The sequence below is a fragment of the Lathyrus oleraceus genome, chromosome 4 (assembly GCF_024323335.1).
Source record: "Lathyrus oleraceus cultivar Zhongwan6 chromosome 4, CAAS_Psat_ZW6_1.0, whole genome shotgun sequence".
NCBI lineage: Eukaryota > Viridiplantae > Streptophyta > Magnoliopsida > Fabales > Fabaceae > Lathyrus > Lathyrus oleraceus.
This window is the reverse complement of record NC_066582.1, coordinates 348,495,009-348,567,097: the sequence shown is the minus strand read 5'-3', so window position 1 is coordinate 348,567,097 and position 72,089 is coordinate 348,495,009. Positions and strand designations below refer to the sequence as shown.

The 72,089-nt window shown below is 39.7% G+C and overlaps 1 non-coding gene across 1 annotated transcript; it reads left to right on the top strand.

Annotated features, from left to right (window-relative positions):
- The first annotated feature begins 58,093 nt into the window (after positions 1 to 58,093).
- On the top strand, positions 58,094 to 58,200 carry LOC127077449 (small nucleolar RNA R71). Its single transcript, XR_007787260.1, has one exon. It is a non-coding gene; the product is annotated as a small nucleolar RNA R71 (small nucleolar RNA).
- The last annotated feature ends 13,889 nt before the right edge of the window (positions 58,201 to 72,089 follow it).

Genomic DNA, 72,089 nt, shown 5'->3' with positions numbered 1-72,089 from the left:
TGTCATTTGGATTTTAAATGATAGAGTTATGCATTTTTGAAGTTTGGAAAAATCACTTGATCAATGGTATAGGTCAAAAGTGACCTATAATGTAGCCTCATATCACATGCTCAAAAAAGTTGAATTAGCTCCCACTAAAAACATAAAAGTTTATTTATACACATTGAATTTGATTATTCAACTTGGAAATCTTCCATCTCATAAAAATTGAGCAAGTTATAGCCTTGGGAAGTTGACTTTCAAATTAGGATTTAGACAAAATGACCTATAATGTTTCAACATAGAAAATGATTTTCCAAGCAAAAATAGCTCTAGGTCTCAACATGAAAGTTGTTTAGAATGTCATTTATAGTAAGTTTTCTCTTGGAATCATTTTCATATGGTGAAAATTGTAGGAGATAGGGTCTAGGGAGACCCAGTTTTGATCAGATGAATTCATCTGGCCAACCACCATCAACCAACTTGCTAACCTTCAATTCTCTTGACTTTCTTGGCTCATGGTAGATCATATATGCATAATATGATGAATTTTGAAGTATCCCTTGATAAACTTGATCAATTGGTGAGATAGCTTGTTGGAGAAGTTACTCGAGACACCCAGTCAAACTAGGGTTTCCAAGGCAAATCACCCTCAAACTCTTGAAGAAAACTTGATAAATATAACATGTAGAGAACATTGGGACTCATATATGATTCTCATAACCATAATTGAATCAATTCTTGGTTGTTCTCTTTGTTCATGAGGGTCTCAAACCCTAGATGTGATCTTGATGAATCAATGAGATCATGCCCTAGCTACAAAAGAGTTAGGCAAATACAAAAACATATTTTTGGTATTTTAGTTAGTGAAATGATAAAATACAAGTATGATATAATCACAAAGTGCTTGGTGACCTCTCCCAATACAAACCCAATGAAAGAGGGGTAAGGAGGATGCCAAGGTATGATCCCAATGCTTATGCTTATGATGAAATTACATGAGGGATCTTAGGGTCAAAATTGGGATCTTACAGCTGCCCATATTTAAGGACATTCTAACTGAGGAGGTGAAGGTTAAAATCTTCGGCTCGACTCAGTAGAATAGGCTTAAATAACAACATAGAGAAACAAATTTTGGTCCCTAAGAGACCTCATGATGCATATGATATGAATGCAAAATTTAATGCTTTGTGGGGAAATACTGCCATAAAGGAAAAGAAATTAGAGAGACCGAAAGTCCGCAGGAGCATAATGTATTCCATAAGGAAAACTCACTGGGGAGACAGAGACTCTGAGGGGATAAAAGGGACTTATGCGTAGGCCAGGCTACGACTTAAGATTACTGGGGGACTCGAGGGAATCCATATGAAAATGGAAAGACTCAGCCGGGGAAACAAATATCATCTGCAAGAGATACGAATAAGTCAGGATAAAACTGAGGTACTCGAATCATGCAGGGGAAAAACAATTTCACTAAGGAAATGCGCACTCAACTCAACTGGGGAAGATAAACTTCAACACAGGAGGAGCAGAAATTTATTATCTACTACCTGTTACTAGGTAAGGAGATAATAAAATCTAACAAAGAGAACATCCGTCATCGGTTAAGATGAACATATCAAGGATGACTCGCTGAGGAAAATCCAGGAGGGAGTATTCATTACCGGTTACTGGGTAAAAATAGCCTTGTTGGGACAAACTGCAGAAAATAGGATTTACAACTACTAGTTACTGGGCAGAAGACCAAGCGTGAGAGTATCCGTCATCGGTTAGGATGAACATATCAAGGATAAACTCGACAGGGAAGAAAAATCCGTCATTGGTTAGGATGAACATATCATGGATAGACTTTCCTGGGGATGTTAAGGAGGATACCCGTCATCGATTAAGATGAACATATCAAGGATATACCAACTGAACAAAAAGGGAGGAATTACATCTATCAAAAACTGGATAGAAAACCGTCAGAGAGAAAATCCGTCACCGGTTAGTATGAACATATAAAGGATAAACTCGACGAGGGGACAAAGTAGGATTTACAACTACCGGTTATTGGGTAGAAGACCAAACAAAGAGAAAATCTGTCATCGGTTAAGATGAACATATCAAGGATAGACTCTGAAAAGGGGAATAAAAATAGGGATTACATCTATCAGTTACTGGATAGAATACCGAAGAAGAGAATATCCGTCATCGGTTAAGATGAACATATCAAGGATAGACTCCACACAAAGGGAAAAGTAGGATTTACAACTACCGGTTACTGGGTAGAAAACCAACAAGAGAAGGAAACATGTCATCGACTAAGATGAACATATCAAGGATTAACTCTCTGGGAACAAAAATAGGGATTACAACTACCTTTTTACTGGGTAGAATACCAAAGAAGAGAATATCCGTCACTGGTTAAAGTGAACATATCAAGGATTAACTCTCTGAGGAACAAAATAGGGATTACAACTACCTTTTTACTGGGTAGAATACCAGAGAAGAGAATATCTGTCACTAGTTAAAGTGAACATATCAAGGATAGACTCTCGCGGGGAAGAAAAGATATCAGTCACCAGTCAAGATGAACATATCAAGGATATACTTTCCTGGGAATAGATCCACTGGGGATTCTACTGAGGAAAAAAAAGGGTACTTTTTTTTAGTATTGGGCAAGAAGTAACAAACTGCAAACTAAGAAGAATATTACCAGTTACTGGGTAATAGACTCTTAGGGGGTCAAAATATCTATCTAGGTAAGAGCTAGAAAGAAAACGGTCAATCAAGACTCAACCCAATGAGGACATAACTCAAGGGGAGTAATTTCATCCAGAAAATTTGTTGGAGAGGAAACTGAAATAACAACCATCCACGAGGAAACAAACTCAGTGGGAAAATAGAGAAAGGTTAAAGTCTTTCTGCTTAAGGGGTTGACACTCTACAATTGAACGAGGACAGACACTAGACTTGGTATGGGGATAAAGTACCGCCACAACAGAGAATGAGAATCTCAAACAAATCAAATATGAAATGCAGGATATGCGAATTATGAAATTATATGAATGTATATGTATATGTATATGTATCTGTATATGTATATGTATATGTATATGTATATGTATATGTATATGTATATGTATATGTATATGTATATGTATATGTATATATGATGATTATGCTAACAAAACGATCGCAAAGGATACAAAGGTGTCGCAAAGAAATTGAACCACCGGTACAATCCTTGGTCAATCCACAAAATATGGAGACAACTGTTGGAGAACAGAGAGATCAACATCCAAAGGCTTAACCCTAGCTGAGGACGGAGGAGATCTGCCGAGGATAGAACGTCCAATCTGTGGGGAATTTTAGGTCAACATCATAAAAGTGGGAGACAACCCTACAGAGAAACAAAATTTGCTTAGGAACCAGGAGGAAACTCTGACTGGGGAGCAAGGATCAATGGAAATTGGTGAGGACACCAAAGCGATCTACTAGGGAAGATCAAACATCTTCTGATGACAATCCACCTGCTGAGGAAATACAAACTCCGCTGGGGAAGGCCGAAACTCTGTTGGGGGAAAGGACACGCCGTAGGGTATCTGAATCAACCAACTCAGCTTGGGATAAAGAAAGAAGCTCCACTGGGGATAAAACATTCCGCCGAGGAACTGAATCAACATTGATGTCTAGGGATACCCGAAGAGTCAACTACTTGGGGAACCTTTGATGCTTCGCACTTAAGGACTCGCTATCTATTGAAATGTTGTTGATATTCTTTTTACTTGTTTTGAAAAAGTTCTTGCTTTTATATATTAAAGAAAATTTGATTTTGATTAAAATTTCAATTTTAAAATGATCATACTAAAAATTTAAAACTATTAGCTGAAGTAAATAAGAGTAAAAACAATTGGATAAAAGCTCAACTTTATTTAATGGAATGGTAGTGTGTAAATGACAAGACTCCATAGATTTTACAAATTTGAAAATGGTAATTTACATGGAAAAGGGTTACATTGAATACAAATGATCCTTAATCCCTCTACCAAATCTTGATATCCACTGTGCTCTTGACCGCTGTTGGCGATAAACTGATGTCAACTCTTGTGCTCAAACAAGTCTTCAAAACACTGAAGATCAGTAGAATGCAGTTACTTGCCATAATCCCTAATTTTTGCATAAGTTTCCCCAAGGTGGGGTACTCAACTTATCGGGTAATTCTTTCTGTTTTATGTCTCTAATTTTTGCCTGGATCGCCCTTTCGGGTTTTCAATCCACCGAGACGCTCATTTTTGCATAAGCCTCCCTTTCGGGTTTTCAACTTAGCGAGTTGTTCTTTTTTTTTTAGGCGAAGTATTTCTTGACTGCATCTGCGTTCACAGGGCGAGTGAACTCTTCACCATCCATAGTTGTAAGAATCAAAGCACCACCTGAAAAGGCTCTCTTAACAACATATGGGCCTTCATAATTGGGAGTCCATTTTCCCCTGGAATCTGGCTTGAACGATAAAATCTTCTTGAGCACAAGGTCACCTCCTCTGAACACACGAGGTTTGACCTTCTTATCAAAAGCTTTCTTCATTCTCTGCTGATATGACTGATCATGACACATAGTAGTTAATCTCTTCTCTTCAATCAAATTTAGCTGATCAAACCTGGTCTGACACCATTCAGCTTCAGTCAACTTGGCTTCCATGAGCACACGCAACAAAGGAATCTCAACCTCTATGGGGAGCACTGCTTCCATACCATACACGAGAGAGAAAGGGGTTGCCCCTGTTGAAGTGCAGACAGATGTACGATACCCATGCTAAGCAAATGGGAGCATCTCATGCCAATCCTTATAAGTGACAACCATCTTCTGGATAATCTTCTTAATGTTCTTATTCGCATCTTCAACAGCCCCATTCATCTTGGGTCTATAGGGAGAAGAATTATGATGTGCAATCTTGAAGTCTTTGCAAAGGGCTTCCACCATATTGTTATTCAAGTTCGAACCATTATTAGTAATGATCTTACTTGGCACACCATAACGACATATAATCTGATTCTTGATAAACCTTACAACAACTTGCTTGGTTACATTTGCATACGATGCCGCTTCAACCCATTTTGTGAAGTAATCAATTGCCACTAAAATGAAACAATGTCCATTCAAAGCTTTGGGCTCAAGCATCCCAATCATATCAATTCCCCACATGGAGAAAGGCCATGGGGAAGAGATAACATTCAATAGTGTCAGAGGAACATGAATCTTATCAGCATAAATTTGACACTTGTGGCATTTTTTCACAAATTTGCAACAGTCAGATTCCATTGTCAGCCAATAGTAACCTGCTCGCAAGATCTTCTTCGCCATTGCATGTCCATTGGAATGAGTACCAAAGGAACCTTCATGCACTTCGGTCATCAACAAGCCTGCTTCATGTCTATCCACGCATCTGAGCAAAACCAGGTCGAAGTTTCTCTTGTACAGTACATCACCATTCAAGTAGAAATTATCGACTAATTTTCTCAAAGTCTTCTTATCTTTCAAAGATGCCCTAGGCGGGTAAATCGGACTTTGGAGGAAACATTTGATGTCGTAATACCACGGCTTCTCGTCTTTGATCTCTTCAATAGAAAACACATGAGATGGCCTATCAAGATGCATCATAGATGAATTGGGAACTTCATTCCAATATTTCACTATAATCATTGATGCCAACGTTGCAAGAGCATCTGCCATCCGGTTCTCATCTCGAGGGATATGATGAAATTCAACCTTTGTAAAGAAAGTTGAAACCCTCCTTGCATAATCTCTATATGGTACTAAACCGGGTTGATTTGTCTCCCATTCACCTTTGATTTGATTCACAACCAAAGCCAAATCACCGAAGACATCCAAATACTTGATTATGAGATTCATGGCCTCTTTAAGTCCCATAATGCAAGCTTCATATTCTGCCATGGTGTTTGTACATTTGAAAGTCAATCTAGTTGTAAATGGTAGATGCGTGCCTTGAGGAGTAATAATCACTGCTCCAATGCCATTTCCATATTGATTAACAGCTGCGTCAAATACCATGCCCCAACGGGAACCAGGTTCTGTCCCTTCTTCTAGCAATGGTTCATCACAATCTTTCATTTTTAAGTACAAAATCTCTTCATCTGGAAAATCATATTGCACTGACTGATAATCTTCAATTGGTTGGTGAGCCAAATGGTTAGCCAAGATACTACCTTTGACCGCTTTCTGAGATCGGTATTCAATATCATACTCTGATAACAACATCTGCCAACGGGTAATTCTCCTAGTTAAAGCAGGCTTCTCAAATATATACTTGATTGGGTCCATTTTGGATATCAACCAAGTGGTATGATTCAACATATACTGACGCAGACGCTTAGCAGCCCAAGCCAATGCGCAATAAGTTTTCTCAAGCATAGAATACTGAGTCTCACAGTCGGTGAACTTCTTACTAAGGTAGTAGATTGCGAACTCTTTCTTCCCATTCTCATCTTGCTGACCAAGAACACAACCCATACTATCTTCTAGCACAGTCAAATACATGATCAACGGTTTTCAATCAACAGGGGGAGACAAAATCGGATGTTCAAGCAAATATTCTTTGATACTATCAAATGCTTTCTGGAAGTCTTCGGTCCAATCACAAGACTGATCTTTTTGAAGAAGCTTGAAAATAGGCGCACATGTGGCAGTCATGTGGGAAATGAATCTGGAAATATAATTCAAGCGGCCAAGAAAACCTCTGACTTGCTTCTCAGTTTTGGGTGCAGGCATCTCTTGTATTGCTTTGACCTTGGCAGGATCAACCTCAATACCCTTCTCGCTGACAATAAAGCCCAACAACTTACCAGAACGAACACCAAAAGTACACTTATTGGGATTCAAGCGGAGTTTATACTTCCTCAAACGCTGGAATAGCTTCAACAAATGCTCAACATGTTCCTCTACATCAATAGATTTAGCAATCATGTCATCGACATAAACTTCAATCTCTTTATGCATCATATCATGAAAAAGAGTAGTCATTGCTCTCTGTTAAGTTGCACCAGCATTCTTTAGACCGAAAGGCATAACTCTATAACAGAATGTTCCCTAGGGTGTAATGAATGTGGTCTTCTCCATATCTTAGGGTGCCATCTTGATCTGATTATATCCGGAAAATCCATCCATAAATGAAAAGACTTTGAATTTAGCAGTATTGTCTACCAACATATCAATGTGTGGCAGAGGGAAATCATCTTTCGGGCTGGCTTTATTCAAATCTCTATAGTCAACACACATGCGGACTTTTCCATCTTTCTTCGGCATAGGCACAATATTGGCCACCCATTACGAATATTCAGCAGTCACAAGGAAACCGACATCAATCTGCTTCTGCACTTCCTCTTTGATCTTCATAGCCATATCAGGATGCGTTCTTCTCAACTTCTGCTTGACTGGCGGGCATTCTGGCTTCAACGACAATCTATACTCCATAATCTCATAATCCAACCCATGCATGTCTTGATAGGACCAAGCAAACACATCTGAATACTCTCGAAGAAGATCAATCAACCCCTTCTTAGCATCTAGACACAGTCGAGACCCAATCTTGACTTCCTTCACATCATCTTCGGAACCCAAGTTGACAAGCTCAATCTGCTCTTCAAACGGCTGAATAATCTTTTCATCTTTCTCAAGAAGACGAGAAAATTCCTCACTCACTTCTACATCACTTTCCTCCTCGACCTCAAACACAGGGAATTCGAAATTTGGAGAAAGAGAAGGATTATTGTATTCAATGGGGTTAGGAACCAACCTGCATAATGATTTGATATTTTGATTTTAGAGAAGTGAATTTGTGACCAAATATTATGCAGATGGACAATTATATTGTTTATTTATGTTTTTTGTGATTACCATTTTCAGAATAAAGCAAAAAGTAAAAATAAACATCAAAGATATGGATGAATAGAATTAATTTTATTGATGATCAATTTAAAATGCCCAAACAATGTTCACTTCTCCCTTAGGAATAGGAGAAGGATTTTAAAATATAAAAGTAGTTACTTAGATCGATGCAAAATAATAGGAATATCAACAGCAGTCCAATTGTTGCATGTCTTTCCATGCGTTACAAAGTTGGTGCAGTCTTCCTCTTCGTCATCCTCTAGCATAGCAGCTAAGTGTTATTCATTCCCATGAATGAACCCTCCGTTACGGAAGTTGATTTACATATCTTCAGATCTAACAACTGATGAGCCTTTCTGGAACCCCAAACTAGTTCTGCCTTTGTTGTCGAAGACCTCTACCATGTGCCCCCATTAATCAACAGCACTCTCTTCAACAATCTTCTGAGCATCCTTCAGCGAGGACATAGGTTCCCCAACCCTCTTCTCAGCAGCAATAGATAAGGCTTGGAACGGAGTTCCAACCTCATCCTTAGCTTCAACATACGAGAAAGAAGACAGATGGCTAACCAATAACGCTTTCTCTCCTCCAACAATCACTAGCTTTCCATTCTTGACAAATTTCAATTTCTGGTGCAGAATAGAGGTAACAACTCTTGCCTCATGAATCCATGGCCTTCCCAATAAACAGCTGTAGGTCGGGTGGATATCCATTACTTGAAAAGTAATATGAAAATCACTCGGACCTATCTTGACTGGAAGGTCCACTTCACCAATTACTGTCTTGCGCGAGCCATCAAAGGCCTTGACAATCACCCCACTATACCTCATGGGAGCTCCTTGGTAAGATAGCTTCGACAAATTTGACTTCGGAAGCACATTAAGTGACGAACCGGTGTCAACAAGCACATTTGACAAAGCATCTTCCTTGTAATTCATCGAAATATGCAAAGCTAGATTATGATTTCTTCCCTCCTCAGGGAGTTCTTCGTCACAAAAGCTCAAATTATTGCATGAAGTGATGTTAGCCACAATGTGATCAAATTGATCCATAGTAACATCATGTTCTACGTATGCCTGTTCAAGAACTTTCTATTGTGCTTCTCTATGCGCTTCAGAATTCAAAAGCAGAGACAACACGAAAATCTTTGAGGGGGTTTGGAGCAGCTGCTCCACCATATTAAATTCACTTCTTTTAATCAATCGGAGTACCTCATCATCATCGTTGGCTTTCAAGTTGCTGGACACCAGACTTATCTTTTGAACATCCAACTGGATCTACATTGGGCACCTCCTCCTTCTTACCAACACTTGTTTCTTCTTTATTTTCTGGGAACACCAGTCCAAATACTCGACCACTGCGGGTCACCTTCGTTACATCTGCAATGCTCACCACTGAACTGGTCATCGGCAACGGAACCTCTTGACCATTCTCTATCATCGTAACATTGTATTGGTACGGTACAACCTTATCAGATGAATATGGGACTGGGCCCGCTAACCGTATTACCAACGGCGATACTGATCTTTGACTGACGTTCTTGTTGCTGCTGCTATCATACTGAATTACTAACCGCTCTTGCTGTTTAAAAACGGGCACTATGACATTGACATCGTCATCTATATGACGGGATTGAACAATATGAATCATGCCTTCATCCATCAGACGTTGGATGTCCCTTTTCACTACATCACACCCTCTTAGGTTCACACTACAAACAACACAACCATCATGGTCATGTTCACAGTCACTCACCAAACAAATATCTTTGTGCATCTGCACCAAAGATCTTCGGATAAACCGGACATAAAAAACTTTGAATTCACCAGGACAGCCGTCCACCATATTCACTGAAGAGTTCCCATGAGAGGGCAAAGGGTTAGCTTTCACATTGGGCGTGCGGTCCTCAAAGGACACCATGCCACTCTTCATAAGCTTTTGCACCTCATACTTCAACGGATAACGGTTTTCAATATCATGCCCCGGTGCACCCTGATGAAAAGCACAACGAAGCTCAGGTTTATACCACCAAGGAAGTGGTTCTGGGATCTGCGGTGAATTCCTCGGTTGAATCAAGTTTTTGAGGACCAGAGACGGATACAGTTTTGCATATGACATAGGAATTGGGTCAAAAGAGACTTTCTTCCTCTCAAAGTTTTATTGTTGATGATGATTGTTGTTGTTGTAGGTGTTTGTTCTTTGTTGTGGTTGTTGTTGTTGACGTTGATGTTGTTGTTGTTGAATTGGTGTTGTTTGCTGATTAGAAAATACCGAAATTACTGACGATACTTGATGATGATGATGTTGACAGGGTAGTGGATTTCTTCTGATCTGAGGCCTCCTCTTGCTCCCACTAGAAATTGCATTCGTTTTCACTGTCCTTTCTCTTGCTGAAACTACTCCCATACTTCTTGCTTATTGACGGCTCATCTTTTGACAATCGTCCTTCACGGACCCTTTCTTCAAGTCTCATCCCCATATTTACCATTTCGGTAAAATCACTGGGGGCACTGGCGATCATTCGTTCATAATAAAATGAACTCAGGGTTTTTAGGAAGATCTTTGTCATCTCTTTCTCTTCCAAAGGAGGAGTGATTTGAGCAGCCAACTCTCTCCATCTCTGCGCATATTCCTTGAATGTCTCTTTATCTTTCTGAGACATAGACCTCAACTGCTCCCTATTCGGCGCCATATCCATGTTGTACTTATATTGCTTCACAAAAGCCTCTCTCAAGTCGTTGAAAGTGCGGATGCTTGCATTATCCAACCCCATATACCAACGGAGTGCAGCACCAATCAGCCTATCCTGGAAGTAATGAATAAGCAATTGGTCATTATCTGTCTGAGTTGACATTATGCGGGCATACATCACAAGATGACTAAGCGGACAAGAGTTCCCCTTATATTTCTCAAAGTCAGACACTTTGAATTTCACCGGGATTTTAACATTGGGTACCATACACAATTCAGCAGCACTCTTCCCAAACAGATCTTTACCTCTCAACGTTTTCAATTCCTTGCGCAACTCAAGAAATTGGTCTTTTATTTCATCCATCTTCTCATAAACATCCGGACCCTCATACGACTAGGAATGATAGATGGTGTCCTCTACGTGAGGCAAAGTGTACACAACGGGAGGTGGCACGGACATGACCGGGCTAGATGCTGGCATAGAAGCAAAGGTAGGCACAAATCCTTCTGGCACAAAGTTGGGCGGCATTCCCCCCCAGGAATCCGACAGGCAGGTTCGGTGCGAAGTGGGCGGTAGCAGCAGGCACGGTAAAGGTAACCACTTCTGATATAACAGTCCTTGCGGGAGGAGTTGTAGGTGTTGGAGAAGCTTGACTCTGAGCAGCAAGAACTGACTCCATCATGGCAGTCAATCGGGTGATCTCGTCCTTCAGCTCTCTGTTCTCTTGCTCAAGGTGTTCCATGATTCTGAGATGATTGACCCTGGTGTTGTACCGGTGAGTCAGCTTGGCTAAAGCACAGAAGAACACCAATCAGACACCTGGCAAAAACCTGCTTATACAAATGATGCATGAGATGCAATGCTTGATTTTTATTTTTCCAAGGAACTTACTATATCATTCGCAAATATATATAATATTTAAATGGAAATTGCAATAATTTGATATGACCAAAAATCGATTTTTATTTATATAAATTGGAAGGATTATACTGAGTACAATTTCAGAAACCAAAATAAAAAATACAAGGGAAAAGGAGACTAGTCATCCTAAGGATCCCTAACAACAATGTCAGAGGATCTGGCCGAAGGCGCATACTTCCTTCGAATGCGATGAATCTCGGTCTCAAAAGAAGCCTTCATCTGAGTCTTCTCGAGGACAAGCTGGTCAACAATCTTCTTCCAAGCAACGTAAGGCTGAGGCATGCTAGAAGATGAAACCTCAGGCTCTCTTTGTCTCTTCGTCACTCGGTCTTCAAGTAGCTCAATCAGTGCATCTTTGTCCTTAGACTCCAACTGCAACTCTTCATGCTTCTTGCTTAAAGCATGGAAACGCTCTTCCCACATATCCTTTTCTTGCTTCATCTTGATGAGCGCGTCTTCCAACTCCTCTACATATTGGTTAGGGAGAGTTAATGGCTCAACCACAACCATAGACATAGGTCTTTCACAAGGATAAGGCATCTTCAACTCCATAACTCTCTTATTCACTCAAAGAGTGTAAGCTTCCAAAGCTACACAATTGCACGGACCGAGCTCGGATCTTCCTTTCCTATGCACATTATGCCAAGCATGCACAATCTTCTGCTTCAAATGTTGGGGATATTTACCCTCTTGATAGAAAAGACCTTCTAACAACATGTTATTAGGTTTGTCTCTCAAGGGGAACCCAAGTTGACGACGTGCCAAAGCAGGGTTGTAGTTAATTCCTCCTTGTGTACCAAAGAGAGGTACATTAGAGAATTCACCACAACTATCAATAATCTCCAAACTTCCTAAAGACGGATCATACCAAACTATATCATCATTAGTGAGAGACATAAGTCTCTGAGACCACCGTAGACATTGTTTGTTCTCCACAAAAGCAGGTGTCTGAGGCAAGTGCGAAATAAACCACTTGTACAGAAGAGGAGTGCAACAGACAATCGTTCCACCACCCTTATAATTCCTTAGATGCAAAGAGAAACACATATCACCCAACAAAGTAGGCAAAGGATTCCCAATCAAGAAAAGTCTAATGGCGTTAACATCAACAAAACCGTCAATGTTAGGGAACAAAGTTAATCCATAGATGAGCAACACAAAGATAACTTCAAAAGCATACACACTACCAGCTTGAGCAAAAGTGGTAGCTTCCTTGATGAGGAAAATAGATGGCAACCCAAATAACCCTCCTTTCTTCACCCAATGAGCCTCTATCTCATACTTCTTCAAGTGAAGAGCTTCAGCAATAATACTAGATCAGGGAATCTCCTCCAATCCACTAAAAGGCACTCTACTAGAAACAGGTATCCCCAAAAGATGAGAATACTCCTCCAAGGTAGGCACAAGCTGAAAATCTGGGAAAGTGAAACAATGGTAGAGAGGATCATAGAACTGCACCAGCACACTCAAAAGACCTTCAACTACATCAGCAGACAAGACGGATAAAAGCTTCCCATGACGTTGTTTGAAGTCCAAGGGATCTAATACAAAAGATGCCAGCTTCCTTAACTCTTTCAAATCGGGACTTTTGAAACTGTACTTCTTAGTGTTCCTTCGTCTGTAATCTATGGTCTGAAAATATTTGCAAATGAGACCTTAGTTCCTTGAAATTTTCGTGTGATGAATGTTATGATGCGCATGAATGCATGAATGCAACAATCACAAATAAGGGATCACACACAAGGCAAACAAAGGTCAAGGGATGAATCAAGTCATTGTCAAGATCAATCATCCATTTTGGTGGATTATGGTTTACACCTTATCAACACCCAAGTTCCATTGATATTAACAAGACTTGATTGGATCAACCAAGAATCAAGGGTTTGTTGCAAGTCACGAGCATGGAGTCTGGGTAAGAACCATCCCAAAGGAGTGAACTAAGGATAAAACCTGTAGATCATGGTCTAAAAAGTTCCTAGAGTCTTAATTCCATCTATCGGATATTACAGGTTAAGATGACTGACTCATCGACCCATAATATTCTCAAGAGAAACTCGTCTGAGTGTAGTAACGCGTAACAACTGTTATCAAGTCTACCCTTGAACAGTTTCCGCACTACGTCCTAAATAGGCCAAGATGGGTTAAATGTTCTAAAGGTCCTCAGCTTCTCAGACCCAATTAGAAATAGTAATGCCTAACCACATATACTTGTGTGACATTTCCAAATCCAAAGGAGTCTCCACTGAGCAGATGGATCTCAAGCCAACTTGTTAGGGACTACTCCACACAAGTCGAGCATGACTATACCATCCTCCTATCATAATTGCACTCAAGTTCGGGTTAGAACTTATCTCACCACTCAGAGATCACCAAGCATAACAAGCAAATTATATCACACATACATATATACACACATCACATATATATACAAATATATTCACACAAAAAGTAGGCTAAACCCACTGGAGACTACACCCCAACAGAGTCGCCACTTAATTTCTGTAGCGGGAAATTCATGATCATCAAGCTATTGACAAGCTAGGGATCAATTAATAAGAGTCGCCGCCGCGCTTTTATTGTTTCCAAGGGAAAAGGGAAAAAGTACGAATAAAACCCAAAAGTAAAAAGTTTTCAAATAAAAACTAATAAAATTCAGAGATCACATGTAAGGGGGTTGGTTACACATAGGGAAGGTGTTAGCACCCAAAGTGTCATAGGTACTCCTAAGGAGCCCTTTTTGTGTGCATATGTATTTTGTACAAAGAGATGTTTACAAACAAATAGAATGGGGGGTGAGAAAAGAATTCATTAATTATATTTTTGTGTTTGACAAGACCTTCGGTCTTGTGCCTGCGTACCAACATAAAAATGAGGGATAAAAACCTCGTAGTTCGTGCTACAAATTTCAAAATGGATGCATTAATTTTAACAAAAATTAAGTTTGAAAGGCACGAAGGCCTAAAATTGTTTGAATGAGTTAGTTATTTTTGGCTTTTTGAAAGTTTAAGTCAAGTATAGTTAAGTTTATTTACATGTTTGATTTAAGAAAATAAGTTTGAAAATGCAATGGCATAAGGCCAAAGTTTCTATCTTTTTGTAAAAGTGGTCAAAGTTTTGAACAAAAGTAGTTCACACAAAGAAGATTTTTAAAATGGAGGGGGGATTTTGAAATTAAAGAAATGAGGAGAAGATGAAGAGACTACCCTATACGTAAAAATTAAAAGTTTAGAGTTGAAAAGATCTGACCAAATGGGTAGCAATCCAATAGACAAGTATGTGAATAGAAACCCAGAGTTCCCTTGGACTTTTAGAATCAAACAACATACAAATGCACAATTATAACATCTTGAAGTGTAAGGCATCAAATAAAGATGGCCTCATCCAAGCTTATCCACTTCATGATCTCCTTCAAAATAGCTCATGTAATAGATGAATTCCACAAGTCACAGGTTCAAAATAACAGTTTCACAATGATCATGTTGCAGATGAACTGGAGAGATCTTGAATGATGTATCGAATGAATTTCAAATTGCAAGCACTTGGTTATTCAACAAGTTGGCTTTGGCCAAATCCATTAGCAAAGGAAGGTTGCCTAAATTCTAAGTCTATTTGTCCAAGATCAAGCCCAACAGTCCACACAAGAAGTTTTTAGGGTTTTTGTTGTTATTATGTGCATTATTGGTCAAAGACCTAACAAACAAACAAAGTATACACAAACAAAATATATCACACAATATGGTCCAAATGGACAAAGTGAAAATTACATTAACATAAACAATAAGAATGATATGTACGATGGCAAATGAAATAGAGTGCTAAAAGTAAATTGCATTAAAGTAAAAACTTGAAGTTAAAAGCTAGTAGTTAGTAAGTTAGATGTTAGTTTTGTTTTGCTTTTGCTTTCAAGACATTCTTTGGAGAACACTTAATCCACTCATCACAAGCATGGATCTTTGAACCAAAACATCTTCCAAAGGAATGAAAGAAGGCCAAGTTTCCACACAATACCATGAAAGAGGGGAGACTTACAATCTCACTAACTAGAATGCTTATGCCTTTTATGTCACAAATTTAGTGCTATGTTAAGCAATCATAATTGGACTTATGTAGAAGTCACAACTATTTGAGGTCGGGCAATAGACTTTTAGTGTTAATGCATGTTGGAGACATAGTATTATGAACTAGATCATTAAACATACCACACATAAAAAATATGCAAAAGGTGTGGCCTAATCTCATCCATACTCATGTCAAGTTTTCAATCAACTAGCATTAGGACTTTGAGATGTCATAGGCCAAATGGAAATGAATGAATGAAGAAGAGGAATGAGATGAAGTGGGAAGGGGATGAATGAGATCACAAATTGGTCAAAGGAGGACTTTTACCAAATTAATATCATTCATTCATTTTGGGAGATGGAATGTGCATTCCATCAATCCCCTAAATCCAATGATATTAATTTGACAATGTCAAATCAACCTTGACCAAGGACTAACAACAAACAAGCAAACTCAAACAAGTCAATACAAATGGTCAACAAAATTTAAATGGCATTTATTCAATTAAAAATAATAAAATAGTGCATTTAATTGAAATATGTTTTGTCCAATTCCAAAAATCTCATCAAAACACCAAAGAAATGGCCATGAGATTTATCATACGTCAAAAAAGGTCAAAGGACCTTGGAGAAAAAATTTCATAATTTTTGGACATTTAAAAATATCTTTGATCAATTAAAACCAAATGCAAAAATAATTAATTCATGAAAAATATTAATAATGATCCAAAAAATAATTTTAATTCAGAATATGAAAGAGAAATTTTTTTGAATTTTTTTGATGAAAGTCCCATATTTTTTGGATCAATATTGAATTTAATATGAATTATTGAAGAAAATGCAATAAAAAAGAAAATTCAGAAATTCTAAATTACGTGGACCATCAGATCTCCCTCATTAATTGCGGATGCATATCTGATGAACCAAAACGCGAGTTCCACATGTACATGAGTCAACTGCGTGGCAAATGTGGTAATCAACACCAACGCTCAGGATTAGAACGTGGGAGGAGGATCATGTGGTTCAGATGCAAGACACCTCATCGCCTGAGCCAGAGCTCCGGTCATCTTCTCTGGTGAGCCTCACCGGACTGGTCAACATGAACCATCACCAAAAAAAGAAACAAGGACATGATCTTGAAGGAAAAATGGCACTGAGTTCGAATCTGACCTCCATTCATTCCAATTCCAAATATATTGAGAGATATGTGGAATTGAAAATTGAGGTACATGAACTGAGTTGCTTCATTTGACCTCAAAGCAACTCAATCTTCTTGCCTACATTGGTAGGACTTCAGACAACCAAAGAATCAATGGAATTGAGCAAGAATTTAAGAGAATCGAAGAGTTTAAAATTTCTGAAAATTACCTTCAATGGAGGTCTGAACACGATGGATCTTAATCTGGCTTGTGCTTGGACTCACTCTACTTACTTGCAGGAAGAAAATGGAAAGGTTTAGAAGCAATGGATTCCTAGAGAATTGAATTCCAAAACAGTGGAGATTCAAGCTCAAATTTAAATGAATTTATCCGGTTTATCCTATGAGAGTGAAGGGTTTTCAATGGGGGATCAAAGTTGGCGCAATGGTGTGTATTTCTGAGCATTTGAAGCTCTATTTATAGTTGAATCATGTGATATTTGCACACTCACTTCCACTTTCCAAATTTGGAAAATGTGATGTAATGCTGCATGGGCACACCTAGGCCCATGAAATGATGGCTTGAAGTCCATAATTGAATATCAGATGTGTTGAAGGAGGCTTGGATTACAAGGTACATGTACATTGATGTTTGAAGATTGATCCATGCCAAATGATATCAGCCTGTTAAATCCATGTGCAGCCTATGCGTTTGGAGCTTGGAAAGGTGAGATCAAGAGGAACAACTTTGATGTTCAACACTTTTTCATTTGGAGCTTGGAACTTGGAGAAATTTGAGGTGGAAGTTTGGAAATATTTGACATATCAAAATGTTTCTAAGTGTCAAGCCATATGTCTCAATATTCCACCTTGTTTAACTTTTTATGGGAGCTTAAAATAAGAAACGTGTCTTCATAAAAGTTGTTGATCTCTCAAATACCTTCAAAATGGTCACCAGTTTAATGTCATTTGGATTTTAAATGATAGAGTTATGCATTTTTGAAGTTTGGAAAAATCACTTGATCAATGGTATAGGTCAAAAGTGACCTATAATGTAGCCTCATATCACATGCTCAAAAAAGTTGAATTAACTCCCACTACAAACATAAAAGTTTAATTATACACATTGAATTTGATTATTCAACTTGGAAATCTTCCATCTCATAAAAATTGAGCAAGTTATAGCCTTGGGAAGTTGACTTTCAAATTAGGATTTAGACAAAATGACCTATAATGTTTAAACATAGAAAATGATTTTCCAAGCAAAACTAGCTCTAGGTCTCAACATGAAAGTTGTCTATAATGTCATTTATAGTAAGTTTTCTCTTGGAATTATTTTCATATGGTGAAAATTGTAGGAGATAGGGTCTAGGGAGATCCAGTTTTGATCAGATGAATTCATCTGGCCAACCACCATCAACCAACTTGACTTTATTGGCTCATGGTAGATCATATATGCATAATATGATGACTTTTGAAGTATCCCTTGGTAAATTTGATCAATTCGTGAGATAGCTTGTTGGAGAAGTTACTCAAGACACCCAGTCAAACTAGGGTTTCCAAGGCAAATCACCCTCAAACTCTTGAAGAAAACTTGATAAATATAACATGTAGAGAATATTGGGACTCATATATGATTCTCATAACCATAATTTAATCAATTCTTGGTTGTGCTCTTTGTTCATAAGGGTCTCAAACCCTAGATGTGATCTTGATGAATCAATGAGATCATGCCCTACCTACAAAAGAGTTAGGCAAATACAAAAACATATTTTTGGTATTTTGGTTAGTGAAATGATAAAATACAAGTATGATATAATCACAAAGTGCTTGGTGACCTCTCCCAATACAAACCCAATGAAAGAGGGGTAAGGAGGATGCCAAGGTATGATCCCAATGCTTATGCTTATGATGAAATTATATGAGGGATCTTAGGGTCAAAATTGGGTTCTTACAAGTACAATTCGAGGGAGCGTTATTCGAACACTGACGACATGGTAACAGGGAAACCTGAGAAAAAGTTCCTAACTTTCCTAGCTTGTGACTTGGCAGTCAGATAGGGCCCTAAGAAAGCGAAGAGTTTGTTGGATAGAGAAAAGGGAATGAGTACCTTTTTGGCCCAGTTAGATTTGTTTTCCTTTGATAATAGAGGTTCATGAATGAAATATCTTCCTTGTTCATCTTCCTCTTGTAGGATTGTGAAAGCTACTAGATTATTTTATATGTCAAGCTTGGAAGATGATGCCTTAGTGGATGCCATTGCTGAAAGTTGATGCGTGCTTTTCGCAAGTATACGAACGCGTCAGAGTAATATAAAAGATTGTCGAATCCACAGAGACCAAGTGTCAATCTATATTTATCTATTGTTATGGTGTTTATCTAAGGTAAATTAAATAGGGGTTTTAAGAGTGTGCAATGAAAAGTAAAGTATTAAATAAAGTTCAATTAATAAAGACAGGCTCGAATGTAATTCACATAATCAATTAGTAATCCAAGTACTTGCTAATAGAATTACTCATGGGCAGTGTTTCCTACTTTGAAAAGAACCAATTTAACAGGAACTGTCGCTTTCGCGTATTCAGAATCGAGTTTTACTCCCTAATCAAACCCTCTTTTGTCACTTATAAAAAGGCGCGCATTGCGTTAGAGTAGTAAACCTATTTCTAAGAAATATAGTATCTTGACTAAGTTGAAAAGTATTTTAACCTGGATTTCTTAACCAAAAGAGGTTCTCACGAACCTGACTATAAACTTATAAACGCGTCCGAAAATAGTTTTAAAATCACTTTTTGAAATTCTAGTTATCAGACTTTCGATGTCACACGGGTTGTTATGACATCCAATTCTGCACAGACAAGAATTATGCAGAATTTAAAAGTAAGTGCAGTAAATAACGCAAGTAATTGTTTACCCAGTTCAGTCCAACATGACCTACATCTGGGGGCTACCAAGCCAGGGAGGAAATCCACTATTAGTAGTATTAATTCAAAGCTAAACTCACCCGTTTACAACTCTTCACTTAATCCCTACCCAATGCAATTTCAATCTTACACTAAGATCAGAGTTCCTACTCACTCCCCCTCAATCACCTCAGTGATTACTACCTTTAATCAATATTAAAGACAATTTTGAAGTCACACTTCAAACAACTCTTGATTGTGCTTAACAGCTTTAATCAAGATACACAACACTCACGCTTAAAAGCTTAGAGTGACACAACACTTACAACTCAATGAACACCCTATACCAAAGCAATCATCTACGTGATAATAGCTTGGTTTACAAGATATGTCTAATACAAGACTCACAAAAATACAGCAGTGAAGTATGATGGACACACTAAATCTTCACGCCTCAAAATCCCCAGTTCTGAATGAAGGAATGATTTCCTTTTATATTGCAGTACTTGGGCCTTGCACTTGTATTCTCCTGAATTTAAGGTCACGCGAGTTTCCCTAAATTCCATATCTAGGTTACTAACAAATATGCTATTTGTTAGGTTCATTAAATGTAGCTTGGTTGTTAATTTCCTGGATTTTCTCTCAGCTGTTGAATCCCTGAAGAATAGCCTGAGAAAAAGCTGAAACAGAAAAACTAAACAACCTACAATATAGCATATGCTGTCAGGAATGAATGTCACAACATTCAGCTTGACATCAAGGACCATATGCTAAGTCTGTTTTTTCTAAAAACAGACTGTACAAATTTGCTGAACTGTACAGGACCAATTTGTCCATTCTACAGTAACAGCTTACATTAATAAATGTCAAAGCATCCAATTTGACATTTACACACTTAGCCTTCAGTCAGTTCTGTTACCCTCTTGAAGAACAGACTGAGAAACATACTGAAGTGTAGCAGAACACTACTCTGTCTATTGTTCAGTATATGCTGTCAATGATGAATGTCATAACATCCAGTTTGACATTCAGACAGTAGGCCTTATGCCAGATCTGGTATTTCCTTGATAACTAGACTGAAAATAAATACTGAGTTCTAACAGAACACCAACTGTTCTATTCCTCAGTATCTGCTGCTGACAGGGATGAATGTCACCACATCCAATTTGACATTCAATAAATCATGTATTAGCTAATCCTACAGAAAACTACTCACGTGTGTCATGACATCAGTCAAGACATCAGAGTACAGTTAGATATTCTAACCTACAATGCAGTCACACAAACACCTTCACAGCAAGTCATGACATCAGTCAAGACATTAGAATCCAGCTAGTGTTTTACCATACAATGCAGCCAATTAAACACCTACAAACTCCCCCTTTGGCAAATTTTTGGCTAAAACACTTTGATCCCACAATAGAGTTCATAGCAGCGGAAATCACACATCTAGCAGGAAATAGACCTAGCTAATACACTCAGAGTGGTAGCACACTCACACACATGGAAGTTAAATAAAAACTTCTAATTGCAGCACACCTCTGGATAAGAGGATCTTGAATATCTCTCCTGAATATCTGTTTAGAAAAACAATCTGTTGTCCTGGGGTATCACCTGTTACTCCCCCTTTTTGGCAAAAATGTTGCCAAAGCAACACTCTAAACTACAGACCAACATAACTTAAACAGAATTACACATAACTGACAGAATTACAGACTTGGTTTTACTTCACAGTTTCAACCAAGTTAGCACTCACTTGATCTTGCTTCACAGCTTTGACCAAGTAATTACCCACTTTTGCTTTACAGTAGGTACCGCCATATCAGATGCCATGACTTTTTGTCTGACATCCAGAACCACTCCTGCATGAACATTGTCCTTGTACTCCTGCAGGTGCATAGGCCGCCTCACGTTAGGATATCTCCTTAACCTCTTGTTGCCACACTTGTTGCAAGTGGCATAGATATGATCTGTTGACCAATCAGAGCATAGTTCCAATTGTTTAATAGGCAGAGATATTAAACAATACATCCCAAACATCATTGGTTGCTATAAGTTCTCAGAGAGACATATTCCCAATTTGCCCCTTAAGTTTTCAAACTGAGTAACATCCAGAGCCTTTGTAAATATGTCAGCCAGTTGGAGTTCAGTGGCTACATGTTCCAAGGTAATCACCTTGTCTTCCACCAGATCTCTGATGAAGTGATGTCTAATGTCAATATGTTTGGTTCTGCTGTGTTGGATGGGATTCTTGGAAATATTGATGGCACTGAGATTATCACAGAACAATGTCATGACATTTTGAGTGACATTGTACTCAGTGAGCATCTGTTTCATCCAAACCAGTTGGGAACAACTGCTTCCAGCAGCTATGTATTCAGCCTCTGCAGTGGACAGAGATACACAATTCTGCTTCTTGCTGAACCAAGATATGAGATTGTCTCCCAAGAAGAAACATCCTCCTGATGTGCTTTTTCTGTCATCAGCACTCCCAGCCCAGTCAGCATCACAGTACCCAGATAGTACAGGCTCAGAGCCATGTGAGTACAACATCCCATAGTCACAAGTCCCGTTGATGTACTTGAGAATCCTTTTGACTTGATTCAAGTGGCTCACTTTGGGCTCTGCTTGGTATCTAGCACACACTCCAACTGCATAGGAAATGTCAGGTCTACTTGCAGTTAGGTATAGCAGACTGCCTATCATGCTTCTATACAAGCATTGATCAACACTAGGCCCTCCATTATCTTTGGTTAACTTTAGATGAGTAGGAGCAGGAGTTCTCTTGTGCCTAGCACTATCCATACCAAACTTTTTAACTATGTTTTTGGCATACTTGCTTTGGGAGAGAAACATAGAGTCCTCCATTTGGTTGACTTGCATTCCAAGAAAATAAGTCTGTTCCCCAACCAGACTCATTTCAAACTCAGATTGCATTTGGTTCACAAAATGTTTTACCATTTGTTCTGAATTTCCACCAAAGACTATATCATCCACATAGATTTGAGCAATCATGATTTTACCGTCTTCATCCTTCACAAACAAGGTTTTATCTATCCCACCTTTTCTCTATCCATTTGAGGTCATAAATTCAGTCAACCTTTCATACCACGCTCTAGGTGCTTGCTTCAACCCATACAAGGCTTTCCTCAACTTGTACACATGCTTAGGTTGGTTAGGATCACAGAACCCTTTAGGTTGTTCCACATAGACTTCTTCATTCAAGTAGCCGTTCAAGAATGCACTCTTCACATCCATTTGGAACAGTTTAAACTTCAGAATGCATGCTACAGCTAACAGCAATCTGATGGACTCAAGCCTAGCAACGGGTGCAAACGTCTCATCAAAATCAACCCCTTCAACTTGAGTATATCCTTGAGCTACTAGTCTTGCTTTATTCCTAGTAATTACTCCTTTCTCATCAGACTTGTTTTTGTAGATCCACTTGGTACCAATGATGTTGGTCCCTTCAGGTCTTGGAACTAGCTCCCATACTTCATTCCTTTTAAACTGCTCAAGTTCCTCTTGCATGGCATTGATCCAATATTCGTCAGTCAGGGCTTCTTTCACATTCTTTGGTTCAATCTTGGATACAAAACAGGAATTTGAGCTTATTCCCCTTGACCTGGTAGTCACACCACTATTGGGGTCCCCTATGATAAGATCCTTAGGGTGGTCTTTTTGAATTCTGATAGTTGGCATTTTGGTGGTTGCATCTACTTCACATTCAGGAGGAGGTTCATGTACTTCTTCAGACTTGACTGGAATGTCTGTTGAAATGTCAAGGAATGTTTCAACATCCTCTATGACATCGATTCCTTCCTCTTTATCATCCACAATAACATTTATGGATTCCATCAGGACATTGGTCCTGTAGTTGAACACTCTGTACGCTCTGCTGTTAGTGGAGTATTCTAGAAATATACCCTCATCACTTTTGGGATCCAGTTTCCTTCTCTGTTCACGATCTGTGAGAATGTAGCATTTACTTCCAAAGATATGAAAGTACTTCACCGTGGGTTTTCTGCCTTTCCATATTTCATACAGAGTGGAGGAGGTTCCTTTTCTAAAGGTGACTCTGTTGTGAACATAGCACGCGGTATTCATAGCTTCAGCCCAAAAGTGCATAGGGAGCTTCTTTGCATGAATCATAGCTCTGGCAGATTCTTGAATAGTTCTATTTTTCTGTTCAACTATCCCATTCTGCTGAGGAGTTATAGGAGAGGAGAACTCATGACTTATTCCTTCAGACGAGCAAAGCTCATCAAACTTGGAATTTTTGAACTCCGTACCATGATCACTCCTAATTCGGACAACACAACTGTCCTTTTCCATTTGAAGTCTGATGCACAGGTCTTTGAAGACATCAAATGTATCTGACTTCTCTCTGATAAAGCTTATCCACGTGTATCTGGAATGGTCATCAACCACCACGTATGCATATCTCTTTCCACCCAGACTTTCAACCTGCATAGGTCCCATTAAGTCCATGTGCAACAGTTCCAGAACTCTGGAAGTTGTAGGATGTCCCAGCTTCGGATGTGACATCTTGGTTTGCTTTCCCACCTGGCATTCTCCACAGACTCTTCCTTCATCAATAAGCAGCTTTGGAATTCCTCTGACTACTTCCTTGGATATGATCTTCTTCATTCCCCGTAAGTGGAGATGTCCAAGACGTCTATGCCACAGCTTCACCTTCTGTTCTTCCTTGGCTGAGGAGCAAATTGTGGAGAAGTTTGAGACTTTAGGTTCCCACAGATAACAGTTATCTTTGGATCTGGATCCTCTCATAACTTCCTGATTGTCACCATTTGTCACAATACATAGCTCCTTAGTAAACTGAACATAGAACCCTTGATCACACAGCTGGCTTATGCTGATGAGGTTTGCAGTTAGTCCTCTTACTAACAACATATTATTCAGTTTTGGAACTCGAGAACAGTCCAGCTTACCCATACCTTTTATTTTTCCTTTAGCACCATCACCAAAGGTCACATAGCTGGTAGTGTGAGGTTGAATATCCACCAATAGATTTTCCATACCAGTCATATGTCTTGAGCAGCCACTGTCAAAGTACCAGTCTTCTCTGGTAGAAGCCCTTAGAGCTGTGTGAGATAACCTAGCATACCATTGTCGCTTCTTGATTGGGACATAGTGCCTATATGTCTTATGCTTAGGCCTGACATGAGGGGCTTGGTTCGGGTAACCATGAAGCCTGTAGCAGAAGGCTTTTATATGCCCAAGCCTACCACAGTGGTGACATCTCCATTTCTGGAATTTCCTCTTCTGATGATTATTCATCCTGTTTCCCCGATGTTGAGACATTGGATGTGACCTCCGCTTGAATTTCTGACTTTTAGCCTTTGGGCGTTTGAGTTCAGCTGAGGATTTTTTCACAAAGCCTAAACCAGATGTGGTTCCAGACTTCTGTTCCACCTTTAGGATCTCTTCCAAGGTGTCAGTTCCTTTATTCAACATTCTGATGGATTTAGTCATTTGATCCAGCTTGGAGGTCAGCAGGATTATCTCACCATTTAGACCCTCTATGACTGTCAGATGCTTCTGTCTCTCATCTTCCAGCTCCTTGATGAGTTTCTTCTGCTTTTCTCCTTGTACACACACTTCTGCACTGGTGACACATAGCTTCTTATAAGCTGCAGCAAGTTCATCAAAGGTCAGTTCATCTACACTTGAGTCATCATCAGTGGCACAAACACTTGTTAGTGCAGTGACATGTTTAGCAAATTCTCCTTCAGATTCACTTTCAGAATCTCCCTCAGACCATGTGATAACTAGCCCCTTCTTTTGCATCTTGAGGTAAGTAGGGCATTCAGCTCTCATATGTCCATACCCTTCACAACCATGACACTGGATTCCCTTGCCTTGGTTGAACTTTTCTTCAGAAGTTGATCTTTTCCTGATGTCAGACGAGATGTTCTTGACATTAGGTCTACCTCTTTGATCAATCTTCTTCACGAACTTGTTGAACTGTCTCCCAAGCATGGCTATGGCTTCTGATATGCTTTCATCACCTCCAGTATATCCTGCTTCTGACTCCTCTTCAGTGTTAGATACAAAAGCTACGCTTTTGTTCTTCTTTTCAGCATTCTCACACAAGCCCATTTCAAAGGTTTGGAGAGAACCAATGAGCTCATCCACCTTCATATTGCAGATGTCTTGAGCCTCCTCTATGGTTGTGACCTTCATAGCAAATCTCTTAGGCAAGGACCTGAGAATCTTTCTTACAAGTTTCTCTTCAGCCATTTTCTCACCTAGTCCACCAGAGGTGTTTGCAATTTCTAGAATATTCATGTGAAAGTCATGAATAGTCTCATCCTCTTTCATCCTCAGATTTTCAAACTTGGTGGTCAGCATCTGAAGTTTGGACATCTTCACCTTGGAAGTACCTTCATGGGTTATCTTGAGGGTATCCCAAACTTCCTTAGCTAGCTCACAGTGGTGCACCAGCCTGAAGATGTTCTTACTGATTCCATTGAACAATGCATTCAAGGCCTTAGAATTTCCAAGGGCTAATGCCTCTTGCTCCTTGTCCCACTCTTCTTCACGAATTTTCACACTGACTCCATCTTCACCTGTCTTCGTTGGATGTTCCCATCCTTTGTTGACAGCTCTCTAGACTTTGCTATATAGAGACCTTAGGAAGGCTATCATACGAGGCTTCCAGTCATCATAGTTAGAGCCATCCAACATGCGTGGTCTATTTGAGTGTCCTATATTCTTGTCCATGGTACTAGAAAGTAACTTCCCTAGATCTCACCCAGAATTTAACAGGCAGGGTGCCTGCTCTGATGCCAATTGAAATTCTAGTTATCAGACTTTCGATGTCACACGGGTTGTTATGACATCCAATTCTGCACAGACAAGAATTATGCAGAATTTAAAAGTAAGTGCAGTAAATAACTCAAGTAATTGTTTACCCAGTTCAGTCCAACATGACCTACATCTGGGGGCTACCAAGCCAGGGAGGAAATCCACTATTAGTAGTATTAATTCAAAGCTAAACTAACCCGTTTACAACTCTTCACTTAATCCCTACCCAATGCAATTTCAATCTTACACTAAGATCAGAGTTCCTACTCACTCCCCCTATAATCACCTCAGTGATTACTACCTTTAATCAACATTAAAGACAATTTTGAAGTCACACTTCAAACAACTCTTGATTGTGCTTAACAGCTTTAATCAAGATACACAGCACTCACGCTTAAAAGCTTAGAGTGACACAACACTTACAACTCAATGAACACCCTATACCAAAGCAATCATCTACGTGATAATAGCTTGGTTTACAAGATATGTCTAATACAAGACTCACAAAAATACAACAGTGAAGTATGATGGACACACTAAATCTTCACGCCTCAAAATCCCCAGTTCTGAATAAAGGAATGATTTCCTTTTATATTGCAGTACTTGGGCCTTGCACTTGTATTCTCCTGAATTTAAGGTCACGCGAGTTTCCCTAAATTCCATATCTAGGTTACTAACAAATAGGCTATTTGTTAGGTTCATTAAATGTAGCTTGGTTGTTGATTTCCTGAATTTTCTCTCAGCTGTTGAATCCCTGAAGAATAGCCTGAGAAAAAGCTGAAATAGAAAAACTAAACAACCTACAATATAGCATATGCTGTCAGGAATGAATGTCACAACATTCGGCTTGACATCAAGGACCATATGCTAAGTCTGTTTTTTCTAAAAATAGACTGTACAAATTTGCTGAACTGTACAGGACCAATCTGTCCATTCTACAGTAACAACTTACATTAATAAATGTCAAAGCATCCAATTTGACATTTACACACTTAGCCTTCAGTCAATTTTGTTACCCTCTTGAAGAACAGACTGAGAAACATACTGAAGTGTAGCAGAACACCACTTTGTCTATTGTTCAGTATATGCTGTCAATGATGAATGTCATAACATCCAGTTTGACATTCAGACAGTAGGCCTTATGCCAGATCTGGTATTTCCTTGATAACCAGACTGAAAATAAATACTGAGTTCTAACAGAACACCAAATGTTCTATTCCTCAGTATCTGCTGACAGGGATGAATGTCACCACATCCAATTTGACATTCAATAAATCCTGTATTAGCTAATCCTGCAGTAAACTACTCACGTGTGTCATGACATTAGTCAAGACATCAGAGTACAGTTAGATATTCTAACCTACAATGCAGTCACACAAACACCTTCACAGCAAGTCATGACATCAGTCAAGACATTAGAATCCAGCTAGTGTTTTACCATACAATGCAGCCAATTAAACACCTACACTTTTCTTCTTAAGTTAAAAACTCCTAATGAACTAAACAAAGCGCTTTCGTTGTATTTGAAATAGTTAAAAACAACTAAGTTTAAAAAGACGTTGGACGACTTTCGATCTTACCCAACGGAAATTAAGTGCAGGAAAACTTAAGTTGAAAGTCAAAATAGCCCTTAAGTGTTTCTACGAACGATTGTACGGATTATCAGTTCAATTATGATCCTTACATTCTAACCTTTATAGATTTAGTTAGACATGGTAAAGTAAAGGTGCATTTTAATTTAAATAAAAGTAGTGCGAGTGAGGAAAGTAAATAAAAGTAGTGCGAGTACGTAAAGTAAATAAAAGTAGTGCGAGAAATAAATAAAAGTAGTGTGAGTGCGAGAAATAAATAAAAGAAGTGCGAGTGCGGGAAATAAATAAAAGTAGTGCGAGTGCGGGAAATAAATAAAAGTAGTGCGAGTGCGGGAAATAAACGAAAGTAGTGCGAGTGCGAGAAATAAATGAAAGTAGTGCGAGTGCGGGAAATAAATGAAAGTAGTGCGAGTGCGGGAAATAAATGAAAGTAGTGCGAGTGCGAGAAATAAATGAAAGTAGCGCGAGTGCGAGAAATAAATAAACTAAAGACAGTGCGGGAAAGTAAAATAGATAAAGGCAAAGTAATAAAAAGCTGCTCCAATCGGAGGGTTGAATAAAATACGAAACGGAAATGAAAATGGCGGCAGGATTAACTTCCTTCCAAAGTGCTCCAAACTCGATTACAGACTTGATTACACAATTGTGGCAACACCCCAATGCGAAGCGATTACCACTTTTAAAATACTGAATATTTGCCTAAGTGAAACTAAGTTTTCTCTAAGTTTGGATGGTGAAACAAATGAAAACGAGTATGTATTTATAGGCAAGGAAAATAATGGAAATGACAAGGATGCCCTTTAGTTTGAAATTGGGAGGGAAAAACTTTCGTCTTGTGGCGCCCGCCACAACACAATGGCGCCCGCCATAAGGGGAAATTGTGGCGACCAAGTGGAGATAGTGGGAGACGTGGCAGTTGAGGGAAGTTGAGCTATGACATGTCATGGCTGGACCCATGGCGCCAGCCACAGTGGGAGCCACAAGTGCAAAATGCTGAATTTTAGTCTTTTTAGCTCATTTTCACTCCTTTTCTCGATCGGGGATCTGATTAGACTGAAAACCTGAAAACAAAGAGAAACATAGTAATAACATAACAAAATAATTATAAAACGACTAAAATGCATGCGAAATCAGAGTCGAAAATACGGTGAATTTCAGTGTCATCAAATTCTCCCACACTTAAACCCTTGCTTGTCCTCAAGCAAAACACTAAAAAGTTCATAGAAGAAAAACTGGTATCAACGAGTGATTTGGGCTAGAAAGGTTTCTAATTTCAAGTCGGGATACAGTGATAGGTACTAACTGAGTGAACTAAGGGTATCATGATGACACTTATCCGTAAGCACAGACATAAAATCCATTCTTATATTAACCAACCCATATTATCCCACAATACCTAGGCCTGCCTCTTCATCTTTTTTTGTGTCCTTTTCATTCAGGCGCAATCACATTAAGCCCTTTATCCGTACATGCTTCATAGCAGATTTACCTGTTAGTGATTATGATCTAAACATGGGGTTCCTGACACATAAATTTGTGTAAACCCTTTTATTCGACCCAACTGCAGTTGTGGGGGATCGGATCGTAATCCGCCTACCGAGTTCAGCGCCAGATACCTCTAAACCAACTAACACGAGTGAGTTTTTCTTTTTCTTTTTCTTTTGTAGAAGATTTTTACAACCGTTTTGGTTTAAATGACTTTATGAGGGTCACCTATACCGGAGTTGCCTTTTTGCTTTCTTTTATTTATTTCACCGGATCATTCACTTATGTTCATCGGTCCCCTACATAGAGGATGCATAGGCCGGAGCTGACTGCTGGAATAAACTACTGAGGACTTATACTGAAATGATGATTAAGGCCATGGTATATGGGGTTTCGGGAGTGATTCATATATTCATGAAGTCTATGGTGCTAAAACAATACTGATGTTTCAAAAAGTTCTCCCAAGTCACCACATCCTTACTCAAACCCGTCTTAAAACCCAAAAACTTTCAGAATAACACCATTTTCTTTTGCAAAGAAATTTTTTGGTGGGGCTAAAGGAATGGGGAGATTAGACTATACTAAAGATACACTATATTGGTGACTCGTCAGACTCATGCATTTTCTAAAACACTCAAACTAAAAGCAAAATGAAATAAAGTAAACAACTAAAAAGCAATAAAAATAAACAATCTAACTGAAAATAGCAAAGAAAAAATAGAAAGCGATAAAATCTCCTCCCACACTTAAATCGAACATTGTCCCCAATGTTTCGAAATAAGATAAGGGGAGAGTAACCTGACATCCTACTGTTGACCACTGGTGCCTTCGCCATTCTGCAGTGGACGACGGGATCGGCTGCGACGACGGTCTCTCTGATCCATCCTGGCCTGTAAGGCGTCCTGAGCAGTCCTCACCTCTCGAAGGTTGCATAAAATGGAACCCTGAGTGGCTTCTATCAGTGCAGAATGTTGACGGTGGTACTGCTGCTGACGGGCTTGCTCGTTTGTGATTGTAAGCAGGGAGTGCACAACAGTCTCATAGAATCTATTTGTCCTCCGTTGCGATTCTTGCATGAAGCTCATGTTATCCGCCAGTTGTTGCTGAATGGTAGAGAGTAGGTCATCAAGCCTTTGCTCTCTAGCCATGTGGTCGTGCCACATCTCCTCTATAATATAGAAGCCAGGAGCAGAACCTGCAAAAGAAGAGGATGGTGCGGTGTGTGGTGGTGAAGGGTTATAGGGGGACACATGAGGTACGGGAGATCGCTTTCTCCGATCAAACTCTTCATCAGTGTCGTGTCCCTCCTCATCAGGAACATTAGGAGGAAAAGGATCCTGAAAATACAAACATTGCAAATAATATTTAGTCTTGAAGAAAATATGATTAAAAATAAAAATAAAATAAAGTAAATAAATGCAAAAAGTAAAACTAGATAAGAAAACTGTGGGTTGCCTCCCAAGCAACGCTTTTTTAACGTCATTAGCTTGACGATCGAAATTTATACACCTGTAGTAGGAATCGGTGGATCTATCAGAGTGTGGTTTGAGTAGTCTGTTGGAATGTCTCCTCCTTCATAGAGCTTCAGTCTTTGTCCATTTACAATGAATGGACTACAGGTTTCGCTCTTGATTTCTACAGCTTCGGATCTCAGAATATTAGATACTTTGAAAGGGCCAGTCCATCTTGAGCGCAACTTCCCAGGGAAAAGTCGTAACCTAGAGTTGAACAGGAGAACAGGGTCTCCTATATTGAAATCTTTCTTCACTATTCTTTTGTCGTGCCAAGCTTTTGTTCTCTCTTTATATATTTTGGCATTCTCGTAGGCAGATTGCCTGAGTTCTTCCAGTTTGTGAATGTCAAGGATACGCTTTTCACCATCGGTCAGGTAATCTAAATTCAAATTTTTAATGGCCCAATAGGCTTTATGCTCTAATTCGAAAGGTAAATGACAGGATTTTCCATAGACTAGTTGGTAGGGAGTGGTTCCTATAGGGGTTTTGAAAAAGCGGTTCTATAGGCCCATAATGCTTCTTGAAGCTTCTGAGACCAGTCTCTTCTAGATATTGAAACTGTTTTTTCTAGAATTTGTTTTATCTCCCTATTAGATACTTCTACTTGGCCACTAGTCTGTGGGTGGTATGGTGTTGTTACTCTATGCCTAACTCCATATTTTCTTAAAAGTTTATCAAATATTCTCGATATGAAGTGTGATCCTCCATCGCTTATGACTAAACAGGGTGTTCCAAATCTAGGGAATATATAGTTCTTAAATAACTTGATCACCACCCTAGTATCATTTGTGGGTGCAGTTATGGCTTCAATCCACTTAGACATGTAATCCACAGCTACTAAGATATACTTGTTTCCTAAGGATGATGGGAAAGGTCCCATGAAATCTATACCCCATACGTCGAAGAGTTTTACTTCTTGAATGTTTCTTAGAGGCATTTCGTCACGCCTTGAAATATTTCTCGTGCGTTGGCATCTACCACATTTGATAATGCAAGCATGGACATCACGCCACATGGTAGGCCAAAATAGGTCATCTTGAAGAATCTTGGCGTATGTCTTAGAGGTGCTCGTATGTCCACCATATGGTGCAGAGTGACAATGCTCAAATATACTTTTTACCTCCTCTTCTATAACGCAACGGCGAAAAATGCATTCTTTACCCCTTTTGAAAAGGAGAGGTTCGTCCCAATAAAAGTTTCTCACATCGTTGAAGAACTTCTTCTTGCGGTGGTAGTCAAGATCAGGGGGTACGATATCAGCAGCTAGGTAATTAACAAAGTTTGCATACCATGGTACATTACTTACTGCTAAGGATTTTTGGGAGTGCTCATGAGGGCCTAGGCTATTGTCTTCAATGGTTTCTAGTCTAGCTATCAGTCTATCATAGGCAAAATCATCATTTATGGGTACTAAGTCTGGTTTTAGGTGTTCTAGCCTAGAAAGGTGATCAGCTACTACATTTTCAGTGCCTTTTTTATCTCTTATATCTAAATCAAACTCTTGTAGTAACAGAATCCATCGGATTAACCTGGGCTTGGCATCTTTTTTACTTAATAGGTAACAAATGGCAGCATGATCGGTGTAAACTATAATTTTGGCTCCTACTAGATAAGATCTAAATTTGTCTATAGCAAAAACTACAACGAATAATTCCTTTTCAGTAGTTGCGTAGTTGAGTTGGGCAGCGTCTAGGGTTCTACTGGCATAATAAATCGCATGTCATTTTTTATCTTTCCTTTGTCCTAGAACGGCTCCAACGGCATAATCACTAGCGTCGCACATTATCTCAAAAGGTTCTGACCAATCAGGGGGTTTCATAATAGGTGCTGATATTAATGCTTGCTTTAAAAAATTAAATGCTTCATTACATTCTTCATTGAAAATGAATTCAACATCTTTCATTAAAAGGCCAGTTAAAGGTTTGGTTATTTTGGAGAAGCCCTTGATAAAACGCCGATAGAATCCAGCATGTCCAAGAAAACTTCGGACTTCTCTGATAGTTTTGGGTGGTGTTAGGTTCTCTATAACTTCTATCTTAGCTCTATCTACCTCTATACCTTTTTCAGAAACTATATGTCCTAAAACAATTCCTTTGGTCACCATGAAATGACACTTTTCCCAATTTAGTACAAGGTTCACCTCCACGCATCTCTCCAGGATTTTCTCAAGGTTAGCAATACAATTTTGGAAATCAAATCCACAAACCGAGAAATCATCCATAAATACTTCTATGATACCATCTAGGTAATCTGCAAAGATTGACATCATGCAGCGTTGGAAAGTAGCTGGGGCGTTACAGAGGCCGAATGGCATTCGTCTGTAGGCAAAAGTTCCATAAGGGCATGTAAAGGTGGTTTTTTCTTGATCTTCGGGGTGGATAGGTATTTGGAAGAATCCTGAGTATCCATCTAGATAGCATAAATAAGAGTGTCTGGCTAGACGCTCCAACATCTGGTCTATAAATGGTAAAGGGAAATGATCCTTCCTGGTTGCTTTATTTAATTTTCTGTAGTCTATGCACATCCGTCATCCTCCTTCCATTTGTTTTGCTACATGTTCTCCTTTATCGTTTTGCACGACTGTGATGCCTCCCTTTTTAGGTACTACATGCACAGGGCTCACCCACTTACTATCTGAGATTTGATAGATTATTCCTGCCTCAAGTAACTTAAGAACTTCTTTTTTAACAACATCACTCATTATAGGGTTTATTCTTCTCTGATGTTCTCTGGAGGGCTTTGAATCTTCTTCGAGCGAAATCCGATGCATGCATACGGATGGGCTTATACCTTTCAGGTCAGAGATGTTATATCCTAAGGCTGAGGGATATCTTCGTAAAACATCTAAAAGTTGGTTTGTTTCCTCTTGGCTCAAGGTAGCACTGACTATAACTGGATGGTTCATCTCCTCGTCAAGGAACTCATATCTCAGGTGTAAGACCCCAATTTTGGGCCCTAAGATCCCTCATGGCCCATATCATTCATATCATAGCCTCAAGGATCATTGCATGACCTAATTCCCCTCCTAGTGGGTAGATTGCCTTGTGGGTTGTTTCTTGATCACCAAGCATACTCTGCATTTGTATATCTTTGCTTTCATATGTTTATCATTCAAAAAGTACAAAAATATTGTCAGTCTAACCTTTTTGCTTGCAGTTGAAGCAGTCATCAGCAATTAGGTCAAAGATGGTCAACAGTCAGTCAAAGCAATGGATGATGGCCATTCTTGTGGAATTTGGGCATCATGATCATTAATCAAAGGTTCATACATCTTGAGACATCATTTGAAATCAATTTCTCAAGGAATTAGGGTTTGGAATTCATCAGAAGTGGTCCAGTCATCCAAAACCCTAGAAAAGTCAAACTTGGTCAACTGTTGATTTAATCAGAGATTTGATGGATAGAATTGATTTGAAGGAGTTCATTCATGCTTGTATAAGCCTCATCTATCATGTCAAACCTCATCATGGAAGAAAATCAAGTCAATCAGAAATTTTTCCAGAAATAGAAAGTGGACCTGTAATTTCCACTGCCAAAAATGGAAACTTCTTGATCTTAAACTTACATCATGATACAAGCTTCAAATGAATTTTTGCCCAACATGAAAGTTGAATATCTTGTCTTCCCATTTTCAAAAAGTCCAAGAACATCAAAATCCCATGTGTGGTTGTCAAGATATGATCAAATCATTTTCACCAATTTTTGAACTTCAACAAGCCATATCTCTCAAACCATAAGGCCAAATTTGGTGGGGTTTTTTCCTACACACCACATTTTTCATCCTCTTTCCAAAAATATAAATTTCATGACCTAAAACTTTGCCAATCAAAATGGCATTTTTGGACTTATTCCTTTAAAAATCAAAGTTTGACTCAAAGTTGACTTTTTGATTTATGGACTTTTTCATCATTTTGCCAATTGGGAAATGTTCCATACAATATTTGTGATTTGTTCCAAGCCATAAACTATCATCATACCACCTTTACACCTCATTTTGACCAAAGTTGCACAAGTTGTTATTTTTGCAAATTGGAGCATAAGAACAAAGCAAGGTACAGCCTTCCATGTATAACCAAAAACAGCACAAACATACAGTCTGTACAGCCTGTGCCCAGCCCAAATTCTCAGCAAAACACACACCTCCATTTCATTTGGACATAATTAGCAAAAATGCAAATGAGTGCATTTACACAAAACAAGCTTACCATTTAATTAAGTGATGTTAAACAGATGAATATAAGGGCATTTTTCTGCCATTGGCCAACCCTAGACAGTTTTGCAGCAGCCACAACCAGAATTCTCTCTCACTCTCACATAGTGCATTTTGCTCAAAGTGATCTTCTGCAAAAATCCTAAAAACCCTCGAGCTTCCTCTTGTTTCCTTCATCGTCCATCATCATAGTAAGCCCATTCCAAGTGTGAAACCACACCTGTGCAGCTCTCTCTTGGCTCTGTTTTTCAATGGGCATGACAATGGTGAACTCAAGATTTGAGAGTTTCAGGCAAGGTTGAGCTGGTTTTCTTCAAACATTCAGCATTGCCAAGCATAAGAGCCCGCTGTTTGCACTCATATCATCATAAGCATCACTGTTTCACAACTTGCTTCAAAAACAAGTACTTTAGTTGCCTAAGTTCTTTGAACTTGATTGCTTGCTTTGCTTTTTAGCATTTGCTTTGAGGTATAAACCTTTCTTCTTCATGTAGTCTGGAGACCCGGTCTGTTATTTGACCGGGCAAACTGTCTGAAGTCCTCCTTAAGAGGCAATGCCTGTGTTTGTTTATATTTGTCCTAAGCAGGAAAAGTCCTCCAAGTAAGGCAATTGGTGGAGGGTAGGGATAAGCAATCTATCCCCCACTATTCAGTGTGTCCTCTCTTTGCTCCCAGTACCTGGTTGAAGCAATGAGATAAATACCCAAGATCTATCGAGTCAATAATGTGGAGAGAGTTCCTACTTTCTGAACTCCCACACTTTCTTTGATGCTCTCTCTAATCTGAGATAGAAGCAATGAGGCACACCCCTCATCTCCTATTCATCTGCTTCACCTGAGTCCCTCAATGGCCAGGTTAAGAGCGACCTTCACCTATTACAGTGGACTTTCAAAGTCAAACCCTCTTGTGTGAGCCCCCATTGTTTGGCTATAGAGTGTGCTGTTTGATATTCATTGATTGATTGATTGCTTCATGTGCACTTGCTTGCCTGTATGCTATGCATTTATCATCATCATCAATTGCCATTAATGCATGATCATCTCATCTGTTTTGTGATGTTATTATTGTTGCTTACCCATTGAGGACAATTGTAAGTCCATTGCTTTGGCATTTGTTCCTGTGATATGGAAGGATAGAGTGTAAGACCTCATTGGTCACTCATATCTTCTGTTTATCTGTGTGTATGTGAGGATACAGTTATAAGTCCCTGTAAGTTGGCATCTGTTATCCTGTGATCATAATTTGATCTATTTGATTTGTATGAGAGGTTGCAATTATAAGTCCCTGTAAGTTGGCATTTGCATACCTGTGATCATATTGTTGCTTTTGTTTTTGTATGTGAGGTTGCAGTTATAAGTCCCTGTAAGTTGGCATCTGTTTTCCTGTGATCATAAGTTTGTTTTCTTTGTTAATGTGAGGTTGCAATTATAAGTCCCTGTAAGTTGGCATTTGCATACCTGTGATCATACTGTTGCTTTTGTTCTTGTATGTGAGGATCCATTATAAGTCCCAGTGACGTGGCATTGGTATTCCTATGAGCATATCTGTGGAGTTAACCTAAGTCCAGACAGATTGGCAGTTAACTTCCGTTTTTCATTCTTGTTTTCTTTTGAGGAGATCGGTGTAAGTCCATTGAGTGGCATCTGATATCCATTTCTGTTTTAGGAGACTGGTGTAAATCCATCTATTGGTATCCGGTATCCGCCTTTTATTTTCTTTGCCTGTGGAGATTAGTGTAAGACCATAGAGTGGCCTCTGATATCCTGTTTTGTTTTAGGAGACTGGTATAAGACCATTGATTGGCATCCGATATCCGCCTTTGCTTGCTTTGCTTGCTTGTTATTATTAATTGCTATTCCAAAGGACACACTTGAATCATCTGCTATATGATCTCAAGAAGTGAACCTTCTAAAAAGTTTTACTATCCATCTTCATTCCATTCATCATTCATTACGTCTTAGAACCTTTTCACACATTTACCTTTCAAATTTGACATAAGTGTTGTGCAAACATCTTCATGTTTTCTAACTAAAAACCTGGACTCAAGTCCTTGACCTTTTTTCAAAATCCATTTCATAATACTTATTTGAATTGATCTTAATCATACTTTGACTCCATTTTCATAATCATAATCAGTAATTTCACTCATTCACTTGTTTTGGCTTTGTCCATTAATCTTTTCATACATGAGCTATAGGTTTGATTTATCTTAGTGGTTGATGTTAATCTCACCTTCTGTCTTTAGTGATTGAATTGTAAGCCTTCCTCGCCTATTATAGGGTTAACCCCTCCCTGGCCAGTTGAAGCTGTTCTCACATGGTGGACGTTGTTGTTTGTATAAGGTCGAGTGTTCTCCCGTGGATAACGTAAGACCTAGGGTTTGTGTTTAAAATTGAACCTAACCCACTTTTGGAAATCTTTTAGCCGAACTACGGCGTTCTGATCCTTACCTTTGATGGAAGGTACGTAGGCAACGGGTTCATCCGTTCGAACCCAATAATAATAAAAATTGGTATATTCTTTTCTCATCATCCCAATCATGTTTGCACAATATTTCTGTCATAACAAATAACAACTTTTACAACAAGTGTGAAAAGGGCTCCCTAGGAGTACCTAGGACGTAGTGGGTGCCTAACACCTTCCCATTGCGTAATTTACCCCTTACCCAGAATCCCTGATCTTTTTTATTAGTTTTCTACGTGTAAAACTTCTTAGGCTTTTGTTCGCTTTTTAGCCAATCCTTTGGATAAATAAAAGTGCGGTGGCGACTCGAAAATTTTCATGTATCTCTTAGCTTATGATTTAATCGATAGATCATATAGCGACGAATACACCGCTACAGAAAAGTGGCGACTCTGCTGGGGAGATCTCACCAGAATCCCTGGTTGTATTGCCTACTTTTCACCCTTGTTGTGCTATATTATTATTGTTTATCTGACATATTTTTGTACAATTTGGGATAACTGTATTGATTGTAATGTGTGAATTGCTTGATATACATATGTTGTTTGCTTTGGTGATCTGTGAGATGAGTTCTGTACCCGAACTCGAGTGCTCTCTAGGATAGGAGAATGGCATAGTCTTGTCGACTGGTGTGGAGTAGTCCTTAGCCAGTTGACTTGCGAGTCCATTCACTTGGTGGAGGTCATGTTGAACTAATAATGTCACACAAGTTATTTGTGGTTAGGCATTATTCTTTCAATCATGTCCCGCAGAAGCCAAGGACCTTAGTTTACCAAACCCATCTTGGCCTATTTTTAGGACCGTAGTGCGGAGGTCGTTCAGATGTCAGTTCTGATACGATTGTTACGCGATACTACACTCATGAGAGTTTCTCTTGAGAATATTCTTGGAATACGAGTATTCGTTCCTCCGATAATATTCGAAAGATGGAACGATGATTATGGGAACCTCTGATAGAACATGTCTGGCAGGTTTAAACCCTAGTACACTCCCTTTGGGTGGTTCTTAACCGAGACTCCATGCTCGTGACTCTCAACAAACCCGTGATTCGTGGTTGAGTCGTTCAAACATTGTTAATATCAATGGATCCCGGATCAGGTGTAAAACCTAAAATCCATCGAAGCGGCTGGTTGATATTAAGAATGTTAGAACCGGTTCATGTACCGTTAATATCAATGGAACTTGGGTGTCGATAAGGTGAAAACCTAAATCCACCAAAATGGATGATTGATATTAGGGATACATAGAGCTTTCCCACGACCTTTGTTTGGTGTGCTTTGCTTGACCCTTGAGTGTGTTTGTTGCATTCATGCATTCACGCATTCATCCGCATTCATGTCATCAAAAAGAGAAAATTTTCAAGGAACTTAAAGGGTTATTTGCAAAATTTTCAGACATGGAAAGACCGAAAAGGCATACAAAGAAGTACAGCTTCAAGCAGCCTGATGTAAAAGAGTTAAGGAATCTGACATCGTATGTATTAGATCCCTTGGGTTTCAAAGCTCGATATGGGAAGCTTTTGCCGTTGCTGACTACTCAAGTGGATGAGGGATTGATGAGCACTCTTGCTCAGTTCTATGATCCGCTCTATCATTGCTTCTTATTTCCGGATTTCCAGTTGCTGCCGACTTTGGAAGAATACTCTCACCTTATTGGGATTCCTATTCTGGATCAAGTGCCGTTCAGTGGCTTAGAGAGTATTCCGTCTGCTCGAGAGATTTCCAGTCTGTTGCACATAGATGAAGATCTGATTAGAGCTAATCTGACTACCAAAGGCGGAATTCAGGGTTTTCCCTCCGAGTTCCTTATTGCTCAAGCCATTTTCTATGGGAAGGCCATGAGTGAGGATGCCTTTGAGGCTCTATTTGTTCTGCTTATCTATGGATTGGTGTTGTTTCCCAACTTCGACAAGTTCGTCGACATGAATGCCATTAGGATCTTTGCAGTTCTTAATCCGGTTCCGACCTTGTTGGGTGATGCATATGTTTCCTTGCACCTAAGGAATATGAAGAATGGAGGAGTCATTGTCTGCTGTTTACCCCTGCTGTACAAGTGGTTTATTTCGCACTTGCCGCAGACAGTTGCTTTCAAGGAGAACAAGGGATGTCTACGGTGGTCCCAGAGACTCATGTCTCTCACCAATGATGATATCACCTGGTATGATCGCGTGTATGATACCGTTCAGATCATCAATTCTTGTGGTGAATTCCCCAACGTGCCTCTTCTTGGTACATGTGGTGGGATTACCTACAACCCTACGCTTGCACGTCGTCAGCTTGGGTTCCCCCTAAAGGATAAACCCCATAACATTCTGTTAGAAGGTGTGTTCTTTCAGGAGGGTAAAGATCCCCAAGGCCTGAAAGCCAGATTTGTCCGCGCTTGGTGCAATATTCGCATGAAAAGTAGGAATGAATTAGGTCCAAAGAACTGCATTGCTTTGGAGCCCTATACCTCTTGGGTCAGACAGAGGGCTGCTACCTACCTGATGCCATATGATCATCCGAGACCTACACTGTTGGATGTGGCTGGGCCTTCAACCCTCCCTACCCAACGTATAGAGGAGTTGAGAGAAGAAGACCTTTCGCGTGCCTGGATCCGCGAGAGAGAGGAATTGCTGCAGCAGCTCAAGGAGAAAGATGATATGATTGAATTTCTCGAGCACCGAGTGATCGACGATCCGAACGACGCTTGGACTTCTCTGCTTCCTCAGTCATCCAAATTCTGGAAAAGGAAGTATGATCAGCTTGCAAAGGAGAAAGCTGATATGGAGGCCGCCTATGAGAGAGAGATCAAGAAGTTGTACACTTCTCGTCTTCCAGCGTCCCGAGCTGTTAGGGATCCATAGGATGTCATTTACCTTTTCTCTTTGTAATAATTGAATTCAAAAATGCTGTATTTCTTTGTCTTAATATTTTGAATGAAATATTTTCCATGAACAGTCAAAATTGTTTAAATATTCAAAATATTGCAAATAAAACCCTAAGGGTTCCTTGAAAATCAAAGCATTTGCACAAAGCATTTCATGCATCATTCTTGCATAAACAGGTACCTTTTTCTGGTCTTCTGGTTCTAACCATCTGCTCTTCATTTATTTTGAAGACAAGCTGACTCACCGGTATTATACGCGAGTCAACTCTGCAAGGATCATGGAGCAGTTGGAACAAGAGAACCAGAGTTTGAGGGATGAAGTCGCCAGACTTGGCGCTCTGATGGAGCAACTCCTTGCTGCCCAGAATCAGCCTGCTCCCCAACAGCCAGCAACTCCGGTTCAGCGGACGGTTATATCTGAAATAGCTACTACATCGGTGCCTGTTAGTGCCCACCAGCCAAATGCCATGCCTCCCGGTTTTCCTTGGGGGATGCCTCCTGGCTTCATGCCCGATCTGCCAGCTCCTACATTTGCTCAAATGCCGGCATCTAGCCCGGTCCCTATTCCTGTTCCCCCTGTCGTGCATACCATGCCGAGGGTAGACGACACCATTTATCACTCTGAAGCGTCTGAGGGTTCAGATGTACATGAGAAAATGGATGCGATGAACGATCAATTCCTGGAGCTGAGAAAGGAATTGAGAACTCTCAGAGGCAAAGATCTCTTCGGCAAGTCAGCAGCCGAACTTTGTCTAGTTCCCGGCGTTAAAATACCTGTTAAATTCAAGGTCCCAGACTTTGAGAAGTATAAAGGGAACACTTGTCCTTTGGCACACTTGGTCATGTATGCCAGAAAGATGTCCACGCAGACAGACAACGATCAACTCTTGATCCACTACTTCCAAGACAGTTTGTCTGGTGCTGCTCTACGTTGGTACATGAGCCTAGACAGTGTCAACATCCGCTCTTTCAATGATCTTGGCGAAGCTTTCGTCAAGCAATATAAATATAATGTTGACATGGCGCCTGACAGAGATCAACTCAGGTCTATGTCACAAAAGGACAAAGAGACGTTCAAGGAGTACGCCCAGAGATGGCGTGAGCTGGCAGCTCAAATCACTCCACCGTTAGAAGAGAAGGAGATGACCAAGATTTTTCTGAAGACTCTTGGGTCATTTTATTACGAGAGAATGGTGGCCAGCGCTCCCTCTGATTTCACCGAGATGGTGAACATGGGGATGCGTCTTGAAGAAGGCGTCCGTGAAGGACGATTAACTAAAGATGATGGTTCTTCCTCTAAGCGGTATGGAGCGTTTAAGAGGAAAGAAGGTGAAGCGCATGCTGTGCAGTCTCAGCCGAAGCATCGAAGACCCTCTGTTCAGAGGAAGCCTGCACATCATTCCAAACATCAGCATCAGGTGGCTAGTGTAGCGCCTGTATTCAAGGATAATGCTCAACAGTATCAGCATCAGCAGCAATATCCACAACCGCAATATCAACAGCAACAGCAGCGTCCACAGCAACAGGCTTACCAGCCTCGTGGAAGTACAACCAATCAGGCTAATGTGAACTATGATAGGAAGAAGGTCAGCTTCGACCCTATTCCGATGACATATACAGAGCTTTATCCCTCCTTGTTAGAGAGGAAGTTGGTTTCTCCTAGGGATCCTCCTGCTATTCCTGCCAACCCGCAATGGTGGTACAAACCAGACCAGCATTGTGCCTACCATTCCGGTGCTCCGGGCCACAACGTTGAGAACTGTTTCCCGCTGAAGAATAAGGTTCAAGACCTTATGAGAAGCGGAATTCTGAGTTTTGAAGACTCCAACCCTAATGTCACCAGGAACCCATTGCCTTCGCATGGGAAGTCTGTGAATATGATCCAGGAACACCTTGGGAAGTACAAGGTGAAGTATGTCAGTCACATCCGGCAGTCATTGGTTGGATTACATAAGATGCTGTGTCAGCACAGCTATTTGAAGCATAACCATGACCAGTGTCGCGTCTGTTCTATTAACCGCTTGGGTTGTGATCAAGTTCGCAAGGAATTACAAATGCTGTTGAACGAAGGTACCATTGAGATTCTCCAGAATCGCAATGTGGATGTAGTTGAGCCCGAAGTGAGTGTCATCTCCCCGGTGTTCAAGTTGCCAGAGCCCGTTGTTATTCGCTATAATAGCAACAAGCCTAAGGCATCCCCTGCTTTGATCATCAAACCAGCTGGCCCTGTGCCATATTCATCCGACAAAGCCGTACCTTTCCGGTACAATCCTGTTGCTGTTCAAGATGGAGTAGAAGTACCTTTGCCTTCCACTTCCGTGACCACTATTGCTGATGTTAGTGGGTTGACCCGCAGTGGTCGTGTATTTTCTGCGCCTGCTAAGGCTGTTGCTTCTGAATCTGTTGAGCGTCCTGTGGGGACTGCTGTGAATGTTCAAAATCCGGCACTTGATGTTGCCAAACCCTCCTCGTCTGTACAAAAGACTCCTGTTTCTTCAGTTGTTGGCCCGAGTGGCATTATTGATGAAGAATCTGATGAGATGCTGAGGCTCATCAGAAAGAGCGAGTATAATATTGTAGACCAGCTTCTACACACGCCCTCCAAGATTTCCATTCTTTCTCTATTGCTGAATTCAGAGCCTCATAGGGAGTCTCTGCAGAAAGTCTTGGACCTGGCATACGTTGATCATGACGTCACCCTGGAACAATTTGATAGCATCGTTGCAAACATTACTGCTTGCAACACTCTGAGCTTTTGTGACGCTGATCTCCCTGAGGAGGGAAGAGACCACAACATGGCTTTACACATCTCAATGAACTGCAAATCTGATGCAATGTCCAATGTACTGGTGGACACTGGATCATCTCTCAATGTATTGCCAAAATCCACACTCTCACGATTGTCATATCAAGGTCCTCCTATGAGGCAGAGTGGGGTTGTTGTAAAAGCTTTTGATGGGTCGCGCAAGACCGTGATTGGGGAAGTTGATCTCCCGATCAAAATTGGACCAAGTGATTTCCAGATCACTTTTCAAGTAATGGATATCCACCCATCATACAGCTGTCTCTTGGGCAGACCATGGATTCACGAGGCTGGCGCCGTGACGTCCACCCTACACCAAAAGCTGAAGTTTGTGAAGAACAAGAAATTGGTTGTAGTAGGGGGAGAAAAGGCTCTCCTGGTCAGCCATCTGTCTTCTTTCTCGTACATTGATGCTGAGGAAGAAGTTGGAACTCAGTTCCAAGCTTTATCTATTGATAAACCAATCGAGAAGAAGTCTCCTTCATTCACTTCCTACCGTGATGCAAAGCTGGCCATTGAATGTGGTTCAGTCGCTGGATTAGGGAAAGTGCTTGAACTTGAAGATAATCGATCCCGGGCTGGCATTGGCTATGGTTCTGGGGCATGCAACGAGCAAGGTCTGTTCACAAGTGGAGGATTCATCCATGCTGATCAACCTGCAGAAGAGGAAGCTGCTGCTATCATTGAAGAAGAAGATGCAGAAGATTTGAACAATTTTGTTATTCCTGGTGGTGTCTGCCACAATTGGGTCGCTGTGGATGTTCCTACGGTTATCCATAGATCAGAGTAATTGTTCATTTTGTTTAAAACCCTTCTCCCATGCCAAAAGGAGAAGTGATGACATTGTTGGCAAAGCATATATACAATGATATTTTCATTCAATTTTTGCATTGTTAAACATTTGTTTTTCCTTTGTTTTCACTTTTTGCTTTTCTTTATGAAATCAGTGATCACAAAAAACCATAAAAACAAAAATAAAAGCTATCAAAGCAACATTTTTTCATCTGCATAATGATTTGCTTGTTTAAAATTCTGAAGTTTTTCTTAACCAAAATCATTATGCAGGTTGATCCTAAAACCCATTGAACATAATGATCCAACGCCATCTCCCAACTTTGAATTCCCTGTATTTGAGGCAGAGGAAGATGACGTTGAAGAGATTCCTGATGAGATCACCCGTCTCCTTGAGCACGAAGAGAAGATCATTCAGCCGCATCTCGAAGACTTGGAAACAGTCAACTTGGGATCTGAAGATTGTGAGCGCCTGGTGAAGATTGGGGCACTTCTTGAAGAGTCTGTTAAGGAAGATTTGATCAGCTTGCTACGAGAATATTCAGATATCTTTGCTTGGTCCTATGAAGACATGCCGGGTTTAGATACAGATATTGTGCAACATTTCCTGCCTTTGAAGCCTGAGTGCGTGCCTGTGAAGCAGAAGCTCAGAAGAACTCATCCAGATATGGCAGTGAAGATCAAAGAGGAAGTTCAGAAGCAAATTGATGCGGGGTTTCTGGTGACTTCGACATATCCTCAATGGGTGGCCAATATTGTGCCTGTTCCTAAGAAGGACGGAAAAGTCCGCATGTGCGTTGACTACAGAGATTTGAATAAAGCTAGCCCAAAAGATGATTTTCCTCTACCACACATTGACATGTTGGTAGACAATACAGCTAAATTCAAAGTCTTTTCCTTTATGGACGGATTTTCCGGATATAATCAAATCAAGATGGCACCAGAGGATATGGAGAAGACAACATTCATCACACCTTGGGGAACATTCTGTTATCGAGTGATGCCCTTCGGTTTGAAGAACGCCGGAGCCACGTATCAACGAGCTATGACTACCTTGTTTCATGATATGATGCACAAGGAGATAGAAGTCTATGTTGATGATATGATTGCTAAGTCCCGAACGGAAGTTGAGCATGTTGAGCATTTGTTGAAGCTTTTTCAGCGTTTGAGGAAATTCCAGCTTCGTCTGAATCCGAACAAATGTACTTTTGGAGTCCGTTCCGGAAAGTTGTTGGGTTTTGTGGTAAGTGAAAGAGGTATTGAGGTTGATCCTGCAAAGGTCAAAGCAATACAAGAGATGCCCGCACCCAAAACTGAGAAGCAAGTCCGAGGTTTTCTTGGCCGCTTGAACTACATTTCCAGATTTATATCCCACATGACTGCCACATGTGCGCCGATATTCAAGCTCCTCCGGAAAGATCAGTCTCATGATTGGACCGAGGATTGCCAGAAAGCTTTCGACAGTATCAAAGATTATCTGTCTGAACCTCCGATTTTGTCTCCGCCAGTAGAAGGAAGACCTCTGATTATGTACTTAACAGTTCTTGAAGACTCGATGGGTTGTGTACTCGGTCAACAAGATGAATCAGGGAAGAAGGAGTTTGCTATCTACTACCTCAGTAAGAAGTTTACTGATTGTGAGTCTCGGTACTCTATGCTTGAGAAGACGTGCTGTGCTTTAGCTTGGGCAGCTAAGCGTTTGCGCCAGTACATGATTAATCATACAACTTGGTTGATATCCAGAATGGATCCAATTAAGTATATCTTCGAGAAGCCTGCTTTAACTGGGAGGATTGCCCGTTGGCAGATGCTGTTGTCTGAGTATGATATTGAGTATCGAGCTCAGAAAGCTATCAAAGGTAGTATCTTGGCTGACCATCTAGCGCACCAGCCAATTGAAGATCATCAGTCTGTTCAGTATGACTTCCCTGACGAGGAAATTCTGTATTTGAAGATGAAAGATTGTGATGAGCCTACACTTGATGAAGGTCCAGAACCTGGTTCCAGATGGACGATGGTGTTTGATGGCGCTGTTAATCAGTATGGAAATGGAATTGGGGCAGTAATTGTTAATCCCCAGGGTTCGCACATTCCATTTACAGCAAGGCTAACTTTCAAATGCACGAATAATATGGCGGAGTATGAAGCCTGTATTATGGGACTTGAAGAATGCATTGATTTGAGAATCAAGTATCTTGATGTCTATGGTGATTCAGCTTTGGTTGTCAATCAGATCAAAGGTGAATGGGAGACAAATCAACCAGGTCTCATCCCATACAGAGATTATGCAAGGAGAATTTCAACTTTCTTCACAGAAGTTGAATTTTATCATATTCCTCGAGAGGATAATCGGATGGCAGATGCTCTTGCTACGCTTGCTTCTATGATAGTTGTCAGATGGTGGAATGATGTCCCCAACATTACTGTGATGCGCTTGGATAGACCCGCTCACATATTTGCAATTGAAGACGTGAAAGATGACAAGCCTTGGTATTTTGATATCAAGAATTTCCTCCAGAACCAGGTCTACCCGCCTGGGGCATCTGTGAAAGATAGGAAAACTTTGAGAAGGTTGTCAGGCAGTTTCTACCTCAGTGGAGAAGTGCTGTACAAGAGAAATTTTGATATGGTTTTGCTCAGATGCGTGGATAGACACGAAGCAAACCTATTGATGACTGAGGTCCATGAGGGTTCATTTGGCACTCATTCCAATGGACATGCCATGGCTAAGAAAATGTTGAGAGCAGGCTACTATTGGCTGACAATGGAGTCTGACTGTTGCAAGTATGTGAAGAAATGTCACAAGTGTCAAATTTATGCGGATAAGATTCATATTCCTCCGACACTCCTGAATGTGATTTCATCACCATGGCCTTTCTCCATGTGGGGAATCGACATGATCGGTATGATTGAGCCGAAAGCGTCCAACGGACATCGATTTATTCTCGTAGCAATTGATTACTTCACCAAATGGGTTGAAGCCGCTTCGTACGCGAATGTAACCAGACAGGTGGTTGTGAAGTTTATCAAGAACCAGCTGATTTGCCGTTATGGTGTGCCAGAGAGGATCATTACTGATAATGGATCCAATCTGAACAACAAGATGATGGACGAGTTGTGCGCTGAATTCAAGGTTGCACACCATAATTCCTCTCCTTACAGACCTAAGATGAATGGGGCTGTTGAAGCTGCTAACAAGAATATCAAGAGAATTATCCAGAAGATGACTGTCACCTACAAAGATTGGCATGAGATGCTGCCATTTGCTTTGCATGGATATCGTACGTCTGTACGCACTTCAACAGGGGCAACCCCTTTCTCTCTTGTTTATGGCATGGAAGCCGTTCTCCCAGTAGAGGTGGAGATCCCATCAATGCGAGTCTTGATGGAAGCCAAGTTGACTGATGCTGAATGGATTCAGAGTCGTTATGACCAACTGAATTTAATCGAAGAGAAGCGATTAACTGCCATGTGCCATGGTCAGTTATATCAGCAAAGAATGAAGAAAGCATTCGACAAGAAGGTCAAGCCTCGTGTGTTCCGAGAAGGTGACCTTGTGCTCAAGAAAGTTTTGTCTTTCGCGCCCGATTCCAGGGGCAAGTGGACTCCAAACTACGAGGGTCCATATGTTGTTAAGAGAGCCTTTTCAGGCGGAGCTTTGATGCTTACAACAATGGATGGGGAGGATTTCACTCGTCCTGTGAATTCAGATGCAGTCAAGAGATACTTTGCCTAAAAAAAAAAAAGTATATGCAAATGAAAAAAAAAAAAACAAATGAAAAAAACAGAATAGCTCGCTAAGTTGAAAACCCGAAAGGGCGGCTTAGGCAAAAATGAGCGTCTCGGTGGAGAACCCGCAAGGGTAATTCAGGCAAAAATTAGAGACTTGAAAAGAGATATATTTGCATCCCGCTAGATTGAGTACCTCACTCTGGGGCAATCTAGGCAAAAGTTAGGGATTCGGCAAGTAACTGCATCCTGACAAGACTTTCTGTTCGCCAGTCGTCATTTCGTCAGAAGATTCTCGATTCGTCGTCAACTGAAGCTTCGGATACATCGAGATTCAAATTGGTAGAGAAAGGATCATTATGTTCAATGTAGCCCTCTTCCAATATATATCACTGATTTCAAATTTGTACAGATCTATGGAGTCTTGCCATTTGCAGACTACCATTCTATCAAATCAATTTGAGCTTTTATCCAATTTATTTGCACTCTTATTTGTTTCAATTCAACAAATGTTTTGCATGTTTAAATTGATAAAATGTCATTGTTTTAAACAAATCAAATTTTTCAAAATTTTGTTTTAAACAAAGTGAACATTCACAAGATTGAAAGGATACTCAAGAATATCTCAGTGCTCTCCCGAGGGTGGCATGATTCCCAACAGGTAAGACATTCGTTCATATTCCTGGTTTGGTGGTATCTTCTTTCTTCAGATCTTTGTTGAGGTTGTTCCTCAGACAGAGTTGTTGATTGGGGTTGTTCCCCAGTACAGTCGCAAGTAAGTGTTGATTGAAGACTTCGTTTTTCTCCAGCAGCAGTTTTTCCCCCAGCATGGGTGTTTTCTTGAGAAGTTTCGGCGGTTGTTGGTTTGTTATCCTAGTGCCCCGTCACTTTCTTCAGTGGGTTGTATCCCCAGACTTTATTTGTCTCCTCAGCACAGTCATGAGTATAATTGATTGATTGATACTCCCCTCGGAATTGCGAGTAGAGCTGTCATTGATATCCCCACCAGGGTTGCAAGTGGAGGCGTTACCGCTTTTCCCCATGCAGTGTGCCAGCAGGATTTGTCTGTTTCCTCAGCACGTTTGTTTTCTTTTGAAGACTCGGTAAGTCAGTGGTTTGATACCCGGTACTCTACCCTTTCCCCGGCGAAGTCGTCTGTGGAATTGTTGCTATCTCTCCACCAGAGTTATTCTCTCCGGCAGAGCAGGATTTATTTTCCTACTCAGTGGTTGTTTGGGTTGACATCCCAGTATTGCAATCATCTTTTCCTCAGCTTAGTCTGCAGAGTGTTTGTTGTGGCAGTTTTTCCTGTTGAATACTCCTTCAATCCCCCGATATGGTTGGACGATGGCTTTTGCCTCCAGTGAACGGATTTATTTCCTGACTGTTTGTGATCCCCGGTAGAGTTGTTTGTATTGCAGAATCTACTTGTCGTGATCAATTTGCTTTGTGCATTCTCCCCAAGCGGAGTGGTTTATTGCAGAATATTTTTGTTTGATCTGTCCTCCCTCAGTGGTTTGTTCCCAAGAGAGTAGCCGACAGTTCTCCCCAATAGAGTTGTTTATGCAATCAGATTCTACCTGGATGATATCATTCTCCCTCAGTGGGTTGTCCCCCAGTGGAGTTGTGTGGATTTGCTTCTACAGCGGTTCGTGCTTATGCACTTGTTGTTTCTCGGTTGACACTGGGATCCCCTGCAGATACTTTGGGACCTCTCTTGTTCCCCTACAGATTCGTCTTGGTGGCTGTTTTGCCCGTTGTGACTTTCTGTACCCTGATTGGGTTTATTTCCTGATATTTCTGATCCTCTGCTTCTTCAGCAGTACTCGCAGATCTTTGCTTTACAGCATGTGGATCTCCGCAGATTGACTCTCCAGTTGGTTTTTCCCCTGGAAGTATAATACCGGACGTGTTGTTCCTGAACCTGTTTGTGTTGGGGTTGTCTGTTTTGTCAGCATTCATCAAACATAAATTACGCATATTCATGCATACTCATAAAACATTCAGATACTCATGTTGCATTTCTTGCCATATATCTTTTGTTTGTCGTGTCTCCTGCTTTTGGTGATATAGATCTCTTTACAGATCTCCCCAAGCAGATGTCGGGTGTTTATAAATCTCTCCATATAGAGTCAACCCCATAAGCAGAAAATGTTGTCTTTTCTTCTGCAGTTCCCCACTGAGATTATCCTCGTGGATGACGGTTTCTTCCGTTTCCTCCTGACACATATATCGGGATGGATTTTCCTATTTGAGTTACATCCTCATTAGGACGTGTCTTTATTCAGTCTGTCTTTTCGGATTATTCCCGAATTGGCTATTCGTCAGATATCTTGTGCTTCCCAGTGGGTTGTTCCCCAGCGGAATGTTTTCGGGCCTCTACCCAGTAACCGGTAGTTGTAAGTCCTATCTTTCCTGGCTTTCTTAACAGAATTTGTGGTTATACACCTTTTATTCTCCAGCCAGAGTTTTTTGGTTTTCTACCCGTATACTCGGTAGTTGTAAATCCTATTTTCCTGCTCTTCAGCAGTTTGTGGTTTGCTATAAACCCTATTTTGGTTTCCCGTGCGGATTTGTGATTTGTTCTATCCCCACGCGGAGTTTTTGGTCTTCTACCCCGTATTCGGTAGATGTAAACCCTAATTTTGTGGTTATCTCCATCTAAGTATTTGATGTTGATTTTCCTTTGCTTGTATAAGTTGCTCAGATCAGCACTTATGTCCCTAGCAAGTTTTTGTGGATAATTGCCGTATGCTAGCAATTTCATCCCCAGTGGGTCTTTTCACCGTATGCTAGTGATTTGTTCCCCGGATCATTGGTTGTTTACCAGTGCATCCCCAGCTAGTCTCTGTCGATAATTGCCGGATGCTTGCAAATTATCCTCAGCAGTTCGCCTTTCATTTACCTTTTGTCGGTAATGTCTGTTGCTCCTTTTGATTGGTTATCATTATATACCTAGTTTGGTATCCCGATGCCTTTCTGTTCGGTTGATTTATCCTTTATTAACCCAGTAACCGGTCCAGGATAATCTTCCATGCGAGTATATTATTCACGGTCTGCCGGTAATGAATAATATATCTCATGCACTCTTCAGTCGAAGCCTTTTGTGTTTCCCCAGTCGAGTAAGATTCGTTATTTCCCTTTGCGGAGTCGAATATATTTTCTTGTTGTTGGATAATTGCCGGATGCTTGCAATTTATCCCTTGGAGTTGTCTTTCGTTTACCCGTATGCTTGGTATCGATTGTCTCTCTTTTTGGTTAGTCACCTATTATATACCCAGTAACCGGTATCTCTGGTGTCTTTTCCTTTCGAGTATATTATTCACGGTCTGCCGGTAATGAATAATATATCTCATGCGCTCTTTAGTTGGAATCCTTTGTTGATTTTCCCCAACTGAGCAAGATTCGTATTCTTTCTAGAATCGAATATCCATCCTTTAACCAATTCGTGTTTTGGATGATGAGTGTTTTGGAAGTGAAAACCAATTCACGTTTTCGGTAGATCACCTATTATATACCCAGTAACCGGTATCTCTGGTGTTTCTTACCGTGCGAGTTTATTATCTACGTTCTGACGGTAATAGATAATATATCTCATGCGAGTATCTTATCCACGGTCTGCCGGTAATGGATATTATATCTCATGCACTCTTTGGGTTTGTGTCCCCAGTTGAGTAAGATTCGTTTTCCCGTTGTGGATTCGAATGTCCATCCTGTAAGTCAGTTTGCTTTTTCAAGCCCTCCTTTCGGGTGATGAGTGTTTTGGAAGTGAAAACCAACTCACGTCTTCGGATTTTTATCCTTAAACAACCCAGTAACCGGTTCAGGATCATTTTCCCTTTCGAGTATATTATTCACGGTCTGCCGGTAATGAATAATATGTCTCATCTGAGTATTCTATCCACGTTCTGACGGTAATGGATATTATATCTCGTGCGCTCTTGAGTCAATCGTTTGATTGTTTTCCCCTCAGAGTAAGATTCATTTTCCCTGTGGAATTGAATGTCCATCCTATAAACAAGTTTGCTTTTCTAGCTCTCTTCAGGGTGATGAGTGTTTTGGAAGTGAAATCCAATACACGCTTTGGTCGGTCACCTATTATATACCCAGTAACCGGTATCCTTGGTGTTCCTTCCTGAGTTTGTTACCCGTATGCCCGGTAACATCTCATTTCTTTGTTACTTCCCTCAGTGGAACTTTGTGTTGCTTCTCCTCAGGAGTCAGCTTATGTCTCTCCAATGGATTTATTTTTCATTTGGAATTCTTTTCCCCAGTGTGAGTTCTTCACCCCCCAGTGAGTTCTCCTGTCTGTTCTCTGTTCTTCCAATCAGAGTCGTGTCTTGTTCACGTTGTGTCAGTTTCGTTTTTCCCCAGTTTAGGGTCGTGTATTGTTCACGCATTTCTTTTTCTTTTATTATCCCCATAGAGTCTTGTTAGAGTCTCTGTTCCTGGTGAGTGTACTACTCCGATGGATCGTCTTTTTCTTCTGTGTGAATCATATTCCCCACAGAATTTGTGTCTTTTGCATGCATACATCTGCATCATGAGGTCTCTTAGGGACCAAAATTTGTCTCATTACTGTTATTTAAGCCCATTCTACCGCGTCGAGATGAAGATTTCTAAACTTCACTTCTCCGGCTAGAATGACCTTAAATAGGGGCATCTGTAAGACCCCAATTTTGGGCCCTAAGATCCCTCATGGCCCATATCATTCATATCATAGCCTCAAGGATCATTGCATGACCTAATTCCCCTCCTAGTGGGTAGATTGCCTTGTGGGTTGTTTCTTGATCACCAAGCATACTCTGCATTTGTATATCTTTGCTTTCATATGTTTATCATTCAAAAAGTACAAAAATATTGTCAGTCTAACCTTTTTGCTTGCAGTTGAAGCAGTCATCAGCAATTAGGTCAAAGATGGTCAACAGTCAGTCAAAGCAATGGATGATGGCCATTCTTGTGGAATTTGGGCATCATGATCATTAATCAAAGGTTCATACATCTTGAGACATCATTTGAAATCAATTTCTCAAGGAATTAGGGTTTGGAATTCATCAGAAGTGGTCCAGTCATCCAAAACCCTAGAAAAGTCAAACTTGGTCAACTGTTGATTTAATCAGAGATTTGATGGATAGAATTGATTTGAAGGAGTTCATTCATGCTTGTATAAGCCTCATCTATCATGTCAAACCTCATCATGGAAGAAAATCAAGTCAATCAGAAATTTTTCCAGAAATAGAAAGTGGACCTGTAATTTCCACTGCCAAAAATGGAAACTTCTTGATCTTAAACTTACATCATGATACAAGCTTCAAATGAATTTTTGCCCAACATGAAAGTTGAAGATCTTGTCTTCCCATTTTCAAAAAGTCCAAGAACATCAAAATCCCATGTGTGGTTGTCAAGATATGATCAAATCATTTTCACCAATTTTTGAACTTCAACAAGCCATATCTCTCAAACCATAAGGCCAAATTTGGTGGGGTTTTTTCCTACACACCACATTTTTCATCCTCTTTCCAAAAATATAAATTTCATGACCTAAAACTTTGCCAATAAAAATGGCATTTTTGGACTTATTCCTTTAAAAATCAAAGTTTGACTCAAAGTTGACTTTTTGATTTATGGACTTTTTCATCATTTTGCCAATTGGGAAATGTTCCATACAATATTTGTGATTTGTTCCAAGCCATAAACTATCATCATACCACCTTTACACCTCATTTTGACCAAAGTTGCACAAGTTGTTATTTTTGCAAATTGGAGCATAAGAACAAAGCAAGGTACAGCCTTCCATGTATAACCAAAAACAGCACAAACATACAGTCTGTACAGCCTGTGCCCAGCCCAAATTCTCAGCAAAACACACACCTCCATTTCATTTGGACATAATTAGCAAAAATGCAAATGAGTGCATTTACACAAAACAAGCTTACCATTTAATTAAGTGATGTTAAACAGATGAATATAAGGGCATTTTTCTGCCATTGGCCAACCCTAGACAGTTTTGCAGCAGCCACAACCAGAATTCTCTCTCACTCTCACATAGTGCATTTTGCTCAAAGTGATCTTCTGCAAAAATCCTAAAAACCCTCGAGCTTCCTCTTGTTTCCTTCATCGTCCATCATCATAGTAAGCCCATTCCAAGTGTGAAACCACACCTGTGCAGCTCTCTCTTGGCTCTGTTTTTCAATGGGCATGACAATGGTGAACTCAAGATTTGAGAGTTTCAGGCAAGGTTGAGCTGGTTTTCTTCAAACATTCAGCATTGCCAAGCATAAGAGCCCGCTGTTTGCACTCATATCATCATAAGCATCACTGTTTCACAACTTGCTTCAAAAACAAGTACTTTAGTTGCCTAAGTTCTTTGAACTTGATTGCTTGCTTTGCTTTTTAGCATTTGCTTTGAGGTATAAACCTTTCTTCTTCATGTAGTCTGGAGACCCGGTCTGTTATTTGACCGGGCAAACTGTCTGAAGTCCTCCTTAAGAGGCAATGCCTGTGTTTGTTTATATTTGTCCTAAGCAGGAAAAGTCCTCCAAGTAAGGCAATTGGTGGAGGGTAGGGATAAGCAATCTATCCCCCACTATTCAGTGTGTCCTCTCTTTGCTCCCAGTACCTGGTTGAAGCAATGAGATAAATACCCAAGATCTATCGAGTCAATAATGTGGAGAGAGTTCCTACTTTCTGAACTCCCACACTTTCTTTGATGCTCTCTCTAATCTGAGATAGAAGCAATGAGGCACACCCCTCATCTCCTATTCATCTGCTTCACCTGAGTCCCTCAATGGCCAGGTTAAGAGCGACCTTCACCTATTACAGTGGACTTTCAAAGTCAAACCCTCTTGTGTGAGCCCCCATTGTTTGGCTATAGAGTGTGCTGTTTGATATTCATTGATTGATTGATTGCTTCATGTGCACTTGCTTGCCTGTATGCTATGCATTTATCATCATCATCAATTGCCATTAATGCATGATCATCTCATCTGTTTTGTGATGTTATTATTGTTGCTTACCCATTGAGGACAATTGTAAGTCCATTGCTTTGGCATTTGTTCCTGTGATATGGAAGGATAGAGTGTAAGACCTCATTGGTCACTCATATCTTCTGTTTATCTGTGTGTATGTGAGGATACAGTTATAAGTCCCTGTAAGTTGGCATCTGTTATCCTGTGATCATAATTTGATCTATTTGATTTGTATGAGAGGTTGCAATTATAAGTCCCTGTAAGTTGGCATTTGCATACCTGTGATCATATTGTTGCTTTTGTTTTTGTATGTGAGGTTGCAGTTATAAGTCCCTGTAAGTTGGCATCTGTTTTCCTGTGATCATAAGTTTGTTTTCTTTGTTAATGTGAGGTTGCAATTATAAGTCCCTGTAAGTTGGCATTTGCATACCTGTGATCATACTGTTGCTTTTGTTCTTGTATGTGAGGATCCATTATAAGTCCCAGTGACGTGGCATTGGTATTCCTATGAGCATATCTGTGGAGTTAACCTAAGTCCAGACAGATTGGCAGTTAACTTCCGTTTTTCATTCTTGTTTTCTTTTGAGGAGATCGGTGTAAGTCCATTGAGTGGCATCTGATATCCATTTCTGTTTTAGGAGACTGGTGTAAATCCATCTATTGGTATCCGGTATCCGCCTTTTATTTTCTTTGCCTGTGGAGATTAGTGTAAGACCATAGAGTGGCCTCTGATATCCTGTTTTGTTTTAGGAGACTGGTATAAGACCATTGATTGGCATCCGATATCCGCCTTTGCTTGCTTTGCTTGCTTGTTATTATTAATTGCTATTCCAAAGGACACACTTGAATCATCTGCTATATGATCTCAAGAAGTGAACCTTCTAAAAAGTTTTACTATCCATCTTCATTCCATTCATCATTCATTACGTCTTAGAACCTTTTCACACATTTACCTTTCAAATTTGACATAAGTGTTGTGCAAACATCTTCATGTTTTCTAACTAAAAACCTGGACTCAAGTCCTTGACCTTTTTTCAAAATCCATTTCATAATACTTATTTGAATTGATCTTAATCATACTTTGACTCCATTTTCATAATCATAATCAGTAATTTCACTCATTCACTTGTTTTGGCTTTGTCCATTAATCTTTTCATACATGAGCTATAGGTTTGATTTATCTTAGTGGTTGATGTTAATCTCACCTTCTGTCTTTAGTGATTGAATTGTAAGCCTTCCTCGCCTATTATAGGGTTAACCCCTCCCTGGCCAGTTGAAGCTGTTCTCACATGGTGGACGTTGTTGTTTGTATAAGGTCGAGTGTTCTCCCGTGGATAACGTAAGACCTAGGGTTTGTGTTTAAAATTGAACCTAACCCACTTTTGGAAATCTTTTAGCCGAACTACGGCGTTCTGATCCTTACCTTTGATGGAAGGTACGTAGGCAACGGGTTCATCCGTTCGAACCCAATAATAATAAAAATTGGTATATTCTTTTCTCATCATCCCAATCATGTTTGCACAATATTTCTGTCATAACAAATAACAACTTTTACAACAAGTGTGAAAAGGGCTCCCTAGGAGTACCTAGGACGTAGTGGGTGCCTAACACCTTCCCATTGCGTAATTTACCCCTTACCCAGAATCCCTGATCTTTTTTATTAGTTTTCTACGTGTAAAACTTCTTAGGCTTTTGTTCGCTTTTTAGCCAATCCTTTGGATAAATAAAAGTGCGGTGGCGACTCGAAAATTTTCATGTATCTCTTAGCTTATGATTTAATCGATAGATCATATAGCGACGAATACACCGCTACATCAGGTACTTAGGCAGTTCCTTAAGTTCTAAGGTTGGTTTCTTAGGGCATGGCATAGGATCTGGGGTAAGGGATAAACATTCGTAAAGGTTATCATTGATGTAGGGTTTCCTAAAGTCATCATCTTCCAGTATGAGAGTTGATGGCAACTTAATTGTTTTTATGATTTCTTCTTGTTCTAATTCCCTAACACATTCATCAATGATATCTATGGCATAACATGTGTCTCCCATCACAGGTGCCATAAGAAATTTCGAAAGTATAAATTCTATTTTCTTGTCACCTACCTCAAAGGTCAACTTTCCTCTCTTGACATCTATTATGGGTCCTGCAATTGATAAGAACGGTCTACCTAGAAGGATTGGTATATCATTGTCCTCTTTGATGTCCATGACAACAAAATCAGTAGGGATAAATAACTGACCTATCCTAACAGGGACATCTTCTAGAATGCCTATCGGATACTTAACAAATCTATCGGCTAACTGAAGTGACATCTTAGTAGGTTGTAATTCTCCTAAGTTTAACCTCTCACAAACTGCTAAAGGCATTAAGCTCACACTAGCTCATAAGTCTAGAAAAGCTTTTTCGATGACATGACTACCCAAAAGACAAGGAATGGAGAAATTTCCAAGATATTTATCCTTTTTGGCTAACTTGTTCTCGGAAATAGAATTGCATTCCAAGGGTTTCGGATCGTCGAGTCTACGTTTGTTGGTAAGGATGTCTTTGAGAAACTTTGCATAAGAAGGTATTTGGGTGATGGCTTCTGTGAAAGGGATTTCTACGTGAAGTTTTTCTATAACTTTAATAAATTTCTGATATTGGTTATTGATCTGGGTTTGTTTGAGTCTTTGCGGATATGGTATAGGTGGTTTATATGGCGGGGGTGGTACATAAGTTTTATCTTTAGGTTCTTCTCCTTTTTCTTGACCTTCCTATTTTTTAGATTCCTCTGGTTCCTTTACTTTGTCTGTGGGTTAGGTATATTCCTTAGAAGTTTTGGGTTCACTCAATCTTGGGTTTGGTGGCTCATCATAAGCGTTCCTACTTCGTAGGGTAATGGCATTGGCTTGCCCTCTCGGATTCTGTTGAGGTTGTCCAGGGAACTCTCCTCCAGGTGTGGTTTGGGGGGCTTGGTTTAAAGCTACCTGAGAGATCTGGGTTTCAAGCATCTTAGTATGAGTAACTATTTGGTCAACCTTGGTTCCTAACTGGGTAATCAGTTCATTAACGTGAGCTTAACTCATGTACTCCTCCTTGGACTTCCTTCTTCTCAACTATCGCTCGTTCGACTCCCTATGATTGATGGTTTTGAGTCATATCTTCGATGAGGGAACTAGCTTCAGGATAAGGTATGTTCATCCGTGCACAGCCTGCGGCAGCGTCGATCGTCATCTTAATGTTATAGTGAAGTCCATTATAGAAGGTCTGAATGATTAACCAATTTTCTAAACCATGATGTTGGCATGCTCTTAACAGCTTCTTATATCTCTCCCAAGCTTCGAACAACGATTCTCCTTGATTCTAGGTAAATCTAGTTATATGGTTTCGAAGAACGGAGATCTTACTTGGGGGAAAGTATCTAGCAAGGAATACTTTTCTAAGGTTATCCCAAGTTGTAATGGAATTGGGTGGAAGGGAATCTAACCATGATAGGGCTTTATCTCTGAGGGAAAAAGGGAATAATCTTAAACGGATTGCCTCAGGAGAAGCTCCAATGGTTTTAAAAGTGTCTGCTAATTGGAGAAAGATTTTTAAATGTTGGTTTGGGTTCTTAGTAGCGAGACCTGCGAATTGTCTCTGTTGCACTAGTTGCAACAGGGAGGGTTTAAGTTCGAAATTATTAGCTGGGATGGTTGGGTTTACTATACTAGAACTAGGTTATTCGTTGGGTGGTTGGGAGATTTCTGTAGCGGTGTATTCGTCGCTATATGGTTTATTGATTAAACCATAAGCAAAGCATACAATGAATTCGAGTCGCCACCGCACTTTTATTTATCCAAAGGACTGGCTAAAAAGCAAACAAAAGCCTAAGAAGTTTTACACGTAGAAAACTAATAAAAAGATCAGAGAATCTGGGTAAGGGGTAAATTACGCAATGGGAAGGTGTTAGGCACCCACTACGTCCTAGGTACTCCTAGGGAGCCCTTTTCACACTTGTTGTATAAGATTGTTATTTGTTATGAAATATTTATTGTGCAAACATGATTGGGATGACGAGAAAAGAATATACAATTTTTATTGTTTTTGTGTTCGAACGGATGAACCCGTTGCCTACGTACCTTCCATAAAAGGTAAGGATCAAAATCGCCGTAGTTCGGCTAAAAGATTTCCAAAAGTTAGTGGATTCAATTTTAAACACAAGCCCTAAGGTCTTACGTTATCCACGGGAGAAAACTCAACCTTATACAAACAACAAGTCCACCATGTGAGAAAAGCTTCAACTTGCTAGTGAGGGGTTAACCCTATAATAAGCAAGGAAGACTTACAATTCAATCAACTAAGGACAAATAGGTGAGATTGACATCAACCAACTAGGATAAATCAAACCTATGGCTAATGCATGAAAACTTAGCAAGAATGGACAAAGCCACAAAACAGTTGAATGGGTGAAATTAATTGATTATGAGTATTCACAAAAGGGGGTCAAAGTATGATTAAAATTGATTCAAAAGAAGTATTATGAAATGGAGTTTGAAAAAGTCAAGGACTTGGGGTCCAGGTTTTTAATTTAAAAGCATGAAGATGTTTGCACAATATTTATCTCAAGTTTTGAAAGTAATGTGTGAAGAGGTTTAGGACAAAATGGATGAATGGATGGAGATGGAGTGTAAAACTTCCTAGAAGGTTCACCTCTTGAAATCATATAGAAAATGACTCAAGTGTGTCCTTTGGAATAGGCAATGAGTAATAACAAACAAGCAAAGGAAAGGAAAGTCAATCAAAAGCGGATACCGGATGCCAATCACTGGACTTATACCAATCTCCTAAAACAAAACTGGATATCAGAGGCCACTCTATGGACTTATACCAATCTCCTCAACAAAGAAATAAAAAGTGGATACCGGGTGCCAATCTATCTGGACTTATACCAATCTCCAACAAAACAAAGCAAAACATTTGGATGTCAGATGCCAATTTATCTGGGCTTACTCTAACCTCCAACATATGATCATAGGAAAACAAACGCCAAATTACACGGACTTACAATTGTATCCTCACATAAATCAAATAAATGCATCAAGCAAAGAGATGATGAGTGGCCAATGAAATGGTCTTATACTCACTTCCATATCATAGGAACAATGGCCAATGAATGGTCTTACAATTGTCCTCAATGTGCAAACAACAAAGATATGTCATAAAGACAGATGAAATGATCATGTACTAATGAGAAATTAATGATGATAAATGCACAAAGCATGCAAGCAGACATGTACAAATGAACTAAATAATCAATCCACCAAAGTCATTCAGCACACACTATAACCAAACAATTAGGCTCATACAAAGGGTTAGGCATTGAAGCCAACTGGAATAGGGTTAATGGTGCTCTTAACCTTGACATTGAGAGCCAAGGTGAAGCAGATGAAAGGATATGAGGGGTGTGCCTCATCACTCTTATCCCTGGTCAGGGAGAGCATTTGAATATCAGAAAGTGTGGGAGTTCAGAAGGTAGGAACTCTCTCCACAAGTTAGACTCTATAGATCTTGGGTTTTTACTCACTATGCATCAACACATGTGGTGTGAGCAAGGTGAGTGACACACAGAATAGTAGGAGATAGGTTACATATCTCTTGGATTCTACCAATTGCCTTATTTAAAGGACTTTTCCTGCTTGGGACAAATGTAAACAAGCAAAAACATTGCCTCTTAAGGAGGACTTCAGACAGTTGCCTGGCCAAGTAACAGGCCAGGTCTTCCAGACTACATGGAGTAAGGAAATTATACCTCAATGCAAATTGCTTATCAAGCAAAGCAAAGCAAAGTTCACAAGGAACTAATAGCAACTAAAGTACCTGAAATCAGTCAAGCACAATTAGTATACCAGACACAAAGTTAAAACAAAACAGCATAAGCCAACAGACAATACAGTCAAGCATATGTGCAAAGCAACAAGCTCATAACAAGTGAGCTAGGCAACCTACAAAACAAACAAGTTAGTTCATGATAAAAAATCAAACTCATTCAACTTGTATTGATCTCTTTGAAGCATTTGTTGCTTAACCTGAAAAACCAAGCTTAAACATGAGTGACAAGACCACTAGGACAAGCCTAGGGTCAAAAGGAGATAAAAAGTTTAAAACAACAAGGGACAAGTGCCCAAAGTCAAGACAAATCAATCAAGAAGCAAACCCAAGTGGTTTCATGTTCATATCATTCATCATTATCATTTCACAAACCAATTAGGTCAAAGCATGTCATATAGAAGCTCATAGAAGTCAACAGAATGATTCAACTCAAATCCAATCACAAACATTTCAATAAATTCTCAAATAACTCATGATCAAACATCATCCATAACATGATAATCATACCAAATTTCAGATCATTTGGATCAAAGGAAGTAGGTCAATGAAAATCAGAAAGTCAAAGCAAGTTTAGGCAAACACATACAAAGCATCCAAACATGCACCAACTTCAATAAATCATAAAACAGTGACAACATATGAGAAATGAATGGGACCAAAATCATGACAAACATTAAGATGTCTACATTTCACATGTCAAATTTCAAGTCCATCCAATTAAGCATGAGAATTTCAAAGATCAAATACAAACATGTGTCACAAAAAGTCAACAAATGACCAATCAGGGGAGAAACTTCCAATCAAATAGGAAATGCCATCAATAATTCCAGAAAAATTCAAATGTATTCTCAACATCCACAAGTATGTTCATGCAAAAATCCAGACCATTTTGAGTTCAATAAGCATGGTAATGAAAATCATGAAGTTGGACATGAATGGTGTGACACAAATTGTCACACCCCTATTCAAAAAATCATATCTCATCAACCAGCAATGATAAATTCACAAACTCTACACCAAAATCACCATGGACATGTCTAGTTTAAGCACAAAAAATTTGGGAAGAAATGGATAATGTATCATCATTTCACAATCAATTTGGCAAGACATACATAAAATGGACAACATGAGCAAACCCTAGCACATTTTAAAATCCATACGTGGCGTGCGGTCACTGGCTCATGGCAATGGAATAGTGAAAAATACATGCAAAACAAAATGCCAAATGCCAAACACGATTCTGGGCGTTCAAATTAGGGTTCATGTTTACTGTTCATCATCATCATCAATCGTGATGAGCTTTTTTCTCAGAATTGGAAAATGAGCATACCAATCGAATCAGCTAAACATGTACATCACAAATCCAACATTCATTTTCATTAACTCATGCTAACAAGGATGAGTCGAGCAAAGTAAAGTTTAAACATCAAATTTCATTTCAACACAACTCACTTAATATTCAACCATTTTGCACGGTTCAAAGCTCAATGTAATCAGCATGGAGAGTTCTTTCTAAAGCATAGCATGATTTTGAAAATAAAGAGATTCGAAATCTTACTTGATTTGGAGCACAGTGATGATACAGTGGTTGTTTGGTTGCAAAAGGCTGAAACATATGTACAAGGAGGTTTGTATTGATGAATGGAGAATGAATTTTAGCTCAACAACTTTTGAAACAGCTCCAATCAAGATCTGCCATAGATGAAGCTTTAATGTAACAGTGGTATGAGAGGCTTTACAGCTGAGATTTGATGCTTGCTACAGCTTCCAAAAGGATGGCAGATGGTGGCACAAAGCTCAGGCACACGGGTTCTATGAAGATTTTTTCGAAAAAGTTCAGATGAGGAAAAAGAGAGTTTTGAGAGAAAATGGAAATTTGATCTGTTTTGTGAAAGTGTGCTAGGGTTTTCTCAGCAGAAATGTGGAATATATACTCTGTTTAGCATGGCTTAAGTTTGGTTAGTGCAAATGATAATGGGATTAGCTTAAAATGAAGTGTTTTACCAATTTGCTAAAAACCAACTCAAGTTGCATGGGGTGCATGTGACTGCACGAAAATGGGCCTTGAGCACATCCAAAATGCAATTCCTGAACATTTGTAATTGGTAGAAAACAATGGAAATGGTTATTTTTGAAAGTCAACTTTTTTACCTTTCCTTTTTAATTCAAGTCAACTAAAAAAAAGCCATTTTGATTGGTTGAGTTTTGGTGAATTGTGGTGAAGGATTTGGATAGAGCACATCAAATATGACTTGTAGCAAAAAACCTCACTCAATTTGGCCAAATGGTTTGGAAGATATGCCACTTTGAAGTTCAAATATTTTTGAGAATGATTTGATCATAACTTGCCAACCATAAATGAGAAATGAGTGTTCTTGGACTTTTTGGAAATGGGAGAACAAGATCTTCAACTTTCATGTTGGACAAAGATTCTTCTGAAAATTGTATGATGAAGTAATTTGGAGGAGAAGAACTTTCCATTTTTGGCAAATTCCAATTACAGGTCAACTTTCTATTTTTGGAAATTTCTTGTCTGACTTCAAATTCTTCACTGTGGATGTTTGACATGTTATATGAGGCTTATATGGACATGAATGAGACCTCTCAAACCAATTCCCACCATCAAATCACTGATTAAATGCACAGTTGACCACAGTTGACTTCAGTTGACTTTGCTAGGGTTTTGGCTGACTGAACCATGTTCTGATGAATTCCAAGCCCCTACCACTTGATATCTTGATTCAACATGATGTCACAACTCATATGAACTCTTGATGAATGATCATGGTGCCCAAATTCTTCAAGAATGGCCACCATCCACTGTTCAATGGCTGTTTTGACTGATTTGACCTAATTTGCTTCATCTGCAAGTGACATGGTTAGATGACAATATTTTTGTACTTTTGGTTAATAGACAGATGAAAAGCAATGATATACAAATGCAATACATGCTTGGTGATATGGTATGATATGATGCCATGAGGGATCTTAGGGACAAAATTGGGGTCTTACAGATGCCCCTATTTAAGGTCATTCTAGCCGGAGAAGTGAAGTTTAGAAATCTTCAACTCGACGCGGTAGAATGGGCTTAAATAACAGTAATGAGACAAATTTTGGTCCCTAAGAGACCTCATGATGCAAATGTATGCATGCAAAAGACACAAACTCTGTGGGGATATAGATTCACACAGAAGAAAAGACGATCCATCGGAGTAATACACTCACCAGGAACAGAGACTCTGACAAGACTCTCATTGGGGATAATAAAAGAAAAAGAAATGCGTGAGCAGGACACGACTTCAAGTTGGGGAAAAACAAAACTGACACAGCGTGAACAAGACACGACTCTGATTAGGGTAATAAAAATCAGACTGGAGACCTCACTGGGGAGTGAAGGACTTCACACTGGGGAAAAGAAAATTCCAAAAGGAAAACATCCATTGGAGAGACACAAGCTGACTCCTGGGGAGAAGCAATAGGAAACTCCACTAAGGAAGCACCAAAGAATGAGGTGTTACCGGTATAAGGGTAACAAACTCAGGAAGAATGAATATCTAAGACCGGTATAAGGGTGAGAGATATCAATCAACCAAACGTCTGAGAAAGACCTGAAGAAGGTACATAAACTCAGGAAAGTCTGACTCCGCAGGGGGACCAAGGTCATAATAGGGAGCAGAAGGGAAGGAACACCAGGGATACCGAGGTATATAATAGGTGACCGACCAAAGCGTGAATTGGTATATATGCCAAAACACTCATCATTCGAAAGGAGGGCTTGAAAAAAGCAAATCGACTTATAGGATGGACATTCGAATCCACAACGGGAAAACGAACCTTACTCAACTGGGGACACAAACCCAAAGAGTGCATGAGATATAATATCCATTACCGGCAGACCGTGGATATGAATACTCGCATGAGATATATTATCTATTACCGTCAGAACGTAGATAATAAACTCGCATGGTAAGAAACACCAGAGATACCAAGGTATATAATAGGTGATCTACCGAAAACGTGAATTGGTACATATGCCAAAACACTCATCATCCAAAACGTAAACTGGTTAAAGGATGGATATTCGATTCTACAAAGAATACGAATCTTGCTCAGCTGGGGAAAATCAACAAAGGATTCCAACTAAAGAGCGCATGAGACATATTATTCATTACCGGCAGACCGTGAATAATATACTCGAAAGGAAAAGGCACCAGAGATACCGAAGTATATAATAGGTGACTAACCAAAAAGAGAGACAATCGATACCAAGCATCCGGGTAAGCGAAAGACAACTCAAAGGGATAAATTGCAAGCATCCGGCAATTATCCGACAATAAAGAACATTCGACTCCGCAAAGGGAAATAACGAATCTTACTCGATCAGGGAAACACAAAAGGCTTCGATTGAAGAGTGCATGAGATATATTATTCATTACCGGCAAACCGTGAATAATATACTCGAAAGGAAAAGACACCAGAGATACCGAAGTATATAATAGGTGACTAACCAAAAAGAGAGACAATCGATACCAAGCATCCGGGTAAACGAAAGACAACTCAAGTGGATAAATTGCTAGCATCCGGCAATCATCCAACAATATAAAATATTCGACTCCGCAAAGGGAAGTAACGAAACTTACTCGACCAGGGAAACACAAAAGGCTTCAACTGAAGAGTGCATGAGATATATTATTCATTACCGGCAGACCGTGAATAACATACTCGCATGGAAGATTATCCACAACCGGTTACTGGGTTAATAAAGGATAAATCAACCGAAAAGAAAAGGCATCGGGATACCAAACTAGGTATATAATGATGACCAATCAAAAGGAGCAACAGATATTACCAACAAAAGGGTAAATGAAAGGCGATCTGCTGAGGACTCACTGGTGAAAATCAATGATCCGGGGATGAATTGTATAAACAGCAATTGTCCACGACGACAAGCTGGGGATATATTGATGACAATCAACTATCCGGGGAACGCAATCACTGTCAAACGGTGAAGGGACCCGCTGGGGATAAACTGCAAGCATCCGGCAATTATCCAACTGTACCACAAGGCACAAACTCCACTGGGGAGAAAGAATCAACAAACTGGGATTTACAACTACCGAATACGGGGTAGAAGACCACAGACTCAACTGGGGATGGGGCTAGAACAACACACAATCCACCAACAACCAGAACGAACCACAAAGGTTACTTCTGTTAGGGAAAAAGAGATAGGACTTACAATTACCGAATACGGGGTAATAGCCATACTCTGGTGGGGATAAACCATGAATTGGGGTTTACATCTACCGAATACGGGGTAGAAAACCTAAAACTCTGCGTGGGGATAGAACAAATCACAAATCCGCACGGGAAACCAAAAATAAGGTTTATAACAAACCACAAACTCTGTTGGAGAGTAAGAAATAGGATTTACGACTACCCCCTACTAGGTAGAAAACCAACAATTCTTGCCGAGGAATAAAAGGTATATAACCACCAATTCCGCTGAAAGGGCAAAGAAAATAGGACTTACAACTACCGGTATAAGGGTAGAGGCCCGAAAAAACTCCGCTGGGGAACAACCCACTGTGAAGCACAAGACAATTGACAAATAGCCAATTCGGGAATAATCCGAAAAGACAGACTGAATCAAAACACGTCCTAATGAGGATGTAACTCAAATAGGAAGATCCATCCCAATATATATGTTGGGAGGAAACGGAAGAAACCGTCATCCACGAGGATATATCTCAGTGGGGAACCGCAGAAGGAAAGACAACAGACACTTTCTGCTTATGGGGCTGACTCTATATGGAGAGATTTAACACCCGACATCTGCTAGGGGAGATCTATAAGGAGATCTGCATCACCACCATAGCAAGGAAACAAACAACAAGAGATATATGGCGAGAATGCAACATGAATATCTGAATGTTTATGAATATGCATGAATATGCATGATTTATGTTTGATGAATGCTGACAAAACAGACATATCTAACACAAACAGGTCCAGGAATCAAACGCCCGGTATTATACTTCCAGGGAAAAACCAACTGGAAAGTCAATCTGCGGAGATCTACATGCTATAAAGCATAGATCTGCGGGTACTGCTGGAGAAGCAGAGGATCAAAAATATCAGGAAACACCAAATCTCTGAGTGATGGATCAGCAAACAACCCAATCAGGGTACAGAAAGTCACAACGGGCAAAACAGCCACCAAGGCGAATCTGTTGGGGAACAAGAGAAAATCTCAAAGATCCGCAGGGGATCTCAGCATCATCTGAGAAACAAAAAGCTTTGCAACTCCAAACAACTCCGGGGAACAACCCACGGGGAGAATAACATCATCCAAGTAGAATCCAACTGCATAAGCAACTCTACTGGGGAAAACTGCTGCTGGAGAAAACTGAGTCTTCAACAAAACTCTGCTTGCAACTATGCTGGGGAACAACCCCATCACAAGATCTGAAGAAAGAAGATACCACCAAACCAGGAATATGAACCAAATGTCTTACCTGTTGGAGATCATGCCACCCTTGGGAGAGCACTAAGATATTCTTGAGTATCCTTTCAACCTTGTGAATATTCACTTTGTTTAAAACAACAAATTTTGAAAAATCTGTTTTGGTTAAAAACAATGATATTTTATCAATTAAAACATGCAAAACTTTTGTTGAATTGAAACAAATAAGAGTGCAAATAATTGGATAAAAAACTCAAATTGATTTGATGGAATGGTAGTCTGCAAATGGCAAGACTCCATAGATCTGTACAAATTTGAAATCAGTGATATATATTGGAAGAGGGCTACATTGAACATAATGATCCTTTCTCTACCAATTTGAATCTCGATGTATTCGAAGCTTCAGTTTGACGACGAATCAAGAATCCTCTGACGAGATGACAGCTGTGGAACAGAAAGTCTTGTCAGGATGTAGTTACTTGCCAAATCCCTAATTTTTGCCTAGATCGCCCCAGGGTGAGGTACTCAATCTAGCGGGATGCAAATATTCTCTTTTTCAAGTCTCTAATTTTTGCCTGGATTACCTGTAGCGGTGTATTCGTCGCTATATGATCTATCGATTAGATCATAAGCTATGAGATACATTGAAATATTTCGAGTCGCCACCGCACTTTTATTTATCCAAAGGATTGGCTAAAAAGCGAACAAAAGCCTAAGAAGTTTTACACGTAGAAAACTAATAAAAAGATCAGAGATTCTGGGTAAGGGGTAAATTACGCAATGGGAAGGTGTTAGGCACCCACTACGTCCTAGGTACTCCTAGGGAGCCCTTTTCACACTTGTTATGCTAAATTATTATTTGTTATGACAAAAGTATTGTGCAAACATGATTGGGATGGTGAGAAAAGAATATACAAGTTTATTATTATTGGGTTCGAACGGATGAACCCGTTGCCTACGTACCTTCCATCAAAGGTAAGGATCAGAATGCCGTAGTTCGGCTAAAAGATTTCCAAAAAGTTGGTGGATTCAGTTTTAAACACAAGCACTGAGGCTTTTCATTATCAATGGGAGAACACTCGACCAAAAACAACATCCACCATGCGAGGATAGCTTCGACGTACTAGAGGGGTTAGCCCTGTTTGAAGTACGGAAGTCTTACTGTCGACTCACTAAGGATAGGCAAGATTTACATCAACCACAATGATAATTGAAACCTATGGCTAATGCATGAAAAGATTAACAATGGACAAAGCCAAAACAAGTGAATGAGTGAAGTTAATTGATTGTGATTATGAAAATGAAGTCAAAGTATGATTAAGATTGATTCAAAGAAGTATTATGAAATGGAGTTTGAAAAAAAGTCAAGGACTTGAGTCCAGGTTTTTAGTTAGAAAAACATGAAGATGTTTGCACAACACTTATGTCAAGTTTAAAAGGTAAATGTGTGAAAAGGTTCCAAGACGTAATGGATGATGAATGGATGAAGGATGGAAAGTAAAACTTCTTAGAAGGTTCACTTCTTGAGATCATATAGCAGATGATTCAAGTGTGTCCTTTGGAATAGCAATTAATAATAACAAACAAGCAAAGCAAGCAAAAGCGGATATCGGATGCCAATCAATGGGCTTATACCAATCTCCTAAAACAGAATGGGATATCAGATGCCACTCAATGGTCTTACACTAATCTCCACAGGCAAAGAAATAAAAGCGGATACCGGATACCAATAGATGGATTTACACCAGTCTCCTAAAACAGAAATGGATATCAGATGCCGCTCAATGGACTTACACCAATCTCCTCAGAAGAAAACAAAAAAATGAGATATGAAATGTGGAAGTCAACTGCCAATCTGTCTGGACTTAGGTTAACCCCACAGTATGGTCCTAGGAAATCCAATGCCACATCACAGGGACTTACAATGGATCCTCACATACAAGGACAAAAGCAACAATATGATCACAGGAATGCAAATGCCAACTTACAGGGACTTATAATTGCAACCTCACATACAAACAGATGAACAAACTATGATCACAGGAAAGCAGATGCCAACTTACAGGGACTTATAACTGCAACCTCACATACAACATCAAACAGATCAAATTATGATCACAGGATAACAGATGCCAACTTACAGGGACTTATAACTGCAACCTCACATACAAACACACAGATCAAACTATGATCATAGGACAACAGATGCCAACTTACAGGGACTTATAACTGTATCCTCACATACATACAGATAAACAGAAGATATGAGTGACCAATGAGGTCTTACACTCTATCCTTCCATATCATAGGAGCAAATGCCAAAAGCAATGGACTTACAATTGTCCTCCATGGGCAAACAACAATGATAGCATCACAAAACAAATGAGATGATCATGCATTAATGACAATTGATGATGATGATAAATGCATAGCATACAAGCAAGCAAGTGCATATGAAGCAATCAATCAATCAGTGAATATCAAACAGCACACTCTATAGCCAAACAATGGGGGGCTCACACAAGAGGGCTTGACTTTAAAAGTCCACTGTAATGGGTGAAGGTCGCTCTTAACCTGGCCATTGAGGGGCTCAGGTGAAGCAGATGAAAAGGAGATGAGGAGTATGCCTCATTGCTTCAATCTCATATCAGAGAGAGCATCAAATAGAAAGTGTGGGAGTTCAGAAAGTAGGAACTCTCTCCACATTATTGACTCGATGAGATCTTGGGTATTTATCTCAATGCTTCAACCATGTAATGGGAGCAAAGAGAGGACACACTGAATAGTGGGGGATAGATTGCTTATCCCTACCTTCCACCAATTGCCTTACTTGAAGGACTTTTCCTGCTTGGGACAAATTTAAACAAACACAGGCATTGCCTCTTAAGGAGGGCTTCAGACAGTTTGCCCGGTCAAATAACAGACCGGGTCTCCAGACTACATGAAGAAGAAGTATTTATACCTCAAAGCAAATGCTAAAAAGCAAAGCAAGCAAGCAAGTTCAAAGAACTTAGGCAACTAAAGCACCTGAAAAAGTCAAACTTATTAGTAAACAAGTCAACAGTCAAAATCAAAAGAAAATGAACCAAAAAGTCAACCACAGAGGGACCAATTGTGCAAGGCACAAAGACTCAAGCATGTGAGTCACCTACAAAACAAAGATTAGCACATCATATAATTCAAACTCAACTCAACCAAAATTGAAAGGTCTTTGAGGTATTGTAGCTCAACCTGAAACAGATGAACTCAACATAAGCTTAGAAGACCACTAGGACTAGCCTAGGGTCAAAGGTGAAAGAAAAAGTCAAGACAGCAAGGGAAAGTCAACCCAAACCAAGTTTAAACATTCAAGAAGCATTCTCAATTGGATTCATAATTATATCATGCATCATGGTCATTTCATGTGCAAAAGGATGCAAAGCATGGCAAGAGAAGCATACAAAAGTCAACAGCAAAGACTTCATTCAAAAGTCAACCAAAACATTTTCAAAAATTATGAAATAAATCACACTCAATCCTAACATATAACATGATATACATGTAAAATTTCATGGCATTTGGATGAGAGGAAGGCAGTCAAGGAAAATCATGAAGACAAACCAAATTCAAGTAAGCATGGTGAAAGTCAACAAGCATGGGTCAACTTCAAAAAAATCATATCAATTTGAAAACAGAAGAGAAATGAATGAGATTAACACCAATGCAAAGCTTGAGAAGTCTAGTTATCACATATGAAATTTCATGGTCATACAATAAGATTTGAGAATTTCACAAAAGATTTGGCAAGGCATAGCACAAAAAGTCAACAAATGACCACATATGGAAGAAAATTCTCAATCAAATGGAAAACAGCAAGATTAATTCCAAGAAAATTCATACATCAATTAGACATACAAGGGATCATTCATGCAAAATTTGGGGTCAATTGGATAAGAGGAAGCATGTGAACAAAAATCAGGAAAATGCATGATCATGGCATAGCACCAAATGTAACACATAACTTCAGAAAATCATAACTCTCAATCCACAAATGATAAATGCACAAACTTTATATGGAAATGAAGATCAATGTGTCTAGTTTCACCACAAAAAAATTCAAAGGCATTGGATGCAATATGACAATTTCACAAAAGGAATGGAACAATGTATCATTTTGGCATACATGTCAAGAAAATAATTATCAATTAAAAACCAGCCAATGGAAAATTAATTAAAATTCACCATAAAATTCTAGACACATTCATGATCATGAGGAAAAAGTTTCAAGATTTTTTGATGAAAATCGAATGAGAAATAAATTTGTGAAGTTGGGTGAAATAATGAAGCAAGCATGAACAAAAGCATGGCAAAAGTGGTCAATACAAGTCAACAGAATGGCATTTGAGTAAATATTCTTTTCATTAATCAAAACGACACAGTTTTGGAGGGACACGGGAAATGTTCTTATTGGCTGTTGCCAATGGAACAGTGAACTTGGCCAATAGCAAACAAAATTCTGGGTTCTCACGCACATGAACTAGGGTTTGGCAACATGTTCATGGTATTCCCAACATCAAATACAAAATTCGACCAGCACAACAGCAGCATGATAATAGTACAGGCAACAACAATGTTCCTATTCTGGGTTTCTCATGCATAAGCTAGGGTTTTAACTAACAGCCACATTCATTCATCATCATGCAATTAGCATGCTTATCAAGATCCAAACGAAAATCAACATGGCATGGCAATCGGTAGGGCATTATTACAATAGGCTCATGCAACATACAAACAATCAAAGAAACCAACACACGTATAAATTCTGGGCAAGCTAAAAGTTCAATAACAGAGTATGAACTTCATCACCATGTAATCGAAACAGCAGCACATAACAGCATAGCAGTGTGTGTTCATCAGCATCATAACAAACCAAACAACAGCACATAGTAGCATGGTATTTGGCAATGCA